Genomic DNA, 72,089 nt, shown 5'->3' with positions numbered 1-72,089 from the left:
GTCTCGACATTTATATCATTTTCAACATATAATATGCTATTGCCACTACATTTTCATCTGCTACCACATCATATTATCAATCCATATCCACCAATATATAATTTTCATTATCATGACATTCTCCATTGGTACATATCATCACTAACTATACTTAGATAGAGTAGTGCTTGCTTTGGTTAAACTTTATAATTTTCGCCAATCCTTGAGGAGACGATACTCACTCATCACTTTATTACTTGAGTGATTGTGGATACTTGTACATTATTTACGTATAATTTTATAGTACTCACAACACGTAACAACTTTCTCTGACCTGAAGCAAAGACTAATCTCAACTCCAATTGTAGTTCCTCACGATTGGACATCACCATTCGAGTTGATGTGTGATGCAAGTGATTATGCTGTGGGAGCTATTCTGGAGCAACGCCAAGGTAAAATTTTCCATGTCATATATTATAATGCTAGTTGTACCTTGAATGAATCTCAAATGAATTACACAACCATTGAGAAGGATTTACTTGTTGTGGTATTTGCATTTGATAAGTTTAGGGCATACTTGATAGTACCAAGGTTATTGTTCACATTGATCCCAGCTATAAAATACTTAGTGAACAAGAAGGATGGCAAGCCTAGATTTATTATGTAGATATTACTATTGCAAGAATTTGACTAGGAGGTTATAGATAGGAAATGTAATGAGAATCAAGTTACAGACCATTTACCTAGGCTAAAAATAAATTATGAATGCCATGACATTTTAGACATTAAAGAGGAACTCCCTAATGATAAAATCTTATATGCCACGGTAATTATGTGGTAGGCTGACCTTGTTAATTTTCTTGTTAGTAGAATTTTTCCTTTTGAATTGAATAGCCAGAGCAAAAAGAAGTTCAAGAACAATGCAAGGTTCTACTTTTGGGATGAGTCATATATTCAAGCAATTCACAGAGCAAATCATAAGAAGGTGTGTACCTGAAGAGGAGTAGTAGGATATTCTACACCATTATCATACGACCCCATGTGGAGGCCATTTTGGAGAAGCAAGAATCGCTGCCAAGGTTCTTCAATTAAGGTATTATTGGCCAACACCGTTCAAATATGATCACGAATTTTTCTTGTATGGATTATGTATCCAAGTGGGATGAGGCGATTGCTACATCGAATAATGACTCTAAAATTGTGCTTAAGTTTTGCACAAGAATATCTATATACGGTTTGGAGTACCTAGAGCTATCATTAGTGATGAGGAAACCCGCTTCGATAACAAATTGATTGCCAAGTCATTGAAAAGGTATGGAGTCCATCACAAAATTGTGACGTCATATCATCCACAAACCAATGGCCAAGCTGAAGTATCCAACCGTGAGATAAAGTAAATCTTAGAAAAAGTGGTAAATCCAAGGCAGAATGATTGGTCTCCAGAGTTAGATGAGGCACTTTGGGCATATAGGACAATTATCAAGACTCATCTGGGCATGTTTCCCTTTAATTTAGTGTATGGAAAGGCCTACCATCTCCTTGTTGAGCTGAAATACAAAGTATATTGGGCCATTAAAAAGCTAAATTTTGATGCTTAATTACCTGGGGAGATAAGACTGCTTGAGCTTAACGTGATGGAAGAGTTCATAGCACAATCATATGAGAAGGCCAAGCTATATACAAAGGAAAGACTAAGAAATGGCATGATCAGATGTTGTTTCCTAGGCATTTTCATATTGGTCAGTAGGTACTCCTTTACAATTCAAGTCTTAGGCTCTTTTCGGGAAAGATTAAATCTAGATGGTAAGGACCGTTCGAGGTGCATCACGTCTACACCCATGGAGTTATTGATATAAAAAATATGGATGTTGGGACGATCTTTAAAGTTAATGTCAGTTCTTGAAAGTATATAATGGAGCCCCGCCCTTGCGCGACAAATTAACGCTTTACTTGCACGATGTCTGAGGGTGCCCTATGAAGCAACTTCAAATGCCATAACATTTTTGTTTTCTGCATGTACTTAAATAAAACGTGCAATTTTATAGTTTTTATTTTATTTCATTTATTTTTTATATTCACCATGTGCTTTATATTTTAGGGGCCCACCAAGAGTAATGCAAAAGAATGAAACAGTTAAGGCTTGGAGGACAAACAAAAAGATTGAAGTAACCCTAATTTCTAGGGTGGAAGGCAAAGGACAAAAATAAAGGAGTGAATATTCTCTTTTTATTTTTTACCTTTATTTTATTGTGATTACTTTTTTATTATTTTCCTTATTTTATTCAATTTTTTACTTTACATTTATTTCACCTTTTTACTTTTTCACTTACTCATTTTACCCCACCCACATGTTGTGTAAAAATAGATTGTGTATAGTGTAATCAAATGAGAATGTAAAGGCAAAAAAAATGTAAATATTGGATTTGAATAAAGTGACTTGATAATCCTCACACAACAAGTTACTATGGAATGAATGATAGGAGTTACTAGGAAACTTAAGTCTAACTTCTCAGGATGGTCTCACTTCTATGCCTTACTTGCCCGACAGATTTACTAAATGTGTCCTATGCTATATCTAGTCAAGGGACTCGACAAGTTAAAAATGTCATGGCAATACTTTTTGGTATTAGCAGGTACAGGATCCCATCAGTCTAAAGAATATGTCACGTAAATACCCCTCAGCATTAGCACTAGTATCTAACCTCTCGACCGAGAACTACTCCTTTTAGTAGATTGAAAACATAGCCTTATGTTTAAAGGTGGATTATGCTTAGTTACTAACTAAACCCCAATACTTATGTTGATCCTCCTTAGTTTCTCTCAAACACTAAAGTTGGCTACTTAGTTTCTCTCTAACACTAAGTATTTTCCTAAAGAATGGTTATTCTCATATCTCCTACAACCTTAAATCATTAAGCACTATAAACAAAACAAATAAAAACATAGAAAAAGAACAACCATCATTAAAGAAAAAGCTTAAACATCCATAGTGAACTCCCACCAAATAAAGCTAGTTCGTAGTGGGGTTCAATAATCCATGAAATAAATCATAAAATCCATTCGTTCCTTACAACCCAAATATGATAAGTGAGAAAGAACAACAAAGAGATGGAGGAAAAGCCATCGACACGTGCTGTTGGAGCTCTCCTCGGCCACCACGAACCTCCTTAGCTTGCTAGCTCCTCTCGGACGCCTAGCTCGCCACTCCTTCAAGCTTGCTAATGGATGAACACCAATAAAAAATGGAAGAAGAAGCTACTGTGAATGTGGAGAAAAATAGAGAAGATGATGATCTTTTTCTCTCTCTTGTGAGGTGTCCATTTATAACAAAAATATATAAGGTTATTTTTGGGAATTTTGTACTCAAAATACCCATCATATCCCCAAATTCATTCATTGGGTGTGAAGTTATCTCTACAGGTGGCAGTGGACCCCTTCAAGCGGTTACAAGCAGCAGAAACATGCTTTGACAGCTGTCCTCTTGTGAAAATATCTCTTTGTCATTTCCTGTTCCATAAATGCTAAGGCATTTCAATTTACTTCAGCAACGTGTGATGTCACAACATTCCTTCCCAGCTCAACCTTTTGCTTATTGTTTCCTGCACATCACTAACAACCCCACCTTCCTCCTCATACAACACCTTAACAAAATAAAATAAAACAACCACCACAAAAACAATTATATGCAGCTACATACATCTAAAATGACCTAAATGAACCCTTAGACAAAAAATAAATTAAGTGAAAAAGGCTTTAAAAGTAGCCTTTTATAGAGTTATCATGGTGTTACATAAAAGGTTGCATTACGATATTAGAAGTAAATGAATATTAAATATGTATTTGGCTATAATATTTATTAAAATAAAGTGTAGTGTAGTAGTAAATTGATTAAGTTCATTATTAAAGAAGGTTGTATTGTTTGATTTATGGTCAAATTTTGCAAGTGCGTCGACGGAAAAAGAACCAGGTTGTCACGCATTCTCTACATATGGCAAGGAAGATGTGATTCGAATTATGGCAAAGTTGAAAGTGGAATGGCCCAAGAAGAACAAAGGTAATAAAAGTAAGATTTTGTTATTAAGCATTAAACAACATCGTTTAATATTGTAGTTTAATTTTGAAGGTTCTTATCGTGGATGAAGAGAAATTTGAAGAGAAATTTTCTCTTGGGGGAGTGGTATGAATGAAACAATGATGAAGAAACTTGAAATTTTTATGTTTGAGTTTATACAAATTAAACAAGTAGTTTCTAGTGTTTGGATAGGCAAATCAAAATTGAAGATGTGATTGAGACCCTTAAGTTTGATGGAAAGAAATACGAAGAAAAATTGGATGATAAATTTTAGATAATGGTGAATGAAATTAGTGAAATGAAGGAAATGAAGAGTTGTGTTAGAGAAATTGAAAGAAAAATTGGTCATGGAATTGATAATTGAAAAGGGGTTTAGTGGTTAATGGAGTTAATGAATTTAGGGTTAAAATGAATGAGATGAAGAGTTATTAGATCATTGGAAAGAATTTGATGATTTGGAAAAAATTAATAAATAATTATTGGATGGAGTGAAGGTGAAGGAGAAGGTAGATGAACAATCGAAAGGTAATCAGATTGAGGAGGTGTTGATTCTAAATTGGGGACACCTAATATTTTGATTGATTATGAACTAGGTTATGATTATCTTGCACCACATAAGAAGCAAAAGGTAAGATGAATAACATTTATTGAATTTGATATTGTTTCTCGTATAGTTGTGACTAATCTAAATGTAAATTGTAGGTTGAAGGATCTTCGAAAAAGGTTAGTGATGAAAGAAGAAAAATTCGTAAGAAATTAAAATGTCAAAGAAAAGGTAATGTTGAGACATGGTTATTAAAATGTGATTTAAAGTTTGCGTGAATAATTGTATTTTTATTATTAATGAATATTTGTTTGCAACATAAACGGAAAGAATATTTGTTTTCTTAAGTATTTGTATTTTTATGAATATTTCTATTCATATTTTTATTTGTAATGTATCAAGTTTAAATACCGTTGGGATATTCTTTCCTCTATCGATCAACTAAAAATGGTGTCAAGAGGGGGTGAATGGCTAAATAAAAATCTAGGGATTATGGAGAGAAAGGATATGAAATTTGCACAATAATTTAGAGTGATTCGACTTCTCAACCAAGTCTACATCCACTACCATAGCTCCACACTAAAGATTTCTAAAAAAATTCACTGATTTGTTCTTTCTTTTTCTAGGCTCAAGTGTAACCTTTTCAAATCCCTATATTTTGAATGGCTAAGATAAAACCAATTCCCTTTTACAAAAGGATAAAAATTACAAATAATAAAACCTATAAAAGATGGATGTTTACAAATTAAGCTCACAAAAATACTATGTGCAAGAGAAAAGAAAGATAAAGAGTGAAAAAGCTTGTCTCTTAATGATCAATTATGGGATAAGTGTTGTGTAACATTCTTCAAGCGTCTTCAACTATATGTTGGAATGTGTTTCTGACTGCTTCTAGCCATTGGGATTAATTTTCTGCAAAAATAAACTACCCAGAACAGGGAGTACAGGTATTCGGGTGATGAGTATCGATACTGCCTTTAAGAAACTAGTCATTTTTTATCTTTGGGTTGAGTGACACCGTTGATACCAGTACTATTTTTGCTTACTAGATGTAACACATCTTCCCCGTATACATCCCCGAACACAAAACAGAGATTCACATGTCTTTTAAAACATTTTCCATACTTAAAAATCATAAATTTTGCTTCTTTAATTAAAACATTTTAATATTATAATATGTAAAACGTTCTTTAACTACTATTACATAAAATAGTGTTTAGATTCATCATATAGTACTTAAGTTTAAATATAATATAATACTATAAACCATACTTCATGTTTTTCTACTAGAGCATCAAAACATAACAAAATACATGCCAACTAATAATATCAAAAGAATATCTAAAGATGTCATACTGTTACTAATGAGGCAATCCCTTGACAGAAGATATCAGATGCACTCCTCCTTCGATCGTACGTTAAATCCTACGTGTGAAACAATCACACGCTAAGTATTCACTTAGTGAGGCATAATAAATAAGTAAGGCATTTTAAACAAAAGTAAATTGATAAAGAACAAAATACGATTTAAAATCATATAAAATATATAAACACATAAAATTGACTTGATAAGCCAAGTTTCCATCAAATAACCTGCTAAATATTATTTCAATATGCATAGCATACTTATCAATCAGTGTATTCAAAAATCCATTCACAACCCAATGTATGACAGATGAGAATGCAAGGTACCCAGTAAGTACCTAAGTGCCACAATGACATATAAGTACTATAGTATACAACGACATTAGACTAATAATTTTGGATTGGTAATTCATTATGAATACCATCCTTGCACACAAAGTGCCATAGTACAACAAATGTACTACTACAATAATGCAATAATGCATTAACTAATATCATCAGTCCCACCTTATACAATGTATTACAATTGCACCTATGACTCTCAATACATGCAATAAGCTATTTATCCAAATCGCAGATTAAACATTTATTCCAAAACATCAATAGATGATAAATAGTGTGTAACACATCCCTTCGTTTTAGGGTAGTTCATACCCTAAAATCGTTCAATAAAATCATTTTCATAAAACTTTATGAAAATATTTCAAAATACGTTAAAACATACTTATTAAAACATTCAAGGTTGACTCATCGCAAGTCTTCCTCATATCATATAAGTACAATAATACACTCACCTGGTATGCATCACTATTATGCCTTACAATCGATATTCGACTACTCTTTAACTTTTTCCTTCCCTTTTGATTTGCTTATATCTCGAGTTTGATCACGATATACACAAGCATTAATACATAACACATACAAATAGAAAATACATTTTTTTATTCTTACTAACATTTTAAGCACAAGAATAATACTCAAAGTACTACTACTTCCTAATTCTTCTATAATTCATCTTAACTTTTCCTTTTACTCATAATGGTCCCTTGCCATTATTTCTTCATTTCAAGTCCCAGATAGCTCAAATAAAATTCCAGCATTTAATTTCCCACCTATACCTCAACAATGTCATTATTACCACTTAAGTTACTAACTTTCTCATTATTTACCAAATGATACTCAAACTTGGCTAACTTCCCAAATAGCCTAATTTCACATTCTAACATCAATTTCAGCCATTTAATATAAAGTTCCAGCAATGTATATCAACTATTGGTAATTACACATTTACCTCAAAACTTTTCAAAATTTTAGAATAGTCCCCAACTTTTGAAAAATTACAAAATGGTCCCAAAATTTTTCTAAGGCTTGTAGAACCTTCCAAAAATCATTTCTAAGCCATGGAAATTTTTCACATTTTTCCAATATTTCTTTCAAGGTTAAACCTTATAGGGTTTGGAATCTCATAGTTTTCTCTTGATTTAAGCATGAAATCAACCTCTATTCAACATTTCAAAACCTCTACAATCAAACCCCTAACTTAATTTCATCAAATCACAAAGTTTTCCTAAACCTAGGGTTAGGCTTAAACTTATATGTGAATTTCTAGGATGTTTGATCATGATTTGATCATCAAACTAGCTTGAAAATTATTCTATAACATCAAAAATCTCTAAACCCTTTATCAATTCATGAAACCCTAAAATGAACATAAACCCTAAAATTTGAGATTTTTGAACTCAAACAAAATTAGAATGCAATAATGGTACCAAATGATAGCGTTTTTCGAATAGAACAATTTTCTATTTCACATCTTAATCCAAAAACCAAAGGAATTTGCTCAAAAATGAGAAATAAAATTTCTCTTACCTAAGGTTTGGGGTACACGGCCACAAGAGATGAAGAACACCAAACTTTAATGAAATTTCTACTTAATTTCATTTTAATTTGCCATTTAATAAGCTTAAATGAATTTGAAATTCATTTATTGAGAAATGACAAATTTACCATTAATGAAACCTTATATCTACATCCATACCAAGCCACATAACCCTTATCATTTTTCCAAAGTCAAAGATGAACAAAATAATTCACCCTTTACAATTTTATCCATGTCATTTTCCAAAAACTTCATCTTGCCATTTTCATCCAACGGTCTAAATTAAACATGGAAATAAATTCTCAAATCCAATGATCCACAATATTTTCCATCATTTTCAAATGTGAAAAATAATATTTCTAAGCTTAATTTAATATCCTTCAAATTTTCTCAAAATTTATATTCGATCCGATTTACCGAATTTTTACAGGACTTTTACACTTTCTAGCTTTTAACACAAATTTCGTATCAAAATCTGATTACCAACAAAAATTCATTCTTGGGGGTGAACTCTTCATTAATGAAATAAAAACTCTTTTTGGGAAAATTACCACTTTGGTTCCTATACTTTTCCTAATTTTATACTTTGGTCGCCAAATTTTCAAATTTTATGTTTTGGTCACTAACAAAAAATTTCGTATTAAACTAGAATTTGAACACATTTTAAAACACAAGATAGTATCGGTACTTCCATGAGAGTATCGATACCTCTCTTACCTTTGGTATCAATACTACAAGAACAATATAAGTAATGTTCACGTGGTATCGATCAATAAAAACATTGTCGTTACTGCTTACCCAGAAAAGTTGTTTTGTCTCCAAATTCAAGTTTAATGTACTTTGAATTATTTTTGAAAACTTTGAACAAATTCAATCAAATTAAAAAATTTTTCCCTTAAATTTGTTATATTAAAATAGGTTCAACAATCTCCCCCTTTTTGTTGTAACAAAACCTTTGAAATATAGTTTTTGACAAAACTCCTCCATGATAAAATATTTAATGAAAATGAGAAATTATTTGGAAAAAATTTTACGCCCCCCCCCCCCATTTTCATTGTTGAAATTGAATTTTTAAACTTATACTTCTCCCCCTTTTTGTTATAAAAAATAATTCAAACTTTTAGGTTCAAAAATAATAATGAAGAGTAAGTAGAGAATTCAATCATAAAAATCATTTGAAAAAACAAATTTTAAAGCTCTCCCTAAACAAATGCATTAAAAATTAACTTTTTTTAAAAAAAAAACTTGAGACTTAGAAACTATTGAGTTTCAACAAAGATAAACAAAAATGTTAGTTTCACTTGAAATTCAATAAATCCAAGTATACTATACTTTAATGCAATATTAACATAAAACATTAAAGTTCATATGCATAAAGCTTTCTAAACATGTTATGCATTTGAAAAATTAATATCAATTGTTAGAGAGATGTCGTTTTTAATCAAAAGCACATGCATAAACATTTAAGTTTAAGGTAAAAAATCAAAGTTTGTAAAAACAAAACACTAAAAACATATTTGACCAAAAATCATTATGATGAACAAAAATTTGAACAAAACTCAAAGTTTGTGAAAAACCATTAAAACTTTGAAATGTTCATCATAACATATTTTCAATATACATGAGATAGAAAAACAACATATAATCATTTATGCTAAAAAAACTCATGCATGCATAAAACAAGATAGGCAACCAATATATAAAATTAAAAACTATAGGCTTAGAGATTACGCATTCCTCATTTTGTGTGGCTAGAGCATTTGAATCTCTTCACTTTTGTCATCATTGCTCCCACACAACTAAAAGAGATATTTATTTTAATTTTGGTAGCCAAATGGCTTTGTATCCTTGAATGTTAGTGCAAAGGTCTCTTGTTCCCTTAGGAACTCATACTTGTCTAATTTTAAATTGTTTTCTGAGTTTTAAAGGACAAGTATGTTCCATGTGACCATGAAAATGACAATGTTAGAATTTTTTCCATTTTTAAACATGATGAATTATTTTGAGAATCATTTTTTTCTTTTCTTAAGCATTCAAATTTAACTTTTTAAATCATGATTTTATTTTCTAAATCATTGATTTTGATTTTTAAAACCTCAAAATCATTTTTAAAATTTTATTTTGTTTTCAAAATAAAGTAATTTTGAACTTTAAATTTTAAAATTGATTTCTTATATTTGGAATTCATGGTCTCAAATTCCAAATACAATTCATCATAGACATCTTGTAAATCTTTAAATGAATAAGAATTTGAATCATTAGAGTTAGAAGTTACCTTTCAATCGTCTTCGATGGCCATAAGGCATAGATTGGCTACTTCATCTTCATTATTGGAGTTGTCTTTATCACTCCTAGCCGCCATAAATACCTTATTTATTGTTGTTCCCTTCTTCTAATGATGACATTCATATTGGCATGTCCATTCTTTGGCATTCAAAGCCCACCAGGGGACCCTTCTTCTTGCTTGATTCATGCTTCATTTCTTTTCCTTTGGAAGACATGAATTTTGTAAATCTTTAAAAAGCTTGGCAATCTCTTTATCTTTATTCACCTTTTTACTTGAGTCTTGATTACTCTGATTGGTGGATTTGAAGGTGATTCCCACATTCTTTTTCTTTCTCATATTTTCTTCTTCTTCTTCATTCTTCTTTTGGAGTTTCACCTCATGAGTGAGTAATGAACTAATAAGCTCATCGACAGTGTACAAATCTTAATCATTGGCTTCTTCGATGGCGGTTGCTTTGTATTTCCAAGATGTAGGTAATGAGACAAGAATTTTTCTCATTACTTATTCATTGGGATATACCTTTCCAAAGTTCTTCAACTCATTGATAATTGAAGTGAACCGATCAGATATCATCTTTATGTCTTCACGGGCTACATCTTGAAGTTCTCATAGTTGAGAATGAGAATGTCAATCTTTGACTTCTTCACTTGACTTATTCCTTTATGGGTCATCTTAACTTGTCCCAAATGTCCTTAGTATTAAAGCATGATAATACTCTACTACTATATTCACCTGGGCTAACTGCACAATAGAGAATGTGCATGGCTTTGGCATTGAGTTGGACAAGATTCTTATCTTCACTTGTTCATTACAATTGATTCCTTAAAGGGGGTGGGAGAACTGTTAATGATGGCATCCCAAACCACAAGGTCAGTGTCTTGGATGAAAAACATCATCATATTCTTTTAATAGGAATAATTTTCTCCATTGGAGTAAGGTGACCCAGTAATGGAGTATGAATCTTCGAGATAGTAACCCCTGGATGTGGAAGTCATCATTGATTTGTGACCCGCTCTGATACCAATTGTTGGGATTTTCGTTGCTCTATCGATCAACTTAAAATGGTGCATAGAGAGAGTGAATTGGCCAAATAAAAAATTAGGGATTATGGAGAGAAAAGATAGGAAATTTGCACAATAATTTAGAATGGTTCGACTTTCCAACCAATTCTACATCTATTACCTTAGCTCCGCACTAAGGATTTCTAACAAGTTCACTAATTTGTTTTTTATTTTTCTAGGCTCAAGAGTAACCTTTACAAATCCCTATCTTTTGAATGACTAAGATAGAACCAATTCCCTGTACGAAAAATGATAAAAGAAATGTAAACAAGAAAATATTTAAAAGGTAGGTGTTTACAAATTAAGCTCACAAAAACAATATGTACAAGAGAAAATAAAGATAAAGAGTGAAAAAGTTTTACTCTTGATGATAAATGCTTGGATAGGTGTTGTGTAACCTTCTTCAAGTGTCTTCAACTTTTTTTTATATGTTGGAATGTGTTTTTTACCGTTTCTACCCGTTGAGGATGTTTTGGAGCCGTTGGTGATTAATTTTTTACAAATTATAAACTACACAGAATAAGGAGTATCGGTACTTGGGTGATGAGTACTAGTAATGCCTTTAAGAAACTAGTCATTTTTTTATCGTTGGGCTATGTAAGTATCGATACTTAAGCTATGATATCGGTGCTACAATATAATAGTATTGATACTCCTTTGAGTATCGGTACTATTTGGATTACTAGAATTTGAACACATTTGAAAACACAAGGCAGTATCGGTACTGCCATGAGAGTATTGATACTTCTCTTACCTTTGGTATCGATACTGCAAGAATAGTATTGGTACTATTCATACAATATCGATATTGTAAGAACAATATAGGTACTTCTCGATTATCATTAGTCTTTATGTTATATACTCGGGTCATACCCCGAGTCTATTGTCTCTGGCCAACCTCAATTTGACTGATGATCTTCCTCTCCCTCTGCTTCTATTAGGTGCTGCTACTGATCTCTCAGATTGTACGGATCCATCACTATATTTCTTCGGGCAATTTCGAGAAAAGTGACCATCCTCGCCACAATTGAAGCAAGCACCAGAAATTAACCTACATACTCCTCCATATAACTTGCCACATTTCTGACATCGAGGTTTCTCTCCATGAGCTCTACCCGAGCTAGCGGCATATGATTGTGACAGATTATTTTTCCGTGAAGCTATAAAATGATCAGGTCTACTGGTGAATTAAGACCCTGAGCCCTTGCCCCTTTTTACATATTATGCAGATGAAGACGTTCAGATTCTTTTTCCCGGTGACATACTTTGTTCCACAGCTAGAGTCTCCTCTTAAGCCATTTCAATCACCTTCACTCTGTTTATCACTTCTTGCAAACTAGACAGATTTAATGCCAACATTATTTCCTTTAGCTTAGGCCTCAGACCCTCAATGAACCAATCTAGGCGAGCTTTATCATTAGGAACAACTTCTGTAGCATGACGGTAGACTTTCCAATATCGCTTTTACATCGTTCAACCATAATTCCACATCTATTGGGCCTTCACTTTCTTCTCCCCTAAACTTCGGAGCTCCCAAACTTCTTAACTCCTTTGGGATTAGCATTCGCGGTACTAGAGGAGCAGAGGGAGGCGGATGAGGTTGAAATTGTGTCAGAATATCATCTAGAGCTTGCATAAAAGCTCCAAACTCCAGAACAGGCATACCTGAGGTACCGTGCACTAACATTGTCAGACATAATCGGATGTTCGCTATTCGCTTTATAGCTCGCACAACTCGATTCATCTCTACTCTCTCGACCATCCGCTCTTCTTGATTTCGTAGAATTCAAATCTATCACATCATTCATAAAAATCATACTTAAGTTAATAAGGAGAGACATCTTTCATATTCATTCTATACCCTATCAGTAACCTTAACATCTTAGTGGCATATAAACTAGTTTTATATCAAACTACACTTGTTTTCTGCCGAGAATTGGCTAAATCTGTAGCTCTAATACCAATAAATGTAACACATATCTCCCGTATACCCATACGTATACGAGGTACAGATGTCACATCACTAATAATAATATTCTTTATTCAAAATCCCGTAAAATTTTGTTGCATTTTATAAAAACATTTAATTCACTTAAAAGAAAACATACATTAACTTAAATAGACAACAAAAAGAGATGTTCAAACACATCATCATTTTACAATAATTTAATCTAAATACTTATCAGTGTATTTACTAAACCCTATTACATGCCAACTAAAATATAACAAAAGTAGACAGATATGTCATACGGTTATTGATGAGGCGACTCTAACTGGATGTCCAAAGATCTCCTTACTCAGTTGTAATCAACCTATGCGTGAAATAAACACTCGATAAGTATTACTTAGTGAGTCATAATTAATCACAAGTAAATTTCTAAACACAACTTATTTCATTATACTTCACGTTCTAAGGAATCTTTAAATTCAATAGGAAATTCATACAACTAGTACGACTTCCTTATCATTTTAGCACACTTAGTGCCTATCTGGAAATTCATACACTTAGTATGATTTCCTTATCGTTTCAGCACACTTAGTGCCCTATCTGGAAATTCATACAGTTAGTATGATTTCCTTATCTTTTTACCACATGAAGTGCCCTATCTGGAAATCCATACACTTAGTAAGATTTCCTTATCTTTTTAGCACACGAAGTGCCCTATCTGGAAATCCATACACTTAGTATGATTTCCTTATCTTTTTAGCACACAAAGTGCCCTATCTAGAAATCCTTACACTTGGTATGATTTCCTTATCTTTTTAGCACATGAAGTGGCTATCTGAAAATTCATACACTTAGTATGATTTCCTTATCTTTTTAGCACACACAATGCCCTATCTGGAAATCCATACACTTAGTATGATTTCCTTATCTTTTTAGCACACTTAGTGTCATTTGGTAATCACCATACATACATTAATAAATCATACCATTATGACTATTATAGTATATACGTAATAATTAAATGCACTCACATGTCTCACCTTACTTAGATAGCCAAAATGGGAAGATAATTACTCCGGAACTTGGCCCTTGCCTTTCGCCTTACTCGACTCGGGAACTTATTTTGATCTATTCCACATTCATTAAATACATGCGTAATATAAATTGTTAGTTATTTCCTAATAATTATAACTTAACATTAATCATAAGACTTATTATTAACATTTCTACAATAATATCATTCCAGCTTAAAATTTCTGCCTCTTCAGTATCGATACCCCTACCATGGTATCGATATTACCCTACTATGGTATCGATACTACCCTACTATGGTATCGATACCCCCTTTCGGTATCGATACCAAAATTTGCTTCTATGTGGCTTGGTATCGATACCCTCACCATGGTATCGATATTACTATGCTAGAGTAACGATACCCCTTTCCGGTATCGATACCAAAATTAGGTTTGATGTTACCTGGTATCGATACCCTCACCATGGTATGGATACTACCTCATCAGTACCGATACTGATTGAATCAGTATTGATACTTCTTGTATAATTCAGCCCAATTTTTGCCTATAGTATCGGTACTGTTCTATTAGTACCGATACCCATGCCCATATTTTCCAGTTTTCAACCCGAAATTTACCCTACTTTAGCCAATTTTTCTCTAATTTACTCCTAACAATACTATGTAACACTTATCTACTTAACCCTACTAATTTTCCTTCATTTAGATACTTAAAACATCTAGTATCTCTCAAATGCATTTGATTCTTAGAATCATACCAAAATTTCCAACTTGTTTTTAAACTCCTTCTAAGCTTCTAATCTTTTATTTACCTCATTGGCAAGTCAATTTTACCAAAAACCATCCATAAACCCTCCTATTTCAACATATCACTCAAAACCCATTTTCTTTAATCTCTAAAATCTCATTCATAACTTGGTTTTAATCTCATCTAAACTTTAATTAAGTTTTCATCATATACAAAGCTTCAATAACCAATAAAATTGATGGAATTAACCATTAAATTGAAAACTTACCTTTGAGTTAGAGAGAAGCTTGGTTACGGGAGAAAAGAGGAAGAAAAGAGAAAGAAGGCTTTTCCAACCTAATCCCCTTTTCCTTTATTTTTAATACCAATTAAAAATACATTTTAAATTCTCTTTCATAAAAGATCAAATTGCCCTCTTAATAATCCATAGTCATAATTTAGTCTTAACAATTAATCCTAATCATTCTTATCTTTCACTATTTAATTAAATAAATTCTCTTATTTTTTATTCATTTCAATATAGTCCCTAAATCATATTTGGGGCATTACAAGAATCGCCAAGGATCTTATAAGAACTCAAAACCTCACTTAGAAGGAGTAAATTTCCAAAAGCTCTCAAATAAAATGATTTGGAATATGTTGTGTCAGTGCTTAGAGACCTAGGCTAGATAGGTATTTATATTGTGGTTCCCCATCAAAAACCACCAAAACTATCATTGCCACATCTCACGTACATGGGGATGTGAATGAAGAGTGGGAATGTGAAATGGGATAAATCACTTTACCAGACAGTTTTACTAACTGCTTACAACAATTTTGTTTATTTCTCACATTCTCCCACTTGGTTCATATTGCCCATGAGTACTTAAAGTCAAAACATAATGCACGAATCATAGTGATATTTCCTCTTATAATTGAGTAATATCTTCCATGTATCACGGTGTATCATATATCTACACTGAGCCAAACTTATTATACGTCCAAACTTTAGTGATATTTCTCAAAATAATAAAATTAATGTGTACATAACAAAATAAAAAATATCAAACTTAATAGAGTTTCATTAAAATCGTTTTTACAACGGAAAATTACAAAGTGGAAACAAGTCTCATAGTGACAACATGATCCTTAAATTTATATGGTGGCATACCTTTAGTTAAAGGCTAGTTAACATCTGATCAGTGTTAATGTGCTCAATGACCACTTTATTTTCTTTAACACTTTCCGTTATGGCAGATACTTAATGTCAATGTGTTTACTTTGACTTCCACTTTAGTTATTCTTAGCCATAAAGATAGCTGTAGAATTGTCACGATATATCATTAATAGCCTAGAAACTGAGTCCACAAGTTTAAGCTCAGAAATGAAACTCCTTAGCCATACTCTATGTGAGGTAGCTTAAAACACGAAACGAACTCAACCTCCATGGTGGAAGTAGTAATTAAGGTTTGTTTGACACTCCTCCAAGATATAGGTCCACTGACAAACATAAATATGTAACTTGATGTTGATTTTTATGAAACAACACAACCAACAAAGTCTGAATCGGAGTAGCCAATCACCTCCAACTATCTGATCATTTGTATGTAAGCATGTAGTCCTTTGTCCCTTTTAGGTACCTCGAAACTTGCTTTACAGCTTTCCAGTCGTCAATACCCGGATTACTCTGATATCTTCCCAACATTCTAACTACAAATGCAATGTCAAGTCTTGTACAGTCTTGAGCATACATCAGGCTTCTAACAACTGAAGCATATTGAATATTTTTCATTTGATCCCTCTCAAAATCGTTCTTCGGGCATTGGTTCAACTGGAACTTATCACCTTTCATGATATGAGCAACACTAGGTGAATAATATTTCTTCTGAAATCTCTCTAAGATACCTCGATATCTATCACGATGAATCTTAATGTCACTGACATAAGCCCATATCTTTCTTATCAAAATTTTTAGAAAGAAATTGTTTCACCTCATGTAGCATACCCCTTTCATTTATTGTAAGTAAAATGTCATCCACATATAGGATAAGGAAACAAATTTTACTCCTACTGACCTTTTCGTATATACATTGATCCATGATGTTCTCAACAAAATCAAATGAAGAGATAACATCATGGAATTTTAAATACCACCATTGGGAGCGTTGTTTCAATCCATACATTGAATTTTTAAACTTGCATATCAAGTGTCCACCATCACTAGAGGAGAATCTTTCAGGTTGTTTCATGTGTACCTCTTCCTCTAGGTCACCCTTGAGAAATACAATTTTCAATCATTTGTTGTAACTTAAGGTCAAAATGAACTACTAATGCTAACACGATGCGTAAGGAATGTTTCTTAGATACTGGATTAAAAGTCTCAATGTAATCGATTCCTTCACGTTGAGTGAGACCATTTTCAATGAGTCTTGATTTCAATGTTGCCTATTGAGTCTTTTTTTTATTTTAAAGACCCATTTATATCCAAGGGCTTTTACACCATAAGGCAACAGTATTAGATCCCAAACATAGTTGTTTTTCATGAATTTATCTCATCTTCCATAGAATTATACCATAAATTCGATTCATTGAAGCTCGTGGCTTGTGAAAATGACTAGGGTCATTTTCAGCTCAAACATTAAAGTCAGACTCTTGTAGATACACATTGTAGTCACTAAAAATTGCCAATTTCCTTTCTCTAGTAGATCTCGTTAATGTTGAGTCAGCACTTTCTTATGGATCATGTTGTTCAACTGGTTTTTCAATAATTTCTGGAATTTCTTGAACAACTTGATCTACTGGAATATTTTCAGTAGCTTGTGGAATTTCATTGATTGGTTGTTCAACACCCAATTGTACTTTAGGAGTACTCTGCATGATAACCATCTCTCACTTGAATTGGATTGTTGATCTACATGAATTGAGTCCTGAGGTAGATCACTGCCACTGATTGAGTCATACTCAAAAAATTTGCATTTCGTGATTCCATAATTCTATTGTTATATGATGGACAATAGAATTTTTATCCTTTGGACCTTTCATCATATCTAGTTAAATGCCCATTAATGGTCCTGAGATCCAGTTTCTTTTCTTGTGGGTTATAAATTCTCACTTCATAGGGCATCCCCATAAGTGTATATGTCACAAACTCGGTTTCCAACCTTTAAACAACTCAATTTATTAGTGAACCATGACATTCTTGGGTGCAACAAATTTATTATAGATATTATAACATTTTTAGATTTTAACCTATTTTGTTCAAAGCTAAACCAATACTTTAGGCACAACTCATTTTATTAATAAAAATATTAATGTTCTTGATCGCAACCCAATGGTTTAGTGAAGCATGACATTCTTGCATGCAACTGGATTTATATAGATATTCATAACATTTTTAGTTTTTTACTTATTTTGGCTAAAGCTAAAGTAATATTTTAGGCGCAACCATTTTATTAATAAAAATATGAATGTTTCAGATTGCAACCTAATTTCTTAGTGAACCATGGCATTCTTAGGCGCAACCAAATTTATTATAGATATTTGTAACATTTTTATATTTTAATATATTTTGTTGAAAGATAAAGTAATATTTTAGGCGCAAACCATTTTATTAATAAAAATATTAATTTTCTAGACGTAACCTAATTTCTTAGTGAACCATGACATTTTTTGTCGCAACTGGATTTATTATAGATATTCATAACATTTTTAGTGTTTAACATATTTTGTTCAAATCTAAAGTAATACTTTAGGCCACCCATTTTATTAATAAAAATATTAAATGGTTCATATCGCAACCTAATTTCTTAGTGAACCATGACATTCTTGGGTGCAACCCGATTTATTAGAGATATTCATAACACTTATTGCTTTTAACTTAATTTGTTTAAAGCTAAAGTAATATTTTAGGCACAACCTATTTTATTAATAAAATATTAATTTTCCAAATCGCAACCTAATATTTAATGAACCGTGACATTCTTGGGTGCAACTGTATGTATTATAAATATTCATAATATTTTTGCTTTTAATTTATTTTGCTATCGTGTGAAATCTAAGGCTCCATCAGCTTAAACTCTAGAAACATTCTAGGCCAACCTATTTTATTAATAAAAATATTAACATTCCAGATTGCAATCTACTTTCTCAGTGAACCATGACATTAACTTTAAAATATTAACATTCTGTTTTTAATTTGTCTAATGTCTTAATCTGAACATTAACTTTAAAATCTTTTATTCTAGTCATGTATTAAATTTATAGATTAAATCTCTTAGATTTTAGAATTAATCAATTTGATCACCAAGATTAGCTTTAATTACTAATTTTTAAGTAGGTCCTAATATCAATTTAATTTAATAAATTTATTTCTCCAATCAAATTGTGACACATTTCATGATATGATTACATGGTTGTTTTGGTGCAACTGTTTTAATGCTCAGAAAACCCAAAACAACGTTGTTTTATTATAATCATTTGATGAAAAATTACTTTTCATGGGATTCTAACCAAAGCTCTTCATGAACTAATACCAACTACCAACCGCCAAGCTAATTTAACAACTTGTTATATTCTTAACAAAATTAATATATATGCTTAATAGTAGTTGTGTGTACTTTCATCTTCCTTATCGATTCAAATCCATAGCTTCAGTGATGCCAACCAATTGTTCGACGAAATATCAAGTTCAGTGAAATTAAATATTTTAAGATAGAAAATTATTCCTAGATATCATGGGTTCAAGCACCAGCAGCTGTAACAAGGTGATTGAGCGTTCATTGTCAAATGGTTGAGAGTATATAGAACATATACTACTTTGTAATCGCCTTAGTTTAATAAAAAAAATATTTAATATTTTTAAAATCTTTATATTTTTATATTTATTTTTAATGATTATATATATATGAAATTATTAAAAAATAATTTAATATTCAAATTATAATCATAAAATAATATTTAAGATTCAAATTATAAATTTATCTTTTGATTTTATATTGTTCTTGTGAGTTCGGGTATGTTAAATAAAATAATAAATATAAAATAAATAACTTTAATTTAAAAATATTAAAATATTAAATTAATTATAAATAATACATTAGATTTTTTTAGTAATTTAAGTGTTATCATATTCTCAATTGGTCTAGATTTAAGTCTTTACTTGTCTATTTATATTTCTATCATTAACTATAATATATAAAAAAATATTTTAATTGATTCCTAAATATTAGATTTAGTCTTGCTTGATTACTAACTGATATTGGAATGCAATTAAGTTATTTTATTTTATTTTTCTGTCTAGACCTGAACAAATTATATAACATATGTATTTTCTTGATAACAAGTGCGAGAATTGACTCAACGATTAATTCTAAATCTAGGGGATTTAATCTATAAATTTAATACATGACTAGAACAAAAGATTTTAAAGTTAATGCTCAAATTAAGGCATTAGACAAATTAAAAATGGAATCAATATCAAATCGCGTTAAATGAAAATTCCAAGGAAACAAATCATATACAAATAGTGGCCAAAATGAAAGAAAAAAGAAGGGTGCTAATGTTGTGAATACGCAACTTTATAAGGACCTACTCCCTAATTATATCAATTTTATTAACAGCCACGTAAACACCTCCGCGCGTGGCTATACTGAAATCTTTTAAATAGTCTAGTAGTTATATTGACATAAATTTAAAAATAGTGAGCATTTCAAGACCAAACCCATAGTTGAATGGTCATTTATGTAATTTACCCTAAACGTTTTAATTAACCCATCCTCTCTCTATTCGTTTGGGATTCTAAGATGAAAAATAAGAAGCAAGTGATGGGATTCGGGTTCTTATTTGTCTGCTAAATATCCTCCCGAAATGGAAGCCATGCGTGTATTAAGCACCCCCGCCACCATCCTAAAACCCAACCCTCCATCCTCTTTCTCTTCTCCCATCAAACCTCCGTTTCTGCTATCTCTAACTCCGACCGCCCCTTCTCCTCTAATCCTTTCCCGTTTCTCTTCTTCTGGTAACCCATGCATATCCTACTTCTTGTGCGTTAATATTGCCTATTTACCATTCTTCTGCTAACTTCTTTTCCTGTTCCTATGAAATTCGAATTATCCCATATGGTTCCTGCCTTTTCTGCTCATAAAAATTTTCTAGGTTTCATGCTATGGATTCTTTTATTATTATTTTTTATTTGAAAGAATATTAAAATTGCTATGTCTTATTTTATTTAGCATAAACCTTGATATTTTTCGCTTATGGATGATTAACTCAGTTACATATGCGACCCCGGAGAGCCAATTGAGTGAAGAAACCAGTACAAGAGAATGGGTAAAAGCAAGGTATGCTATGACTAAATTCCCAGTTAAATATTTGGACTCAAATGACTGTTTGTATCCCTGCTAACAATAGTTATCTTTTTACTTGAATTGGAAATTTGGGATCCACTTCCAGATTATTTAGTGAAGTTGTATTATCAACCAATTTGAGTTGTGCTCTTGTTTTGACAGATTTTTATGCTCTAAGGGAGGATGTTGAATCGGCCTCAGAACGTGTTGAGGAGATTAGGGCATCTGCCGGTCTGCAGCAACTAGAAAAGGAACTTGTCGTTCTGGAATCAAAAGCAGCCCATAGCTCGTTTTGGGACAGTCGTTCCAAAGCTCAACAAACTCTTTTGGCACTGACCGATGTCAAAGACGAGATAAATTTGCTCAATGAATTTAAAACCAAGGTACGTATTTCTGGTTAAGGTGTCATTGATGCCTAATAATATTTGTTTAAAATGAAGGTAAGAACTTGTGGTTCAAATCAAGAGAATTTGCTCCATGAATTTTAATTCATAGGACTACAGATTTCCCCATATTTGTCGCATACTAACTGGGAAGCAGCACTTCCTTAATAGCATACATTGGATGCAGGTTGAAGATGCAGAAACTATAGTTAATCTAACAGAGGAGATGGACTCCATAGATGCTTCACTTCTGGAAGAGGCTGTCAATGTCATCAAACAAGTAAATAAGGCATTGGACAAATTCGAGTTGACTCAGCTTCTTTCTAGTCCCTATGATAAAGAAGGTGCGGTCATCTCTATAACTGCTGGTGCTGGTGGCACTGATGCGCAGGTATATACAACTAAAATTCCTTTTAATATTAAAATTCAAAGGGCTTATGTTCATCCATATTAAGATTCATGGTAATCAATGAGTATGAAAATTGGGGATCCCTGCAGTAAGATTTTTTTTTAATGATGGTGCCTGCCCTGATGTAATACTGAACATTATCTCTATTTAATTTAGGTGGGTAAAAATCTTGATACTTTCCTTTCCAACAGAACTGGGCTGACATGCTTCTGAGGATGTACATGAGATGGGGAGAGAAACAGAAATACAAGAATAGGGTGGTTGAGAAGTCTTTGGGGGAGGAAGCCGGGATTAAGTCGGCCACAATTGAAGTTGAAGGCAGATATACTTATGGCTATCTATCTGGAGAGAAAGGAACTCATCGTATAGTACGACAATCTCCTTTCAATGCCAAAGGTCTTCGTCAGGTAACTTTGCTTTATCACTACCCACAATTTCTTTTCTTTTTTTAAATAATCTTTTTGCGAGTTATGTAGGAGTTCACCATGGACTCCATTACCCTACAAACTAATGGCATATCCCGAAAAGCATAACAGGTAGCATACAGTGAAAATGAAATATGACACTTGTTGTTTCAGTCATACAGACCAGCTTTTCCGGTGTTGAAGTGATGCCTCTTCTCCCCGAAGAATCAGTGGATGTTGAGCTACCTGAAGAAGACCTTGAAATTAGCTTTTCAAGGGCAGGGGGAAGGGAGGTCAGAATGTGAACATGGTTGAAACTGATGTTCAGATTATCTTTGCACAGGTTTCCGCCTCATTGATCTTCTAGTTTCAGTTTTTGTCAAAAGCTGTTAAAACTCTTGTTTTGGGAAAGCTTGATCAAAGAGTAGCAGCATCACAGGGATCATTGCCATTACAAATTGTGACCCGAGTACTGATGATATTTTGCAGAGGAGAGATCGCAGCAGGCAAACAAGATCAAGGCTCTTAGCAGATTAAAAGCCAAGTTATTGGTTATAGCGGAGCAGCGTGCATCCAAAATCAAGCAAATAAGGGGAGATGCAGTGAAGGCAGAGTGGGGGCAGCAGATACGAAACTGTGTATTCCATCCCTACAAACTAGTGAAAGATGTACGGACCGGGTTCGAGACTTCAGATATTGCATCTCTGATGGATGGTGAATTGGATGCTTTTTTCAGAGCCTACCTCAAATACAAATACACCATCTCTGTCTCTGCAACTACAACTACAACAGGGGCCTAATTAAATTTTTTTTATCATCTATAATTCCTTTTTGTATGAGGTTCTTTTAATCTTTCAAAGATGATAGCTGATCGAATATTTGTATTTGTTTAAATACTCGAACTGGAAGCCACTAAATCTATATCCACCATACATCTGAGCATGGATACAAAGCTATAGTTACAACACAATATAGGTCATCTTAAACAAATTGAAGCAAATATCAGTATTCACCCTACACCATGATATTTATCATACAATTCAAAAAATCTGATCCAAATTGATTTGATCCACCGGGCAGTAGATGATTTTGTTGCAACTATCTTGTTCATTACCAAACTCCATAATTTTCAGCAGGAAAATTCCTTACAATCCGTAAGTCGATGAAACATTTGTTTAGAGAAGTGGCATGGATCTACAATATTATAATTTCTTCACATGCATTGCAAGGAAATTCCTGAATTGATTGTTCAAAGGCTTCTGACAACTATGAGATGAATCAAATCTAAAAACATCAGTAGTATTTTGTCAGACGGTGAGGGACGCACCATTGTCAGCTGCAGTGAGATTCAGTATCATGGTAGCTGCCTTCAATGACCTGCCGGATACAAACAATTCAATCTCTCATAACGTAGAAAATAGTAGAAAATAATATGAACCACCAAGTTAAAGGGCAAAAAAAAAAGCTAATTCAAGCACTTTGCAATGCATCGCTAACAGTCTACTCAAAATTACATAATAATATTAGATTTTACTCACAAGGCTACGATATAAACAAAATTCTATTTTTATGAAATACATACAAAAGAAAATAATATTTCATTGAGAATTAAGGCCATTATACACCTAACTCTTACAAGTGCCAAAATGTATTTAATCTGAAGCAAATTGGGCACCAAAAAAGAAACAGAGATGAAATTAGCATATTCTGAAATGTTTATGATGGCAATATTTGAGGAGCTTGTCTTTCAACGAGTTTAATTAAAAGACTAGTTTTCCCCAACAATTAAAAACGATCTGAATTTACAAATTGTTGACGCATTTGACACAAAGAGCAAGTTATGCAAGTATCATCCTTTCAAATTGATCCAGAATATACACGGCATAAATACAGAACTACATAAACTATATGAACTCTGACTAGAACCTAATGAAAAATTAACATACCATGCTTCAGGTGTCTGATATACCGAGGCTGAATATCATCCTTTCAAATTGATCCAGAATATACACGGCATAAATACAGAACTACATAAACTATATGAACTCTGACTAGAACCTAATGAAAAATTAACATACCATGCTTCAGGTGTCTGATATACCGAGGCTGAACTTCCAAAGCAAGATTGAAGCATCTCTGTATTAATCACACCTGGACTAAGTGCTACAACAGCAAACCCATCGGGCATCTCCTTAGCCACTGCTCTGCTTAAACCCTCAACAGCCCACTTTGAGGCACAATATGGTGCAACCTGTTGAGATACAAGGATATCCCAAATTTCACTCACTGCTTCTGGAAGAAGTTTCTTAATTTCGATAATAAAATAAATCTTAAAAGAATGAAATATGGTCACAACATGCCTTTTCCTTCCCTCTCCTCTTGTTCTCCACTAAGAAGTGTAATGGATCGAGTATCTATATTTCTGTATCATATAATGCATAACTACTTTAAAATCAAAATCCCAATTATATTATTATCTGAAACATCCAAATCCACTAAATTATCTGAATAGAAAATTTGAATATCTGAACAAAATTCTGATGCCGCAGTTGGATATCCAAATCCATTATACGTAAGTAATGCAGATTCAGATAATGTATACCGAGGGTTAATATCCAATTGTGCTTTGAGTTCCCTACAGAGAGAAATTATAATATTTAAATCCACAATATCTGAATTCACAATAAGCAGATTGGATATCTACAAATATTCGAACCCACGCCATCCATATCAATCCCTATTCCCCAAGTTGGCAGCCATAACATGCAATGGCCACAAAGAATTAACAAGTGCGCAAGTCATAACATGAATTGAGAAAATATCCCCTGAAGCTAGAATTTTATATGCTTCCTTCTAAAACTTCTAAACGAAAAGTTTCAATTGCCTATAAATCTATTTCTGTTGTTTATGACAATGGTTCCTTCATTCCATTAAACAACAAAATTTCACTCAGTTATGTATTGGATGATTTATTGTATTAAACATTGCATTTAAAAAGGAATGATTCAAGATGGACAGAATTGTGTAGAAGATGGAAAACTTGAATTTACCAAAGCAGCACCAGATCGTCCCCATCCAGAAGACATATTAACTATAATCCCTCGACTTTTGGGAAGCATCAACGGGATAAAGTGGCGTAACACATTTGCAATCCCTTTGACATTTGTATCAATGACGGTATCAAACTCTTCTACAGGAACCTCCCAAATTCTGTTGTTTTTATTGATTGTACCTGCGTTGTTTACTGCCAATACCTTAATGTTAGTAAAGACCAAAAGAGGCAAAGGTATAGGAGTTTACGCTTAGCTTGAAAAGTGCCCTAAAGCTATAGATTAATATGCATTATAATTCCAGATAAAGATACAGCCACAAAGCTAATTAAGAAAATTGTTCAGTTTTTAGTTTTGTTCTTGTTATTCAAACATCAATGTGACTAAAGAGGGAATGATTTAAAAACAAAAACTACATTTGATTCTATTTCACATGAATTTAAAACTACGGATGTAAACAAAATACCCTTGGTAGCAAGCTATGGAGTTCAGCTCGGTCATCACTTACACGAGCTTGTGTGAGCCAAATTTGAATATCCTAATGCTTGATTGAATAACTCATGAACCTAATCAAACTTTTTAATTATATATTTTTTTGCTTTTAGTTAGTACTGAAAATTTTCAATTCACACTTCAACTTGAGTTCGGGCACAAATAATACAGCTTACAGAGACCAACATGAGAATCTAGCTTATAAATGGGCTTAATTGAGCAAGCTCAATCAAACAGCTCTAAAAGTGCAATCCCACTGAGCTAGAGTCGAGCTTCAAGCTTCGAATTCCGAGTGGAGACTGAGCTTCTGCTTGTTTGGGCTCAGTTTGACGGGACTATTCAAAACCACAGCTTCAGTAGTAACAAAAGAAAATTGATTAACTCAAATTAATTACAGTTGAAGGCAATGACTGAACAAATCTTGACTACTCAGTAAATTCAAAAAGTGCACGAAATCATATCGTTAACGACGAAACAATAAATTTAATTGGAACTGTTACAAAAGCAGCTAAAAGAAGTTCACATTTCAAACCAAAACTAACAATTTCATTCTTGGAGGAAAATTAAGAATTAAAATATAAAAATAGAACCCCAAAAAGATTGAAGCAAATAGCACTGATTACCGATTATGTCAGGAACAAACTTCTTTTCCACCAAAACTCGAGCCAGCTCAATAACGCTATTATCTGACCTCTGTAAATTCAAAAAGTGCACGAAATCATATCGTTAACGAAAATCTGAGAACTGCCTGAGAAATGAAGGAAATGCATCCGCGAATAGGGAATGACCACATCAACATTGAGGAGGAGGTGACGGTCAGGCGAGGAGAGCTCCGATTGGAGAGAGTTGAGTTTGTCTTGGGAGCGGGAACACCCGATTACGTAGTGGCCTCTCTTGGAAAGCTCGAGAGCTAAGGCTCTGCCAAGCCCTCTGCTCACTCCGGTGATTAAAATCGTCTTAACTGCAACGGCTGCCGCCACTGCCGCCGTGTTCGAACCGCTAAACGATGCCGTTGTCATTTTTCACTCCTTTCTCTCCGACAAGTATATTTTCCCCTTGAAAATTAGAATTAAAAAACTCAAAACAAGTAAACAAACAAGCGAAATGACGAAATGCCCATCCTGACCCTTTTGTAGAATTCTCGAGAGGTTTGAGTATGTTTTTTGTCTCTTCGTAACAGGTGTAAGTAATCGATAGATTTGGTCCCAAACTTTTAAAATTTGTAATACAGTTCCTCAATATTTTTGAAGTTTGTATTTAGGTCCTTTAATTTTTAAAATTTGTAATACAGTCTCACAACATTTATTCCGTTTGCAATATGGTCTCTCAACTTAAATCACTGTTAAAAAATTAGGGTAAATTATATAAACGGTCATTGAACTTTTCAGGCACTTGAATTTAGGTCCCCAACTTTTAAAACTTGCAAAACAGTCCCCCAATAATTTTATTTTCTTATTAAATATAGATGTATAGAAAATATAAATGATTCAATTTATATTTAAATGTATGAATCATTTATATTTTGATATATTTTTCTTGTATAAACTAATATTTAAAATATGTTTATTTTAATCAAAATATTTCAATATACGAATAAAAATATATATAAATGTATATTTATATTTAGATGTATAAATAAAAAATATATTCATATATTAATGTATGAATCATTTATATTTTTTGAATATTTTATTTTTAATAAGAAATTAAAATTATTAATTATATTAGAAATACTCAACTTAAGATTATATATATAATCATGAATTATAAATATGAAAAATATAATTATTAAATTTAGTTTAAAAATATATAAATCTTAAATTTATTGTTTTAAAATATTGTATCAACTAATATTTAAAAAATATATTAAATCTATCAAACAATTTATCAAATATAATATTTTTTATTGTAAACAAATATAATATTTTTCCCATCATTTATTGCTTTCAAAAATATATGAAATTGAATTACTTTGAAAATTGGGGTTTAGAATGAAATTGAGGACTATTTTGCAAGTTTTAAAAGTTGGGGGACCTAAATTCAAGTGTCTGAAAAGTTCAATAACCTTTTATATAATTTACCCTAATTTCTAACGGTGGTTTAAGTTGGGGACCATATTGCAAACAGAATAAATGTTGGGGGACTGTATTGCAAGTTTTAAAGTTGGGGGACCTAAATGCAAGCTTCAGAAATGTTCAGTGACCATTACTATACTTTACCCTTAATTTAAATTTAAATTTTAAAACTAAAATCAATCTGATTTAATAATGTTAAACAACTTTTTAAAATTGAATTAAAATGTTAAAAGTCAATTAAAACAAATTAATTCAATTCAGTTAATTTAATTCATTTAACTCGATTTTCTTCACTCTTAAATTTTAGGGTGAAGTACACAAATGGTCCTCTAACAATAGGATATTATTATTGAGCCCTCAAATATTAAAAGTTTATAAAATGATCCCTCAACTATAGGGATTACTTTGTCGAGCCATTTGACTATTAAAAGCTACAAAATGATCACTCAACTGTTCATATATTTCAAATTCTGCCATTTTTAAAAAAATGAAGTTCATATGAGGTAGACGTTAACATGTCGATTTAGATGTGATAGTCGTTTGAGATTTTGGATCCAATTGTATCATATCCAGCCAATAAGTTAATATGTAGCTCAGATTGTCTTCATTTTTTAACATAAAATGAAGAGTTTGAAACATATGAATAGTCGGTTGACCATTTTCTAACTTTTAATAGTCGATGAACTCAATAAAATAACACCCTACAGTCGAAAAACTATTTTGTAACTATTAATAATCAAGAAACTCAATAAAATAATATCCTATAATTAGGAGACTATTTGTGTACTTAACCCTAAATTTTATACGGTAGAGGTTAATTTTTGTAACTTGAAATATCCAGTATTCACCCGATCTCTTAAACAACATTAATCTAAATTATAAAATTAAATAAGATTAAATGTTTAAATTGTTAAAAGTAGTCGTTATACTTTTGAGACCAATTTAAAATATATATATAGTTTTTCATTCTTCTATAATTTAATAATTTTCAATTTTATTTTTGTTTTTACCAAGCGAAACCAAAAAGAACAGTATACATTAATACATGTATGTAACTAAAAATTACCAAATGAATTTGAGTTAAAGATATACTTGGTACCTGAACTACATATCTCAAATTAATATTTGAACTTCAATCTATTCCACACCAATTTATTAAATCAATGGTTCGATCTGGAATAGGTTGAAATCTGTTTGACATAATAGGTTCAACCGAACTTGAGCTTTGCACTTCATTCCGGATGGATGAGATGTTGAAGCTACACAAAGCAATTACAAAATTTAAACTGCCCCATCAAACATGATACAAAGCCCCATATGACATCAAATAAATGTCTCAAAATTTATTAACAAACCAAACTTTATACAGATTATTAAAATATACAAAAATAACTCAACTCTACCGTTTGTCCCATCTGATTTGAGCATCACACTTCATTTTTCAGCTAAAACGTACAGTGCTTAAAATGAGGGTTCTAGACTATCATAAAAAAATCCGCATTTAAACTTTCATCATTTTGTCAAACCTAATTTTAACCCCACAAGCGAAGGAGGAAATTCTCCTATTACCAAAGCCTCTAGCAGAGAACCTACACGAAAACCCAAATATGATATTTAAGATGTAATTTACAACATGCATATGAGAATAGATCACCAAGCCCACAACCGATCCGATGATTCGGATCACAACAACTAAACCCTCAGTAGCCCTTGGCATTGGATCATGGATAATCAATTTTGCTCCAGAAAATCTGAAGGCAATGGTAACAAAAACCAGCATTACGTGATAATTTGACCATTGCATGCAATCTGTCGAATTATTATTACTCACCTGCCAGAAGAACATATGAAACAGATAGTCAAGCTGCAGTTTGTCCACAAAGGATAAAGGCTTGAATGAGGCTTTGTGCAGTACGTAACTGTTCCCATGTTCCGGAGACAACAACTAAACCCTCAGCACCTCCTGGCTTTGGGTCATGAATAGCCACATTTGCTCCAGAAATCTAAAGACATTGTTAGAAAAAAACTGAGGTGAAAAATAAGAATTATATCTATTCCTATCCATAGCTATGTTTGCTCATATTTCAGTGTAAGTGTCAAACACAGACACCATTACGTCCAAATTTTCAAAGATTTCAGTTGGACGGTCGTTGAATGATCATATCCTCCTACTTATGTCCAAATATACATCAAACATGGATGCTTCAAGAAAAATAAAATCTTGGGGTAACATGGATCAACAAATTATTACTCACCTGCCTGATGTGGCCCAGGTTACTATTACTCTCCCCATAAACATGGCATAAGTATATTTGAGGAATCACTATCTCAACCTTTGTGTTGGTCAAAATGGGTGCTTGATTCCCACTGCCCAAAGAACATGCGCATTAGGTATACACATCAAGGAAAACACCAGATCAATGTTGAATGGTTAAAACATTTTAACCATCTCAAATTTTGAATCTACAGAAACTTTTCTCGCAAAATTGAGAACCCAAATGCTTAGAAAACAGCAAATTACAAGTCATGTTTGACATATACCAGAGGACGGATTATTTGTCTTCTCCCTTCCCCTCCTATATCCCAAATCAAATACCGGAATTATATGACAGTCAAGGTATGCAATGCCAGATTTGACAAAGCGTCAAAGATAGAATGATAATCCAAGGAAAATAAGCATCACCTTCCTAGACGTCCATTTCTAGCAACAAAGCCAGGACCAGCATCATAGACTCCCCTAGGCATAGCAGCCTGATACAATTCAAAGAAGGAAACGATAATAGACATTATTGTCAAATAGATATTAACAAAGGGGAAAATATGTCATATTAACATCAAGTATATTATTTTTAAAAGCTTGACCATAATAATACATCAAAAGCGAAGGCACCAACATGAGGAGTCCACGATCCTGGAGAAGATGGCCTGTAAAACATGGGTCCATGCCCATGTATGTCACCACCATAGGGATACGGAGCGCGGTCTAAGTTAGAGGGACCCAAGTGGTCCATACCATGTGTAAATGGTGGTTGGTGTTCAAGTGGTTGGGGAGGACCAGCAGAAGCATCCATGCCATGAAAAGGTCCACAGTGGGAAGGATAGGGACATGGAGAGGCATGGTTATGTCTTGGCCTGAATAACGGAGGTGGCATTTCAGGGAAAGGAGGTAAGTAGAGAGGAGGATTAACACCGGGAAAAGGAGGTTTCATTGGGAATATGGACTCCCGAAGCCTGCCTGTGATATGAAACAATGCATCCTGAACTGATTGTAAACTACCACTGACCTGCCAAAATAAACCAAACCTAAAATACCTCATAAATGCCTCCTAAATATTCAAATGAAAAAGGCAGCACTTCAAAAATTAGCTTGGAATTTTCAAGTTCCAATCCATTATCCTTTTAAAATGCTAACAAATCTTATCATAAAAAAAATTGATGACTAAACAATAGATCTGTTAATAAACAAGCTAATCTAACCAGAAATTAATGTCTATGACAATCAATTACCTGTACAACTTCCTCATTTTGGGATTCAACACTCTTTGAAAGTTGTTCTTCTGAAGATACCCTTATATTAGCACCAGTAGCTCTTCTCATTTCATTTACAATATGACCTCCTTTACCCAGCAAATAACCAATATGTTGTGAAGGTACAAGAAGACGAGCAACAATTGCAGCACCAGGTTCAAATCCAATCTCAGCAATTCTAGATTGCACTCGAACAACAGCGTCTTGGGCCGAAGAGAATCTTTGCTCTATATGCTGCGGCAGGCAAACACATAATGAGCTTTGCCAAAATAGAATCCAAAGAAATTCATTTAAGACTGATATGCTGACAAACACTTCTATTGAGAAAGTAGCATAACAGGAAGGCATCATATTTTCTTCAGGTGTTAGGATCCAAAACCAATGATAGGCCATGATCGAAGCATAAGCCAGTGTAATACATTACAAGGCTCGGAAAAATGAAACAGTCGGTGCCCTTAAACTGAAATCATGTGACCTGAATCCTGATCCCACATCCCACATGATAATAATCAGCTTAACAAGATAACATAAGGTCAAAGACTACTGAAAAGTAAGTTAAATACTAACAGAGCAACAATTGATTTGTCCAACGAAGTAAATGATAAGACTACCCTGTTATGGTGAGAAGAATTCAGCAGAAATAAAGTACCTACAAAGTTGGTGATTCATGTAAAACTTCCTATTATCTTTAAGACAAGGTCATCGATTTTTTTTTTTTTTTTGATAAAAGGGAAGGCCTCATTAAAACCCCCCTTCATATCCATCAAGCACAAAGACTTAACGAACATTGAAAGAAGGAAAAGAGTGCCTTAGAAAATTTATTGCATAAGAACCAAGTACAAGAAGAACACACTACCACCAAATATCCTTGGTAGCACTCAACAATGTGCAATGATTTTAAATATATGTAATTAATATCTACAAATCAAGCAAAATGCACCAGATTTTAGGGACAACCAACCAAATGCGTAAAGGTTTTCAATTAGCAATAAGTAAGAAGATTCCAGTTGTCCAGATTATAATAAAGCAGAATAACTAAAAAGACAGTTAAGCTCCCATGCCTCTCGTGCAGATATAACTACAATCCGCTCTTCTGAATCATGAGAAGTATCAGCAATCTTTATCCCTGCACCAGTTTCACACTGCAAAGCCCGTACCACAGAGCCACCTTTTCCTATCAAACTACCAACCTTATCAGCTTGGCATAACAATTTAAATACAACTTCCTCTTCAAATCCTGCTCTGTTGTGGACAGCATTCTCATGCTCTGGATTAGAAGGGTAACTCCTTGAATTGTAGTCTGCAGCATGACGACCGGATGTATAACCCCATGGAGTAAATTGATCCAGCTGAGAATGTGTACAATTTTCTTGAAGAAAACTTGAAATAGAAAAAAGTGCTTTCTTTACAGCCGAAAAGTTGCCTGTAATCTGCAAAAAAGGTCCACAAGATTGAAGTCGTAAAGAATATAAACAGGAGAAAAATACAAAGTGATTAAGTGTTATTAAAAATTAGAAAATGTTGTTAAAGTGTAACTGTGAAATTTGGATATACAAGACACACTCATGCCCTCAATGAGAGAAAAAATGGTTTAAAGTTTAGCAGTTACTTTAACACAATATTGATGTTTCCTATTTTACATTGCAAGCCTTTACAAGAATACAAATGTAGCATTTTTTTTGAACTCTAATATAAGTTTATGTGATTCACCTAGAGAGAAAGAGAAAGAATTTATGTGAAGGTCGCTATTCTTTCGGATTGTATGAAGCAACCCTAACCTTAAGTGTGAAGCTTTTAGCTTTCAATGTGATGCATAAGGAAAGCCTACATCACTCGGTCTCTCTTTTTCTTTATCCCACATCAGTTCAATTAAAAAACCAATCTCATATCATTCCATTTATATCCCAACAGTCATAAACCAAACCCTAACCAGGCACAAGGCAGAATGACCATTTAAGTTCATTGTAATTTTCCAACCATGTGCAAGTACCTGATATATTCCTCTATTTCACTCCTAATCCCAGAAGGAACCCTATTTGTTCTCAAACTTCCCCATCTCTTTAACATCAATTAACCCATCTAACTAGGCTGATGTGTCACACCAGGACTAGGAGCCCCATTTATTCTCAAGCTTCCCCATCTCTTTAACATCAACTATCCCATACAAATGGGCCGCTGTGTAACAGCAGGACTTCGTCAAATTGATCTTTGAAGGTACCCATCTAAATGTCCGATGCCAACTTCAGTATATCTTAAATTCCATAACATACAAAAATGTGTTTGTCAATATATTTCAACATGGATACGGGACGTCACCTTCCAATGGTTCATAAAACATGGAGAAACTTGGGGAAAAAACTGAGCATACTCATGTCTGATTCATAAATCATAATCGTATCCAACACTCACACACAAGTCCGAGTAACGTAGGCAAAAGAGAATAGGACCTCGATTTTGCTGTTGCAGTGAGACTGTTCTCAGCTGATATTTTGACACCACAACAGCAACACCAAAATGTAATAACTAGATAGAGTAATGATCAGAAAATAGAAATTTCTTGAACAGTACAGAGTAAAGATGATACCTGAAGCAGCTCATCCCCTGGAGCAGCACATGGTAGAATCTGGTCTCTAGTCAAAACCCTAATTTGAGTCCCATTTTCATGCCCAGTCTTCTCTAAGAACCAACTCTCTCTCCCCAATAAACACGCAGCCTGATTATACGCCAATAGCATCCTGCAACAAGCGACCAGATTTTCGCTTTCTTTTTCTGTTTCTTTGTCATCAGCAGCGTCCCCTTTCACTATTCTCTCGAAAACCCTAACCACCGCCTTCTGCAACGGCGACCAAGACGAAGTAGTTTCCTCTTCCCCACCACCAACATCTCTTCCTCCTCCCCCTCCCGACGCAGAATTGCATCCATCTTCGATTAAATCTTGCTTCGTCTCCGCATTGGATGATACGTTTGGGTTATCGGCATTATTAGAAACCAGAGGTTTGCTATCGGCGACAATTTGGATGATACGTTCCTCGAAAGGATCGTCGAGGATGCGAATTTTGGTGGAAGTTAGAGACTGGAGCTGTCGAATGACAGAACCGCCTTTGCCTATTAGGGCGCCGGTTTTTGCTGATGGGCAGAGCAGTCGAATTTGTATAGTTTCCGGCGGTGGCCGTTTCTCCATTGAAATATAGCTGACCAATGCCGAACTGAACACTCTTCGGCCTCGGCTTAGCCTTGGTAAAAAGCCGCTAAACAAGCTTTCGGGCCGGGAGCCGAGGGCCGCTGGCAGCTCAGATTGGGTTACTTTCGGTCCAATAAGCTCAACTCAGTCCGAAGGCTTATCTTGTTTCGGTGCTCGCATAAAACTAGAATAAGTAACCATTTTAAAATATGAAAGGTAAATTTCTATTTTGTATTTGAATTAAGTTTCAAAGTATAATTTGGCATTTAAATTTTTTTTGGGTCCAATTAGGTTTTCTTTTAATGTTGATTTTGATATCTAAACATTTTTTTGTTTGATTAGATTTATAAACTTAATTTTTTTTTGTCCTCTCGGTTCCAAGGCTTCACCCTGACTAATTCGGACCAAACCCGTCGTACACCTGACTTTGGCGGGTAAGTCTCTTAGCAAGGATTTTCTGCATATACAAGGATTAGAACTCGAGACCTTACTTAAGCGATATCAAGCTGCTTACCACTTGAAACAACCCATGTTGATAATAAATATATAAATTTAGAATTTTAAGTTCAAATCATTATATAAATTTGGATTCTTGATCCAAATAAATTATTCACTGTAAGTATCAAATTGTACCAAAAAAATAAAGTTGAAGAATCAATTTTAACCAACAAGTGAAGTTAGGTACAGAATTGAACCAAAAAATATTAAGCATCAAATTAAATCTTAAAGTCAAGTTTAGATAATTAATTAAATAAAAAAGTATAGTTATCAAGTTATATCTTGAAGTCAAGCGCATGTATCCAATATTAAAAGATGTAAGCTGGGGTGCTTATGTTGGAAATTATCTCACTGTGTTAGTTTATATTCATATAGTATTTGATTACTTGTAATCATATTAAAATGTTTTCATAAACTAATTACAACTCTTGAATATTACAAATAATCAATTGGTCTACTGGGTTGAGGCACTAAGTTCCTTAAGCACGGGTAGAGGTTCGAATCCTGACGTTTATGAATAGAGCAAACGGGTTGGGAGGGTCACTCTTGCTTCTGCACTATCCGATCTGTATTAGTCGGTCAATAGATTGAATGCAAGTGATTAATTAAAAAAATACTTGAATATTGGATGAATACAAAGAATTACATCATGGGTGGTGGCAGGGGCTAGGATTGCGTTTGCTTTGTGCGTGGAGCTTAGTTAAGTGAGCAGCAAGTTTGATACCTTTGGGACCAGGCTTCACCCTATCAATGTCTGCCTCCCTATAACATAACTCCTCACCTTTCATGCTATCATCGGCTACGCCTGCCACATTAAACATGCCATCAGCTGCCGGTTCAATCTACCAGTACAATTAGTCACAAATTAATACCTTGACAGGAAGACCAGCTTCCGGGTACTATTTTATCCGGTAGCCTATGCAAAACGTCTTCATCGATCATGTTTACAAGTGGATCATCTTCTTGAATTGGCTGGGCGAAAACTGCTTCACCAGCCGCTATCGTTAAAGTGTTTAAGGTCTCAAGTTTAGAGCTTCTTGAAATAATGTACCTTAAATCATTGTCCATTGTTTTGTTTTGGAACTCGGCTGAAGCGCAAACTACTGTGTGGAAATAGGTTTCGAGAGGGTAAGCTACATTGGTGAAATACATTAATAGTTTTCTTGGAACGTTATCCCATCCATGGACGCAGAACTCCATGAAATATCTTGAATTAATCACCCATGGAGAACCTGCATTGAATTTGTGTTTGGATAAGTTGGCGGGCTTGGTTTTTCTTAAAATATTTATGTCCAATACATGTAAATTCACAGTAATTTGAAGTTCTAAAACTGACCTCCAAATATCTTGAAGGCATCTGGTTTTCGAGTTTCAACATCATAGTGAATTGCAGTATTGCTCCGATGATATAAATCAGGGTCTACAACAATTCGGTTCATCTCTTCCCTCCTGCACAAAAGAAATGAAATTGAAGGCTTAGTTTATCAAACAAAAGTTGGAGTTGGACTAACTAGAATATGAAAAAAGATAAGCCTTAATCAAAACCAAAATTGAAAAGATAATCCCAGGATTGAATAGGCATAATTTAAAACACAATGGTGGTTTGTGCTCACTGTTTCCAGCCCGGATTGCTAGTATAGTCGATGAAGTTGAGGTCCCTTGGAAGGAAAGTGAAAGCATGGAGGAGATCTGCATATCCAAAGCAAAATTATCAGTACCAACTTTTAATAAATGTAATAAAAGATGTATTTTTAATCCGATTTTTTTATTAATATATGGTAAGTACAAGGTAGTATCTGGCACCTCTGGTATTTATAGTATTTAAACCGGATCCTCAAAAAATAATAACTATTCCTTTACACGGAAGGAAATTGGTTCATGCCATCATCTGAATTTAAATAATAATATATATGTTTGTATAAAGACTTTACTACAATAATGGAAATGAGAGCACCAGTTGAACATATTCAAACAACTTTTCAGAAAGTCATCATTGTTGGTGAACGTTTTAGGTAAAATGTCAGGCAAGTTTAGAATCCAATAAAATTTCACTTTATGGATTTCTCAATCAAAGTTCATCTTTATAACCGATCACATAATTTTGTGGGAAATCCTAACCTAAACCTCATATGATACAGATATTCATATTCTACATCCAATTAACTAACATAGAAAAGTCGAAAATTAGGACAAGTTACCATCTTGAGTCATTAGGGGATAAGAAGAGGCACTTAAAGGTATGAACCAATCCCAGTCTGAATTAATCTTGAGAAGCAAAGCAGCAGCATGAAGTGTAGCAGCAAGAGCTGAAGATCCCATCTGATTAACTGCATAACTTTTACCTTCAACATTAACATTCCCGAATGTTTGGAACACTGTTTCGGATTCGATCAAAAACATCAAATTTTCCCTTTCATAATCAGATGAAGCAGAATCAAGTTGCAGCAAATACTGGTTTCTTGGATGATATATTGCTTTCAGCAACCTCAGCAGTTTCTTACTGTCTCCATTGCTGCCACTGATCCAATAAGCAAGAACAGGTGGATAGCCATACCTAGATCAAAGCAAAAGGAAAATTAATCCGAACCATAGTGTATAGAAATTAGTGAAACTATCTCAATAATATCATATAAAAAAATCGGCTCAAATACTTCACATACCCTTTATTTGGGAGCCTTAATGGTTTCTGAAACTTTGGAACCTTCAAAAAAACTTCATCTTCATTGTTTTTCGATTTTGATAAGCCTCCAAACAATATTAAAGTTGTAGCAAAAACAACCACCCACGGATAATAACCTGAAAACCATGAGTAAATCTTTGGTATCCTCATTTTCCACTGCTTGTTTAGCATAATGTGGAGCACCTATAGCTTTAAGACTCGTCGAATGAATCGAACTAGAAGAGACCCGAAACTGAAAACGCCATTGAGACCATCATCAAGCTAATGCAAATGAATTGAGAACTTCAAGACTCAGAAGAAGAGTACAGAAACACAAAAACCATCGAACCCGAAACTGAAAAAACCATTGATACGATCTTCAAAATAAAATGAATTCAGAACTTAAAAAACTCAGGAGAAGCTTGGTTCTACTCTGCTGGTATTATCATCAAACACATGTGGGAGTAACTAGAGAATAGATTCAGAAACAAATTACTTTGAGTTGTTGAAAGGGTTGAATTAATAATTGAATGTAATTATGAAAAACAAGAAATCATTGATGATGGGAACGTGTAAACAACATTAATGATAAAAAGGAGGTTGGTTTATTAGTTACGATAAATAAAGTATGCTTAAAAATGTCGAGCTGACGAACCTACTGCTTGAAAAACTTAAAGTGGAAGCAAACAAAGTTGGTGAACTTTCCAAAGCCAGAATCCTTTCAAAACAAGGGAAGAAAATTATACACAAGGCCTTGAAAAAAAATTATATGAATGATTCTTTCAAGTTCGACTAGAAGTGATGAACACCATTAATGATGAGCACCGATAAATTAATTTGTAAAACGTTAAAATTATAAAGTATTCAACGTATAATTGAATTTTAGTTAAAAATCTAATTGTAATTTATTTAAAATACAATATTAATTACATTATTTTTTATAATCTCATTTTCATTATAAATAGATCAAATAGTACACCTAATTTTTTTTAAACTAATTTGTTTTAAAGCTTTGAATTTCTCATTACCGTCGACGCCGCCGTCCATTTTATCTTACGTCGTCGATTGAATCTTTGTCGTTCATCCCTCTAGATGTGGACGTCGTTCACTATCGTTCGGGTAACCAACCCGTTAAGGTAAACTTCATTAATTTTATTTTGTTTCCAACTTGGTCTTTCGTCCAAGCCGTCACCGACTGTTGGCGCTTCACTAGTAGTGGTCGTGGATGCCGATTTGGGAATGCACCCTCTTATCATATTTCTCTAATCCCTATTTTCTAAACCCTGATCATAACCCTAACCTTAATTTTGTAATTATTCCAATTGTATAACTTTAATTCCCTAATTGATTACCATAATTCCCAATTTATAACCCCAATTAATTAGAACTACTGAACCTTAATTCCTACATTTGAACTGTATTTTTGCAATCCCATCCCGATTTCCCAATTTGATTCAAGTAGGGCGTGTCAGTACCTTGGATCGTGCGTATCGATACGTGGGAATGCCTGTAACGATACTTATAGTGTACCGGTACCATAATAGCACGCTATTTTTTTATTTCGAATAAGTGTACTGATACACTAGTATAGGGTATTAGTACGGTATGCTTGATTTGTTCATTTTCCTGTTGAGTATACAAGCTTATATTTTATCTCTTTTAATGTAGATGATGGATCTAAACTCAAGGCCTTCAAAACAAGTTAAAATGATGTAGTGCAAACACCATATCGACATGAGTTTGGAGACAAACAACGAGGTACATTCGTTATAATTAACTGAAATTTTAATACTAGTGATGAATTTTTTTTTGTCGGTATATTTTTTTTGATTATTTTTTTATTTGTTTTATATACATATAGCAAAAAACTAAAGTTGTATGAAGAAAAGATAAGAACTTCTTATATGAGTAATCACAAGTTTGAGACACTTAATCATACGTTGCAAAAAATTGAAAAGGAATTTGCTATAATGCATGACCAATTCGAAAAATTAAAAGGACAATTTAAAATATTAAATGGCCAAATTGAAAAATTAGTGAGCATATTAACACCAAGTAATGTTAAAAGTTCAATACAAGATGGTGATTTAGTAAAATGAGAATGTATACATAGTCTATCATTAAAGGATGATGCTTTAAATAATAAATAAGAAGAGACTAATTTACACATCGTTCCATTGAAAGATGAGAATTTAGAAAATAAATCACACATGGAAGAAGGATTAAGTCTCGCATCATTGAAGGAAGAAACCGAGAGTGGTATTAAAAAATCGAGTTTTTCTATTTTTATTAATTGTTATTATCCTTCTCCCTCATTAGAACGTAGTGGCACGAGGAAACATAATGATAACTCTAAAGACAACATCAAGATTGATAGTGACGGTTTCTCAAAAATGTCTAACAATCTAAGGCTTTGTCAAAGATGAAAGGGTCTCAACAGAAAAAAGTGTGAGATGTTTGACTGCAAGTTTAGATTTTACTGATGATTTGAAGTCGAAAGATATGACATTGAAAAGAGCTAGAACATCTAAAGTGAATACCAAATAATGTATAAATCATTCTTTATTGGTTATATTTCATGTTAAAGTTTGATAATATTTTAACGTAATAAAAATATTTTTAAGAGTTATGTTTTTCTTGCAGTATAAATACGAGGCAGGTGATTTGTTATTAGAAAATTCCAAAGAAATTGGTATGATGAGTGTTGGTACAAGCAAATATATGGAGTTTTTAAAACCTGAAGAATGTAGAATTTGTACTAATGTTGCTACTTGGAATGATACATCCAACACTCTTTACATAGCCAAGAATAATAATTTGGACATTGCCAATGCTCGTATTATTTTTCCAGAAAAATGTTTTTTAATTGGGTATTATAGTTTAAATTATTAAATATTTTATATAATCAATATTATTTTGTTTGTTATTAATTCATTTGTTTGTATTGTTTTCAAATATTTAATAGTTTATTGATCTCTATTTGTACGATTTGCACTTGAGAGAAACACCTACGCGAAATAAGTTATATTTGCATCTGTCATTTCAGGTAAAAAATAATTTATGGACTTTGGAGCACATTATTTTTAGTTTACGATTTCATGACATTTTTATATTTAATGTTTGTCTCAAAGTATCTTTACCGAATATGTCACACATGCTCAAAATGTGGGAAGAATAATAGCATTTTCAAATTTCACACCCGTTAGATAGAGAACTTTATGCATATTTATAATTTGTTCTTTTCTTGTATATAGTTGACAGTGATTTTTAACTCACATGATTTTGCATGCATATATGTCTTTACATGATGAAGTAGACAATAATTGGTTTTTATTAGTTGTTTATGTTGTAGAGGGACATTATTACATTTTGGACTCTCTTGGCTTCAATGAAATGCGTAAAAATAGTGTAAAAAAATATTGTAAGTTCTTTATTCATTTACGAGAATCAGGGCCGGCTCTGGGTATTTTTTGACCCGGGGCGAAATAAAAGAAATGGGCACTTAATTTTAAAAAATTATAAAAAGTATATAGTATAAAATTGATATTAATTTTTTATTAAAATAAACAAATAGTAATTAATTATCATCTCAAAAATGTCAAAAAAAATATTAAAGCACACAAATATTTATAGAAAACATTGTCTTCGAGCATTTTTTGATACAAAATCATAGCGTCAACATTAATATTTTTCAAAATATTTTTTTCATTACATAACATAGGTAGCTCATTCAATCTTTCTTGTGACATTGTTAACCTCAAGTAATTTTCCAACAATTTCAGCTTAGAAAAGCTTCTCTTAATTTATTATGAGAAAAAAATAATCTCTAACTTATGAGAAAAAAATAATCTTTAACTTAGAAAAACACTTTCATTTCAGAAAATGAACCCGCATGGCCATATGTGAACTCTCATGGCCAATCTTGACTATTTTTTGGGTCGATTCGAAATAAAAAATAAGCCCCTAATTCAAAAATAAAATAAAATATGTAATATAAAATTTATATTAGAATTTTGTATTAAATTAAACAAACAATAATTTAATACAATGACAAAACTATATTTAAGTATACAAATACTTACAAAAACATTGCCTTCTAGCATTTCCTAATGCAGAATCATTGATTTTAGAGTAAAAATATTGTCTCGTGGAAAAGCATTTCTTAAATTAAACATCATGTTTAAGCATTTCTTAATCCAATAGTTTATTTTTGGAGTAAAAAAATCTCTCCATGGATGAAAACCGTTAGTCAACAAATTATCAACGCTCTAAAATACATATTTTCTTTCTAAAATGAAACAGTAGGTACCAAAATATTTAAAAACAAATCAAGTGACTATTTAGTCAAATCTCATAGGTTTTTTATCTTAAAAATGTTGAATTAAAATGATTCAAAAAAAGGATTAAAATGATTATTTAATCGAACATTAGAGACTTATTTGACATTATACCTTTTCTTTTTCATGGTGATTTGCTGCTAAATGCTTTTCCATTGGATCACATGGGTGATTCCCATATTACAAATAAATTTATCAGATTATATGCTTGAAGAAAATCATCTGATCATTTTAAATGAAATAAAAGATATAAGCAGTCTATATCCTGATTAAATGGGTTGATGTATATAATTTTCAGTGAGAAAATTAGGCATTGATTGAAATTTTATGGACCAAAAATATATATGCTAAGCCGACTGAATATTATGGGCCCTGAGCAACCGCCCCACCTGCCCCGACCTAGGGTCAGCCCTGACGAGAACTAATAGAATTCATGTAGTTTTCAAATATAAGTTTTTTTTTAATTTTGTTGACTTATTATAACAGTTGAGTAAAGCTCCAGTTATGTATGAGAGTCATGCTCAATTGGGTAGATTATTTGAATATGTTGCAAAATTTCCAATCCATTTTCTTGAATTATCGAAGCAACTAAATTCATACGTGATTTAAATTTAAAATAAAAGTTATTATGTTTTGGTCTGTGGATTTTGTTTAATAAATTATTTTATTTGATATTAGATTCAGAGATGATTATGGCATGTACATATTGAAGTATATAGAAGTCGATAGCAAAAGTGATTGGTCAACGATTAGTTTCATGGTAAAGTATACCATGTAGTTTCATTTAACTATTGTGTGATATTGAATGATACAATAGATGAGAGTTGAACGATTGAGAATTTTGGTAAAACTTGTCACAAGTAACCACAATGAAATTGATCTTTTCAATTGTCGTAAACTGCCTACATGATTAAGAACTTGTGTGATATTGAATGACGCAAGAGATGAGAGTTGAACGACTGAGAATTTTGTTAAAACTTGTCACAAGTAACCACAATGAAGTTGGTCTTTTCAATTGTCATAAATTGCCTATACATGATTAAGAACTTGAGGATTTTCAATGTAGTTTCTTCAATGGTGAATAATTGTAACACCCATAGCCCGTATACATCTCGAAATATGAGTTAAAAATGTTACATCAATATTACAGAAATCCGTTAAACATAAATGCTTAAAATTATGTTTCATTTTAAAGCATTTCTTTCTCAACTTTAAAATTATTTCATTAATCGCATAAAATAATAAAATAATATATAATCATTTAAATGAATTTGATTTTAGGCAACAATTATGCAGATTAAAATAGTTTACGGAACAACATTAAACTGCCTAATTGCTGCCTAAAATCAGCTTCATTTTAAATGATTAAATATTATTTTGTGATTTTACACGATTAATGAAATAATTTATAATTTGAGAATTTTAAATTTGAGAAAGAAATGTTTTAAAATGAAACAAAACTTTAAGAATTTATGTTCAACGAATGTATGTAATATTGATGTAAAATCTTTAGTTCGTATTTTGAGTTGTATACGGGTTATGGATGTTACATATATTGGTATTCGAGCTGTAAGTTTAGTTGATTCTTGACCTAAACCGAGTTTATGTTATGTTGGAAATGTGTACATGCCATAAGGATGTCGAAATTACTGATATAGTATGGTTTGATGATTTTATTTGTGAATATGCACCTTAATAACGTATAATTATTTTTGATTGTTTAGTTGTCAAATTCGAAGGGATCGAGACAAGCTACCAAACATAAGGTTCTCCAGGGAACTGGTAGTGGCAGTAGCAATGAGGTCGAGCATGTACCTCATATTTAGTACGACCAGAAGGGAGCATAGGCACATCAGGGAGTGCCAGCTCCAGATCAAGAGACATTTCTACATGCTTTAGAGGCTATTTTGGCTTGATATCAGCCAGTAGCAGCACCTTCACCTTTTTCTCTGACCCGAGGGTGTCAATTCTAAAAGAATTGAAAAGTTTAGGGGCGTCTAAATTTAAAGGTGAAGTGAATGAAAGCCTGGTTGTGGTAGATATGTGGTTGAATGATGTTATGATCATGTTGGACAATCTTCACTATTCAGACGAGGAAAAATTGGAGGGCATAGTTTCACTGTTGAGAGGATAGACTCATATTTAGTGGATGAATGTGACTATGCATGTTCCTCCAGATCAGATTACATGGAATTTTTTCCAAGAGGCCTTTCAGAAAAAGTATATCGGGGAGCAGTTCATCACTAAGATGAAACATGACTTCTTCAACTTGATTCAGGGAAACAAATATGTGTATAAGTATGAGTGTGAGTTTAATAAGCTTGCTCGATATGCCTCAGTGTTGATCCCTACAAAGAAAGATTTATACGATAAGTTTACTCGAGGCCTTCAACCTATACTAAATGAGATTATGCTGACTGTAAATTTGACCACTTTTCAAGAAGTGGTAAATAAAGCTAAAGATTTAAAAATTGCTCAAAATAAAAAACTATGATTGACCAGAGACGACAGTCAAAGAGATCAAGAGCGTCGTCCTCGTTTCAGTCTAAAAGAGGTCGAGGTTCAGATTATCTGTACCAGAATAAATCAAAAGGTGATACTTCTGGTTGGAAAGGATCTGAAGCAAAAGAAAAAGGTCGTTAACTCAAACATCATATTTGGGAGCTAGTAGATCAACTCAAGCACATGGTCAATATGTATTATGTCAGTATTGTGGTAAGACTCACCCTAAAGTATGTAAAATAATTTTAGAAGCTTGTTTTTATTGTGGAGACATGTCATTTTGTTAAAAAATTCCCGATGGCGGGAGAGAGATCTATAGCGGTATCTCAGCAAGGTGTTCGAGGCAGAAGTAGAGGGAGATGATATTATGAGACTGCTTCCCAGTATGATGTACGTGCTATAGCTAGGGTGTACAACATCAAGATTGGAGAGGACCGAGACGACCATGAGATTATATTAGGTATTTTCTTCTTTATGGTGAGTTTGTATTTGTTTGGATTGATTCGGGTTCTACACATTCTTATGTTAGTTCAAAATTAGTCAGAGATATAGGTATTCCGTTAGAACCCAATGATAGCGATATAATAGTTATGAATATGTTGGGTCATAGTGCCAGAGTAAAGCGGGCCAATAGAAATTGTCCGATAAAGATTCAAGGGTTATATACCTGACGAATCTTATGGAATTGCCATTTGATGAATTCGTAATCATATTGGGCATGGATTGGTTATCTTCGCATTATGGATGGGTAAATTATTGTATGAAGTAATTGTTTTTGAAAGATATAGAAGGTTCTGAAATAATAGTAATCGGAGAAAAAGCCAAATCATTACCCAATGTGATATTAGTAGTGACAACAACGAAATTGATGTCAAAAGGTTGTTATGCTTTTCTAGAAAGTGTAATTGACACATGAATAACTGAAGTTAAGTTGGAAGATATTCCAACATTTTGGGAATTCCCATATGTATTCCCTGATGAATTACTCAGATTACCTCCTGATAAAGAGGTGGAGTTTAAGATTAATATTTTTTCGGTTACTGCACCTATTTCAATATCTCCGTATCGAATGGCCCTGACTAAACTCAAGAACTAAAGGCATAGTTACAAGAACTACTTGATCGAGGTTTTATCATATCAAATGTGTCTCTGTGGGGTGCACCGATACTGTTTGTTAAAAAGAAATATGGATCAATGCAATTACATATAGATTACCATTAGCTGAATAAAGTGACAGTGAAGAATGAATACCTTCTTCCAAGGATCAATAATTTATTGATCAGATTAAAGGTGCTTCATTATTTTCAAAGATTGATCTTCGATTAGGGTATTATCAATTGAAGATTAAAGAAGAAGATGGCTTTCAGAACCCGATATGCTTACTATGAGTTTGTAGTGATGCCATTTGGACTGACCAATGCTCTAGCAACATTCATGGATTTGATTAATCAGGTGCTGCAGTCGTACATGGATCAATTTATAGTTTTGTTCATTGATGATATTTTGGTTTATTCCAACATTAAAGAGGAACACATCACACATCTCCACATTGTACTCCAGATATTGTGAGAGAAAAAGCTATATACCAAGTTGTCAAAATGTGAATTATGGTTTTCGGAAGTTGCTTTTCTTGGCCACGTGATTTCAGCAGAAGAAATCAGAGTAAATCACAAGAAAGTATAAGCAATAGTGGAGTGGAAAACTCTTAAGAATGTTTTGAAGTTTGAAGTTTCTTAGAAATAGTTGGCTATTATCGAAGATTCGTGAAGAATTTCTTGATGATTGCTTCTCCACTTACTAAGCTGTTTAGAAAAGATGTGCCATTTGTTTGAACAAAAAAATTCCAAGAAAGCATCAATACGCTTAAGGAGATTCTGACAGAAGCGCAGGTTTTTGTACAACCAGAATCAGGTAAAGATTATATGGTTTATAGTGATGCATCTCATAATGGATTGGGATGTGTATTAATGCAAGAAGGAAAAGTTCTAGCATATGCTTCAAGAAAGTTAAAGATGCATGAATGAAAATATCTGAAGCATGATTTGGAGTTAGCATCTGTAGTATTTGCGCTAAAAATTTGGCACCACTATCTATATGGTGAGCGGTGTTATATCTATACATATAATAAAAGTCTAAAGTATCTGCTAACTCATAAATAATTGAACCTGAGACAAAGGACATGGATCAAGCTTTTAAAAGACTATGATGTGATTATTGACTACCATCTCGGGAAGGCTAATGTGGTAACTGATGCACTTATCCAAACGAAATTTTCTACTTTGAGAGCTTTAGATGCTTGATCATCAATGAAAAATGATGGTGCACTTGTTGTAGAATTGAAATTGAAGCCTGCATTGTTAGATCAAATCAAAGATCTTCAAAGAAAAGATAAAATGTGTTCAAAAAGTATTGAACAAGTGAAGAAGGGTGAAACAAAAGACTTTGAAGTTAAATCTGACAGATGTTTATATTATCATGAAGAATTGAAGAAGCATCTTCTCTCTAAAGCTCATTATACTCCGTTGACTATGCATCCATGAGGGAACAAAGTATATCAAGATTTAAAGAGCCAATATTGGTGGGCAGATATGAAAAAGGCTATAACTGAGTTTGTATCAAAATATTTAACCTATCATCAAGTAAAAGCATAGCATCAGGTGCCATCTGGATTGCTGCAACCTATTACCATTCCTCATTGGAAATGAGAAAGAGTTAATATAGATTTCATAACTGGTTTACCTTTGACACCAGCAAGAAAGACTCAATCTGGGTGATTGTGGATAGATTGACTAAAACAACACACTTTATTCCAGTTCGAGCATATTACTCGATGTATAATTATGTTGAGTTATATATCAGAGAGATTGTATGACTACATGGAGTATTTTTCTCGATAGTTTTCAATGGAGACCCGAGATTTACTTCAGGTTTTAGAAATCTTTACATGTAACTTTAGAAACTCGATTGAACTTTAGTACGACTTTTGATCCTCAAACAGACGATCAGTCTAAGTGAACCATTTAAATACTTGAAAACATGCTAAGGGAGTGTGTTATTGATTTTAAAGGATCATGGAAAAGTACTTTCCTTTGGAAGAATTCTCTTATAATAACAGTTATCAATCGAGTATTAAGATGACTCATTTTGAAGCCTTATATGGAAGAAAATGTTGGACACCTTTGAACTGGTTTGAGCTAATTGGTCGAGATATAGTTTGCCCAGATCTAATCAAAAAAGTGAAAGACAAAGTAAAAGTAATTCAAGACAATCTCAAAATAGTTGCTAAAAGATAGAAATCATATTCTGATTTGAAAAGAAAGGAGATCGAGTTTCAAGAAGGTGGTAAAGTATTTCTCAAAGTCTTACCTTGGAAAACAATTCTGAGATTAAGTTTGAGATTCATTGGCCCGTATGAAATTATAAAGAAAGTTGGTCTAGTGGCGTATCAACTAGCATTACCTCCAGAGACAGAAAATATTCATAATGTGTTTCATGTATCGATGCTTCAGAAGGATCGATCGGATCCTTCGTATGTGATTTCACCAGAGAAAATTAAGATCAAGCCAAATTTGTCATATGAAGAAGAACCAATAAAGATATTAGCGTATGGAGTCAAAGAACTGAGGAATAAGACAATTTCACTGGTAAAAGTTCTTTGGCAAAATCATAAAGTTGAGGAATAGACTAGGGAACGAGAAGAATATATGAAAAAGTAGTTTCCCCATCTTTTTACTTCAGACATATAAATCTGTATGTAAAATTTGAGAACAAATTTTCTTTAAGGAGGAAGAATTGTAATACCCCAAATTTTTTGTTAGTGACTAAAATGTAAGTTTTGAAAGTTTGGTGGTTAAAGTATAAACTTTACAAAAGTTTAGAGACCAAAAATGTAATTTTGAAAAGTTATATATTTTATACCGTGAATGAATAGTTTGTCCTAAAACAAGAGTTTTCGTGGGAATCAAAATTTTGGTACGAGATTTGTATTAAAAACTATAAAACAATAAAGTTCGGTATAGAAATCGGATAATCAGATCATACCAAAATTTCACAAAAATTTTAAGGATGCTAGATAAGGGTTGGAAATATTATTTCCATATTTAGATTATTCAAATTTAGCAAGAATCAATGGAATTGAAGTTAATTTTTCATATTTGACCGAATTGTGAGAATTTAGTAACTAAAATGCAGTTTTCAAAAATTGAATGGCCTAATTAGAAAGTCAAAGCCAAATTGGTTCATCTTTGACTAAGGAATATTTTAATGGAATATATTGTAATGTCATTTGGTAATTATCAAGATTCATTAATGGTAATTTTGGGATTTCTCATTGATTGAATTTTAAATTCAATTATATTGGTTTTTATTAAAAAATGTATTAGATTATAATTATTAGAATAATCAAGAATTTCTCATCTTCAAGCTCTCTTGGCCAAAACTCCATAGCTCTCCAAGGTAAAATTTTTGTTTTGCTTTTTGAAGGTACATGATTTATTTTTAGATTAAGCTATTAGATGGAGAATTAATCTACATGGAATTCTCTATCATTTCTTATAAAAATTACATGGTGAACATGCTTATATAATGAGTTTGGAAATTTGGATTTATCAAGGGCTTATTGATTTTAAAAATTTGATGGAAGATTATTATGTTATTGATGTTGTAGATTATTTCTAAAGAATGTGTGATGATTAAAATTATGTGTAGATGTTTATATAGTGTTCAACCATATTTAGATTTATTGAGGTTGGATGGATTTTGATTTAATTTTATGTTAGGATAATTGGAAATGCATGAATTTAAAGTTAGGAGGTTTAATTCATGCTTGAAATTGAATGGAAATCAAGCCCTAACTTACTTAGGGTATTCGACCATAGGGTAAAATGTTGAAAAAAATTCTTAGGTCTAGAATTGATATTGGATGTATTCTATATGCTTTGGAGATCAAATTGGATCAATTTGGAACCTTGAGGTAGTAAAAGGGCTATTTTGCAAGTTTTGAGAATTGTGGGACATTGATGCATAAATATGTAATTTGGGACATTTAATGTTGAATTATAATGATGGAATGCTGAAATTTTACGTTGGAATGTTGATTTTGGACTAAAATATTAATTTGGTTAAATTTCAAGGTTGAATTAATATAGTCATGAAAGTGTAATACCCCAAATATCAGGTCAGTGACTTTATAGAAAAGATTTGAAAATTTAAGATTTATTTGAATAAGTGGTAAAAATGAGAAAATGATTTGGAATAGTGTTTAGTTTAATTTGTAACAATAGATAAATTAAGAGGGCACTTTGGTCTGTTAAGAGGGGAAATGAATTTAAAATATAATTCATTATTAGGGATTTTAAATGGGGAAAAGAGGAAAGTTAAGCTATTTCTACCTTATTATTCTTCTTCACATGGGTTGAGCTATTCTTCATAGCATAAGGTAAACTTCAATAAGTTAGCTCTTCCTTTAGATTTTGGGTTGCTCTTGTAACATTAAATGGTATGTAAGCTTAAGGAAGGATTAAAGAAGATTAAAACTAGAAAATGGTTGAGATATTTGAGATTTAAGAAAATGGGTTTTTGAAGGATATGTTGGAATATGAATTTTTACTAATGTTTATTAGTATATTTGACTTGTCAAAGAAGTAAATAAGAGATTAGAAGCTTTAGATATGAATAAAAACATGTTAGAAAAAGTTATATGATTCTTGGGTTGAGATGTTCTATGGAGATATTAGATGTTATAAGAGGCTAAATGAAGTAAAGTTAGCTGGGTTAAGTAAAGAGGAGTTTAATAGTATTGTTGGAGGTAAAAGTAAAAGATTAAAGGGGAAAATTAACTGAAAATCGAGCTAACAAATGGTAAAATGGGCAATGGTATCGGTACTGATAGAACAATACGGATACTACAGGTGTAAATGGGTAGAATTGTGACGAACAGTATCGGTACCGATGTAAGTGGTATCGATACTGATGGGGTATCGATACTAACAAGGGGAATTATTGATACCATGGATATCAAAATGTCAAAATGGTATCGATACCAAAAGGGAGTATCGGTACCATAGTGTAGTAGTATCGATACTGAGAGAAAGGTATCGGTACCATAGTGTAGTAGTATCGATACTGAAGTTATTTTACAAGGTTATGCATCACTAAGTAAATACTTAGCGTGCGTTGATTTCACGCGTAGGTAACAATCAAAGATTTGCAGAGTAAGGAGTGTAGCAACAACAACTTTCATCAATTAAAGGTTGACTCGTCAGTAACATTGAGACAATCTGAATCCTTTTGAAAACTTAGTTGTCATGTACTTGAATTTTAAGTAAATATTATGTAATGTATTTAAAATGATAGTTCTAGTATTTTGTTTTTATGAATGCTGTACATTTGGGGGTTTTTTATTGAACAAAATTTTTTGGGTTTTCAACGGACAAAATGTTTTGAAAAGTGATGTGACATCTGTATCTCGTGTACGGAAAGGTACACGGGAGATGGGTGTTACAGAAAGTTTGGGAATTATTTGTGAGTTTTCAAAAGTGAAGGTATTATTTTTTAAAGAAAATTTTTATGCTAGAAATTTTTATTAGCATGTTGATTTTTGAGTTTAAATATTGGTTTGGGATCAAATTGCAAGATTATTAAAATGAGTGGTTGAATTTGAAAAGTCTAAGAAAATAGAGGATGAAATTGCAAGTTTTTGAATTGAGTATTTTATTAAGGTTCTGGAAATTCTAGTAATTAATGTGAAATGATCATAATGGTGAAGGACCATTATGAATTGAATGGAAAGGTTGATATGAATTCTAAGAATAACATAATTAGTAATTTTAATGCAAAGTTGATAAAAGTTGAAGGGTTGATGATGAAAAAATATTTATGAAATCGAATGACTATTTTGGGAAGTTTGAAATTATGATGGAAATATGATTTAGTATTGATTTTATTTTATATACCTTTATATTATTATAGTTAGCCAATGTTAGTGTAATACTAACATTTAGTTTGAATACTTTGTGTTATTATGTGATGTTGTCAGACCACAACGAGAATAACATCAAAGGAAAGGAAAAAGCACATGAGTATGAGTATTTTATAAAAAGTTCGGTAGTGAGGCAAAGGTGAGTGCAGTTTATTTATTTAATTATTCTGATTGAGGAGGACTTGTGATAAGTCAACCTCATGTTATTTGTTGAGTTAATCGATCGACGGAATCAGCCAAGAGGGGGGTGAATTGGCAATTAAAATTTCGGTGGAAGCTTTTGCAGAAAATTGAAAAGATTTGCACAGCAATTTAGAGTGGTTCGACTTTCTCAATCAAAGTCTACGTCCACTACCTTAGCTATCCACACTAAGGATTTTCCACAAATTCACTAATTTGTCTTTCTTTTGAGGACAAAGAGTAACCTTACAAACCCTCAAGAATTATACCCCAATTCTTGAGAAACTCTCTCCCAAAGAGAACATACAAATTTGCAAATTTACAAGGAAATCCTCACAAGGTAGATTGTTTGCACAACTCTAAAAGAAAAGAACACTCAAAGATGAATACAATTGAGCACAATATGTGTTCTTGAAAGAAAAATGAATATTGAATGAAAATAGGCTTGAAATGCTCAAACTTGAGGTTTGATGCTTTCTCTTTGATTCTCTCTTGATTCTAGTTACTTGATGTTTCTTGTTTTTGATCAATGGCTTCTAAGCTTGCTTAAATACACCTTGAATGACTTCTGAACGTTAGGGATGATTAATGAAGATAATATAGCTGTTTAAGTGTGAAAACATTTAATAAAAATGCTTGGAGCGTGGGGGGAATCGGTACCCTCTCATAGGGAATCGGTTCCCTAAGTGTAAAATTCAAATATTTCGACCGTTGAATAGGTGGGAATCGGTACCCCCCTATGGGGGAATCGGTTCCCTCCAAGCATTCTGGAAATCTCGGAGCCAAACCATTCAGGGGGAATCGGTACCCCCTTGGGAGGAATCGGTTCCCTCTGAGCAATCTGGAATTTTTGGCTTTGAAATGGTTCGAAATACTTTGAAAGATTATTTTGAAATTGTTTTAAGATTAAAACTTAATTTTACACTTAAGTAAGGATTAAAAATGATTTTTGAAATATTTGGAGTAATGTTTTGATATTCGAATAATTATATCGAATATACTTAGAAAATCATTTGGAAAATCTTAAAATTCATTTAACTTAATTTGTTATATCAAAATATCAAAATGTTTTCAACAATCTCCCCCTTTTTGATATAACAAAACATTTTAGTAATTTTAAGATTTTGAAATCAAGTTTTGAAATTACTCCCCCTTACTTTAACACTTCTCCCATTTATCATTTTAAAAACACACACTTCTCCCCCTTTTTGTTAAATCAAAAAGATTAAAAGAAACGTGAAAATCATTTAGCCAATTGATTAGGTATATGTATGCATAAGCTGCTAAGATCACAATCAAGAGAAACGTTAGCCATTAGTTCCATAATCAATATTCATAAACAATGTGATATGGCAAAATTGGTCATATTGCTAATAATGATGTAAATGATGCAATAATGAATAAATCACACCAAACATATAAGTTCACACCATCCATAAATCCAAACAAATTCACAATCCACAAATTTGAACATTCCAAAATATTCAAAATGTTAAAACAATAAGTTTGGAGTTCAAAGTAAAACATTTAATCACATATCCGGACCAAGAGGAGGAAAACGAGCTCGCATAGCGGCCATTTCGTTAGTGAGGTCATTAATACGTGCGTTGGTTGCTTCATTATTTGCATGCATTTCCCGAAGAATTTCTAATTGTTGAGCTCCCATTGTGGATAAATGGGACTCTATAGAAGTAAAGCGCGAATCCATAGTAGCGTATCGAAAATCAAATGTCTCCATAAAGGATTAAAAATATGGAGGCATTTGAGTCGATTATTGTGCGTGCTCCTCGGGTTGCTCAGGCTCATCTTCGGCTTCATCGATATCCCTCATTAATTGTTCAAACTCTGGATCTTCGTCAGCTTCGAGTGGAGCTTGTGAAGAACTAGCTCCGGAGTAGTTGCAGAAGATCGAACCCATTCACCGGTTTCTTTATCTTTGACCCATCCCGCTCTTGTTAAAGAAAGAAGATTGATTTGTTTCTTAAGAGGAAAGGAGGCATCTAGACCAACTCGAAGCTCGGCTTTAGAAAAGAGATTACTAAGGATACAACCGTAAACTAGTGAAGAACAGAGTTTCTTATTTGGCACTAGGTTAACGGTTTCAATAATCTCAGCAAAGATAATCTCGGAAAGGTTTATTTTTATATTGTGTTCAAAACAATGCAACCACCAAAGATCTAAAGCTCTAAGAGTAGAATAACGACCCCCGGATGATCGAAACCACCAAGTGATCATGAGATGAAGAAAACGCTCAGGAAGATCTAGAACACTTGCACTATCATTTCGTTTATATCGAGAGCCTAAAAACTTGTTTTTCATTTGATAAACCTTCATTATCCAAGCCTAAGGCATTGGCTATGTAAGTCGGATCAAGATGGAAATATTGACCTAGGAGGTAGGAACGTACTTCTATGGTTTTGGTTTTGTCACGATTTTTGATACAAACGGCATTACAATAGGAGATACGAACAAGTTGATGATAGACAACGGGTTCAAGTTCGAAAAGTTTATCAAATTTCCATTCGTGCAAGATAGGGAGATATTTAAAGTTAATAGCAACCATAGCTTGAATAGATGGGATACGTTCTTCCCTAATCTTATACGAGTCAAACTATTGGTAAAACCAAAAACGATAATCTTTAGGACCCGGTTGATTGAAACAAGAATTTTGGATAGTCAAGTTAGGATCAAGATTTGGAATAGGATTTTGAGGAATAGGAGGAGGATTTGGAGGTGAATTTGGTTGACGACTAGAATGACTAGATCAAGACCTAGCACGTTTAGGATTGAACATGGTAAAGGAAATCGGAATAGATTGGATAACCTGCAATTTTAAAAACAAATGTATGCAATTTAATTAATCCCAAAACTCAATTGAGTCCTTAATATTTCAAGGTTCGCTAAATCAATCCTATTGGGCAAAGTTTTTGAAAAACTTTTGACAAATATGGTTTTGAGAAACAATATTATATATATATATATATATATAGTTTTCATAACAACATAATTTAATCAAAACACAATAATTTGAAAATTAACATTTTTTTTTAATTTCGAAAATTTTAAAATTTTGTAAAATTCTTGTGTTTTTGATGAAATTAGTTGTAACATCTAGTTTCTAATCATTAAACAATCAATGCCCAATCACTATTTCAACCTAGAACTAATTAAAACTAATCCTATGTTCAAAATCAATGAAATAGAGAGTTTAGGAAAGATGAAGATTGAGGGGATTTTGATGTTGTTTGCACGATTTTAATGATTCCAACAGGTTTAGATGATATTTGAATCGAATTCCGATTAATATCGTTGATTTGAGGCAAAATGGAGATTTGAGAAAAGTTGAGAGAGAACGGCGGAAGAGAAGATGGTTTGAGTATTTTGGGGTTTTGGGTGTTCTGCCCATTTTAACTGAACCCCAGGGGGGTATCGATTCCCCTGTGGGGGGAATCGGTTCCCCTTTAAAGGGGGAATCGGTTCCCTCATGGGGGAATCGATTCCCTCTGCACAAAAATGCTAAAATCCGATTTAAACACTCAAAATGCTAAATTAATTTTCTTTAGTGGTATTGGCAACTCAATATTGAAAATTAATCATGTTCAAACAATCAAATTATTCTTTAAACGATATTGAACATAAACTAATTTTCATCAAGAATCATAAAACTCCCCCTAACTATAGCAACGAATGCAATCAAAAATTACTATTATAAGCATTTTTCATTTATTCTTAAAAGTGCTAAAATTATTTTTTAAACACTCAGTGAAGATAGATTGGTCAAACCTAATTCTCTCCTAAGTGTCCAAAATCGTTCCTTGTCTAAAGGTTTTGTAAACATATCCGCTAATTGGTGCAAAGTATCAACAAATTCTAGAGCTACATATTCCTTAGTGACATGGTCTCTAATGAAGTGATGTCTTATTTCAATGTGCTTAGTTCTAGAGTGTTGGATGGGATTTTTAGTGAGACAAATAGCACTAGTATTGTCAACTTGATAGGAATGGTACCTACTTCAATTCCATAATCAAAAAGTTGTTGTTTCATCATAAAACTTGTGCACAACAACTACTAGCTGAAATGTATTCGGCTTTAGTGTAGATAATGCAACACAATTTGTTTCTTTGAAAACCAAGAAATTAGCATATTTCCAAGGAATTGGCAAGTACCGGAGGTGCTTTTCCTATCTAATTTGCATCCTCCATAATCCGCATCAGAAAAAGCATGCAAGCTAAAGCTAGAGTCTCTAGGATACCAAAGTCCTAAACTAGGAGTGTCCTTAAGGTATCTAAAGATTCTCTTAACAGCTAGTAAATTCCTTAGGGCATGATTGAAATCTAGCACATAAGCAACACTAAACATAATGTCCGGTCTACTTGCAGTTAGATAAGTAGAGATCCAATCATTGACCTATATAATTAAATCTACACATTACTCCTTCATCTAAGTCAGTTTGTTGAAGAGCTCATTGGAGTGTCATGAGGTTTCTCATTTTCCAGTCCAACTTCTTGAGCATATCTTTGACGTACTTAGCTTGATTGATGAAGATGACATCTTTCTTTGCTTGATTTGAGTCCCAAGAAAAATGAGAGCTCCCCCATCATGCTCATCTCAAAACTCATTTTGCATTAGCTTAGAAAATTCTTGGCAAAGAACATCATTAGTAGAACCAAATATTATATCATCAACATAAATTTGAACTACTATAAATCTTTACCTTTATGCTTCAAAAACAATGTAGTGTCAACCTTCCCTTTTGAAAAACCTTTTTCAATTAAAAAATTTGACAATCTTTCATACCAAGCTCTAGGAGCTGCTTTAAACCATAAAGTGCTTTTGTCAATTTTAAAACATGATCCGGAAAATTTGAATCTTCAAAACCTGGAGGTTGTTCCACATACACTTCTCTTTTATAAAACCATTTAAAAATGCACTTTTAACAGCCATTTGATATAATTTAAATTCATTGAAACATGCAAATGCTAATAACATTCTAATTGCTTCCATCCTAGCTACGAGAGCGTATGTTTCATCATAGTCTATGCCCTCTTCTTGAGTATACCCTTGAGAAACAAGTCTAGCCTTGTTTCTCACTATATTACCACTCTCATCAAGCTTATTCCTAAATACCCATCTAGTACCTACAGTAGATTTTACTAGGCCTTTCAACTAATGTCCATACTTTACTTCTCTCAAATGATTTAACTCTTCTTGTATAGCCATATCCAATGTTCACGTTTAATGCTTCTTTAATATTCTTAGGCTCTATGCATGAGATAAATGCAACATAATTACAAATATTTCTAAGAGAAGATCGAGTTGTTACCCATTTTGATGGATCACCTATAATTTCACCATCCTTGACATAGTTGTAATCTCTTGGATAAGATACTTCCCTTTCTTCAATGGTTGGATTCTCAAGAGGATCATGAGTTTCCTCATTTTTCGTTTTTCCTTTGATGATGGTTCTCCAACGTCATGTCTAACGTCATTTGTATTTATAACACCTACATCATCATTCACACAAGAATCCTTCCTCGGAAGGGGATTATCAAAACAACATGATAGACTCTTCTACAACTAAAGTTCTTTTATTAAATACACGATAGGCTTTAGAATTTAGAATAACCCAGAAAAATTCCTTCATCACTTTTAGCATCAAATTTGCCAATGTTTTCTTTACCGTTGTTTAAAACAAAACATTTACATCCAAAAGGATGAAAATAACTAATGTTAGGCTTTTTATTTTTGAAAATTTCATATGGAGTTTCTTTAAAATTGGCCTAATCATTACTCGATTTACAACATAACAAGCGGTATTTGTGGCTTTCGCCCAAAAATATTTTGGCAAATTATTTTCACAAAGTATGGTTCTAGCCATTTCTTCTAAACTTCGATTTTTCCTCTCAACAAGTCCTTTTTGTTGAGGGGTTCTAGGTGCTGAAAATTATGGCTAATACCGTTAAAGTTACAAAATTCAGTAAATCCAAGATTTTCAAATTCAGTTCCATGATCACTCCTAACACTAGTTATAGAGTAACCTTTTTCATTTGGATTACTTTTGAAAATGTGATGAATTGTTCTAATGCTTCATCTTAGTATTTAAAATAGAACCCAAGTATATCTAAATAGTCATCTACCAAGACAAATGCATATTGTTTTCCACTCAAGCTAGTAGTTCTAGTTGGCCCAAAAAGATCTAAATGGATCAATTGTAAAACTCTACTAGTTGATACATCATTAATGATTTGAAAGAAACTCTTTTGTTTTCCTTTAGCACAAGCATCACAGATTTATCATTATCAAATTTAAGCTTAGGCAACCCTCTTACTAGGTCTCCTTGAATTAACCGTTGCAAAACACTCATACTAGCATGTCCTAGTATCCTATGCCATAACCAACTATCATGTTCATCCTTAGCAACTAGGCATAAATTAGTCATATCAAAAAGAATCTAAATGCACCATGTATATGTTCCCTATTCTATGACCAAGCATAATCCGATTAGATGCAATGTCAATGACTTTACAACCATTAATTTCAAATAAGACATTGAATCCTTTATCGCATAATTGACTAATACTCAATAGATTATGCTTTAATCCATTCACATAAAACATTTTTAATTTCTATGGAAAGAGGTATTACCTATTGTACCAATACCTTCAATGTGACCTTTTAAATTGTCTCCAAAGTCACTTCTCCTCCATTTTTGGCGTTAAGCTCAATGAACCGGCTTTTGTCTCCGGCCATGTGTCTTGAGCATCCACTATCAAGGTACCATGAATTTGAATTTGTTTCCCGTGCCTTGTAGCAATGCTCCTTTCCCTACAAACATAGATTAATTTTTTATTTTTGGTACCCAAATTCTTTGGGTCCATATTCATTAGTTTCCAAATCCTAGTCCCTTAGATATCCATTGTGTAGGATATTTTTATCTTTAGTAGTAATGAGTTCTTTAGGAACCCACATACTTCTAACGATTTTTCCATTAGAGGTTCTTTGGGGACCTCTATGATTGTAGTTTCTAAAACTTTTCTAACAAGTTGGATTTTGAATTTCCACCTTTTTCAAATGTTTTGTTCCAACTTTATCAAAAAAAGTTTTAAGATCATCAATTTTTTTTGATGATCATCATTGATCTTTGAAAGTAAATTTTGCAAATCTAAATTTTTCTTTTCAAACTCTTCTAGTTGATTTGCAAATCTTTGATTTTACTTTCAAGATCGTTGTTGGTTTTGGATATGAGTTTGTTTTCATTTTTCAATTTTGAAACATCATTTTTATATTTTAAAAATAATTTCTCATAATCCGAAGCCAACCCATTATTCCTCTAAAACTCATCATAGGATAAATCATCAAAATCAGATGAGTTAGAGGTTACCTTAGAATCTTCCCCAAACCATCAAGCACAAGTTAGCTACTTCTTGTTCCTCTTCATCGGAACTTTCTTTATCGCTCCATGTAGCCACATGAGCCTTGTGTTTATTCTTTGACTGACCCTTTTTCTTCAATTGTGGGCAATCATATTTAACATGCCCTGGCTTTTTGCATTCGTAGCAAATGATTGGGTCATTCTCTTTCGTTCATTTTTGAGGCCTTCATTTCGTTTGAATTTTCTTCCTCGATAAGGTCTCATCATTTTTCTGAACCGTTTGGCAAACAATGCCATTTCCTCGTCATCGTCATCGTTATTCGAATCACTCTCATCTTTTGTGGATTTGAGAGCAACTCCAATGTTTTTCTTCTTCTCCTTATCCTTTGGTGTCTCGTCAATCTTGTCGAGGTCCACCTCATCTTCGAGCATCATTTCATGAGTGAGGAGTGACCCAATTAGCTCTTCAAGAGTTAAGGACGTTAAGTCCTTAGACTCGATGATTGCCGTTCTTTGATTGCCACGATTTTGGGAGGGAGTAGACTAACTCCTCACAAGATTTTCATTTGAAATGATCTCTCCATATGATTTGAGACCATTGACAATCGTTGAAAATCTATCCGTCATAGCTTTGATATCTTCATTTGGTTTCATCCTGAAATTTCATAGCTATGCGTTAGAATACTAATTTTAGATTTCTTTACCTCATCGGTACCTTCATAAGTGACTTGAAGTTTGTCCCATATTTCTTTAGCGGTTGTACACGATGAAACTTCCGTATTCATCTGGTCCAAGAGCAAAAAATGATATGGATGCTTTGGAGTTGAGCTGGAACATTCTTGTCTCTCCTTCACTCCATAACTTTGGATGAGTGAGAGGTTTAATGTATCTTTCTTCTACAGCATTCCATGCTCCCATGTCACTTGCTTGAATGAAGTACATCATTCTATTCTTCCAATAGGCATAGTTAGCTCCATTGAAGAAAGGAGGCTTGTTGACGGGCATCGAGTCGAGACCGGAGTCGAAGTTTGAAGCGGAGGCCATTGATGACTTTGATTATCGATATAACTCTTCCCGAATAGACTCAAGAGGCGATTAAACCTTCAAATGAGTTAGGCTCTGATACCAATTGTTGAGTTAATCGATCGACGGAATCGGCCAAGAGGGGGGTGAATTGGCAATTAAAATTTCAGTGGAAGCTTTTGCAGAAAATTGAAAAGATTTGCACAGCAATTTAGAGTGGTTCGACTTTCTCAATCAAAGTCTACGTCCACTACCTTAGCTATCCACACTAAGGATTTTCCACAAATTCACTAATTTGTCTTTCTTTTGAGGACAAAGAGTAACCTTACAAACCCTCAAGAATTATACCCCAAATTCTTGAGAAAACTCTCTCCCAAAGAGAACAATACAAATTTGCAAACTTACAAGGAAATCCTCACAAGGTAGATTGTTTGCACAATTCTAGAACAAAGAAAAGAACACTCAAAGATGAATACAATTGAGCACAATATGTGTTCTTGAAAGCAAAATGAATATTGAATGAAAATAGGCTTGAAATGCTCAAACTTGAGGTTTGATGCTTTCTCTTTGATTCTCTCTTGATTCTAGTTGCTTGATGTTTCTTGTTTTTGATCAATGGCTTCTAAGCTTGCTTAAATACACCTTGAATCACTTCTGAACGTTAGGGATGATTAATGAAGATAATATAGCCGTTTAAGTGTGAAACATTTAATAAAATGCTTGGAGCGTGGGGGAATCGTACCCTCTTATAGGGAATCGGTTCCCTAAGTGTAAAATTCAAATATTTCGACCGTTGAATAGGGGGGAATCGGTACCCCCTATGGGGGAATCGGTTCCCTCCGAGCATTCTAGAAATCTCAGAGCCAAACCATTCAAGGGGGGAATCGGTTCCCTCTGAGCAATCTAGAATTTTTGGCTTTGAAATGATTCGAAATACTTTGAAAGATTATTTTGAAATTGTTTTAAGATTAAAACTTAATTTTACACTTAAGTAAGGATTAAAAATGATTTTTGAAATATTTGGAGTAATGTTTTGATATTCGAATAATTATATCGAATATACTTAGAAAATCATTTGGAAAATCTTAAAATTCATTTAACTTAATTTGTTATATCGAAATATCAAAATGTTTTCAACAATATTTTTAAAGTATGATTTCTAATTAATTATGGATTATTTCCATAATGTTTATACAAAAATTTTATGAATGATTTAGGGTATGAATTGCCCAAGTTTATGTTTTTATGATGATGAATTGAAAATGATTCCAACATTAAATTGTTGATTATTAAACGATTATAATATTATCTGAAAAGTCCATGGTATGTTGCATTAAGAGTCATACATACACTTGGCATGCCATTGTGTTGAGTAATTTTGATTCTGATCTAGTACATTTGTGTGCATTATGACTAGCACCGTTGGTGCAAATGATATAATTGCACTTAGAGTGCATATTCTGATTATGATGATAGCACTATGAAGTGCTTAGCGAGCACATTTTGTCTGACTCATATACCTTGCATTCTCTTAAATATACTTTGGGCTATGAAAGTGAAATATGAAAATTATGAAATGTGTCTGAATGGAAAGAAATATGAAATGATTATTTTATCTGATAATGGTTATCATGGTTTTGATAAAATCATGACATGATATTGATTTTCAGGTTTTCTAATGAAGAAATTGGCTTAAATAGTCGGTTAAAATGTAAATATTTTATTTGAGTTATTTTAAATGTTTTATTGCATTTATGATATGTTAAATTGTTTTATCTCACCTTGAGTTATCATTGCCTCACTAAGTTTTACTTAGCGCGTAATGATTTTCATGCGTAGGTTTTGATAGAGAAAAGGACTTGTAGTGAGGAGCCTCTCGAGCATTTTTTTGGAGATCATCTATATTACCAGTATCAATAAGACATCTTTGATGTTTCTTTTGACTTTTAGTGGCATGCATATTATATCTGTTAGTTTACTTGATCGGTTTTACTTTAGTATGGTCTGTAATAGTAAACTAGAACTATTTCGTTTTGGTTTGCTTTAGTATATATGAATCTTATGCATAAATAATATATATATATATATATATATTAAAATGGTTTTTAAATTAAGCAGTATTTAGGCAGTTTTAAATAGTTTATGGAACAACATTAAACTGTCTAATTGTTGCCTAAAATTGGATTCGTTTTAAATGATTAGATATTATTATTTTTACGCGATTAATGAAATAATTTTAAAGTTGAAAAAGAAATGTTTTATAATGAAACAAAATTTTAAGCATATATGTTCAACGAATGTCTATAATATTGATGTAACATCTTTAGCTCATATTTCGAGACGTATACGAGTTATTAGTGTTACAATAATGGAGAATAATGGTGGTGTATTGGATTTTTCAAGGCATGACATACATTTGAGTATTATTAGACGTATTGTGATATATTTTGTGTGTTAATTGATAAATTGTAGCATGCAATTCATGATAATGTGTATTGATTCAAAAACAATTGATTAACAACCAAAATAATACTCATTACAATGTTGCTTCCAATAATTGATTTGATATTTAAAGTTTTTTAGTTGATGGAATAATAAAAATTGAAATTGATCAAACATATAAAACACAAATACTTTTTACCCACCAACATCATTTGTCCCTATCGTATCGGTACCCATGCACTATTGTGGTTGTATCGGTACATTTGAAACACACTATAATTTCATAAGCTAGAAGCGTATTGGTACACGTACGAGGGCGACCAGTACACATAGACCAAAATTGATCTCGTTAAACTTAAACCATAATTACTCAAATCAAACTCATATATGAAACAACATTTTTTGACTCACCCTATAATATTCTTTTCATGTTTGTACTCGGTCAAATAACAACAAAATGTCCAAAATAAAATTGAATAGTTATCAAAATATTCAAAAAGATCTAAGATCCATAAATATAAAGCAGTAAATATTTCAACAAATCCAAAATAATCCAAAATGGCATAGCCACAACAAAATAATCCAACATAATCCAAAGTAACTCCTGGAATAAATCTAAGCCTCTGGTGTATCGTCGTCGCCATCAACATCGTCCTCGTTATCATCCTAAAGAAATGAATGAATACTCTAAGATATCAAGACGTTCATCAAATGAATAAAAAAGATGCATGATACGACCCTTTAACTGACTGATCAACTCTGAAAGTGATTCCAATGAGACATCTCCTTGAGGTACTGGAGCAATTGGATGACGAATCGCTTGAGGTACTGCAAGTGCTAGAATTGACTGTGGAGCGTGATGAATCCATTCACCATTGATAAGTTCAAAATGAGCTCTTTAAAGAGATTAATCATCAATCTTATTTCATAGAGGGGAATGAATATCTACAGAGCAATCTATATTCTCCTTAATAAAGATATGACTTAGGATTCAATTACAGTAAATGAAGGTGAGCATAGAGGTGAGACAGTTGTTGACGATGTAAACTATGTCGGTGAATATTATCTGAGCAAGATTGATACGTTGCCTAGTGCGAAAGCACTGAATCCACCACGCATTGACGGTCCTAATAGTAGAGTAATTACCTTCGAATGGTCAAAACCACCAAGTGATAATCAAATAAAGAAAGTGGCCATGGGCGTTTAGGGTAGTAACAGAGTCGGGGGTGGAGAACCAGGAATAGATTGATTCTTATCATCAAGACCAATGATTTCTAGACCTAAATAGTTGACAATTATTTGAGTGTCTAGCATAAAGGTATTTCCCATAAGATAAAACTCTATGGCAACATCAGTGTTAGTAGGTTGATTAACAAGACAACGAGTGTTGGAAAAATTTCAGGTTAAAGTAGCAAAATATTATGGCTTAAGCTTAAGAAAGGTTATAAATTTCCAACGCCTCAAAGACCAAGATAAGGAAATTTAAAATTAGGATCAGAAATAAATTCAAAATCAACAACATGTTCATACCTAATAATAAATTTTTTGAACATATCAAAGTTTGTCATTTAGTTTATTACTCTGGGTTCATTAAAACATGTGTCAAAAGAACTTGATAAAATGGGTTGTGGTTGAGGTTCATTTTCAGATTGACTCAAAGACGATAAATTTGAATGATGACGTTTAGTTATATGTTTTTATTTTGGTGCAATTTAAAAATCGAACTCCTGTAAAAACAATAAACACATTGTATAAAAATCATCGGTTTTAGTCCATTTTAGATTTTCAATCTAGATATAAAACCTAAATACAAATATTATATTCGAATAAATTAAACCTAGATGTAAAAACCTAAAAAGGTTCAATCTAGGTGCAAAAACCTATAAAAATAACATAGTGGAGAAAATTTTAAAAAATCTAAATAATACCTAGGGAAAACATCAATGATGTGCTGGGTATGTACGATTCATTTTTTGAAGTTGAAATCCCTTAAAAGCCTTGCAAAAATGGTGAAGGATTTTGGATTTTGAATGATAAATGAGTGGATTTGTTTTAGAGAAAGTTGCGTTCATTGGGTTAGGGTTTGATAAATTTTGGGCAAAAATCGGATAAGAAGTTGTTTATAAGTACTAGGCTCGTGCATACCGATATAGTTATTAATGCATATCGATACAACCACTAAAACAGTCTCGATACGCAATACGTATCGATATCGTAGAATCATACTAGATTTTCACATAATTCTATTGTATCGATACACAATTCGTATCGGTACCGTCGACTCATACTAGATTTTCTGATAGTTCTACCATATTGACACACTTGATGTAACAATACTCGTATCTCTACACTATATATCCACTGCGTTGAATTTGAATTTGTTTCAATAAGCCCACTGTAAAGAACATGTATTATAAATAATTAGAATTTGTTTCAAAAATCTTTTATATTCCAATATAGAATTTGAATTTGAATTTGTTTCATATAAGTTTTGTATTTGTATTTGACACTGTATTAAAGAAAGGGAAAGAAAACCAAAAAACACCGTAAATCATAATTGCAAATAAGATAAAATTTAAGTAACTAGAAAACCAACTTCATAGAATTTGAAATATTAAAACATAACATAATTTCGTGCATATACTAGTATGTCTTGCAAGTATATCTAGAATAACATAACTAAATTGAATCTCTCGATGGACACAAAAAATGATAACTGTAACCGCCATCTTCCATGCGGTAGTTGATTTGAATTTTGATATATTATTGAGGCACGATAAGACCTAGTATTGTTTATCATGAGAGTAAAAAAATTATAGAAAATAACATTAGTAATTGCAACAACAACAAAAAGCTAACACCTTTTTTAAGTCAATAAGTCACTAATAAAACTAATTATTAATTGTTATCAATATACATAACAACAAAGAGTAATTACAATTATATTTCATATTTAACTACCTTAGATATTTGGACGAGACTGCACACTATCAATCCTTGTTTGGTTCACAATCCAAAATAGTTGTATCTTTTTTCATAATTTTCAATTTAATAGTATATGCAGCCTGCGAAAAAAATATTATCAACATACATAACTATAAAGAGTAATCACTATTAGATTTCATATTTAATTACCCGGATATATCATCTTTTTATATATGTCGGGCATGTATCCAACTAATGTTCATATTTCAAGTGCATTAGCATGCCTCGTATCCTGATCAGAAGGCTTGTTCGGAGAAGGTTAAGAGGTTTTATGCAAGTTCAACTTGGCATCTTTATCATATGAAACATGTGTTTGGTTGGACGATGAATCTTGGCGCTTTGTTCTCTTGGGTTTTCCTCTTCCTGTTTTAAGAACTATAGGATCGTCAATTCCAAGAGTTTCTCTGCTTTTACTTGTTTTCTTTTTACATCCCACTTTCACCGTTTGTAATTTGAGACTTTAATTTACAAATTGATCTTTAACCTAATTGAAAGTTTTGAATGTTTTTAACGCACGTTGACATATAGTCATACAATAAGAGATTAGAGTGGAATACATGGCTTGAACTGTTGTTGGATTATTATTTTCAACATCTGCATTCTTATTTTGTAATCCAACATCTTTGTTCACATAAATAGATCATATTTTCATTATACATCCTTGAGGTATCTCTTTTGCCTTCTCATATTTCAACACGACAAACATATGATGACATAGAAAACCAACGGACTCTAACTTCATACAACAACAATACATGGTATCATGTGTGGTATCTTTAAGTACAAGATACAACTTCTCCTTTTCTACATGATCTAACTAATAACACTTGCACTCATTCTCTACTTCCATTTTTTAACCAAATAATAACCCCCGTATGCCATTTCATTACACAATGTAGCAAAAGCATTTCTCGTATATACTTGAATTACATTACATTTTAAACTTTCCAACATATCGTCACAATACGGTTGTTCATCATTTTTTTTGTAGTTTTGATTATCTTTCTCCTATCTTATAGATTGCAGTTGTTTTTTATAATTCTCAACAAACCGAGACAACGTTACCTTTCTGTCCAACCAAGTTTTCAATGTTCTATTCATTGACTCACACTGTTGAGTAGTCCTCATTGTAGCACACCAAAGTATATTTGTTAAATACAGTAAATAAATATAATATTTACTAAAAATCAAGTGTATATACTTTTATCTGTACAAAAATATCCTTGCAAGTATGCTTCTACGCATTTGTTTTATCTTCATACAATTCTTGAACCTTCCTTCAACTTTTTGTTTGTCTACTAATTCTTTCCAATCCCTTTCAAACTATGATTTAGTTATACACTTGTTGACACATCTCAAAAACCCGTCGAGAAAACTATGGCCAATATAAAACTGCACGTTCCTCATGATATGCCATAAACACAATCTATGTTATGCCCCATTTAGTACTTCATAAATGTTATTTGTCATGGCCTTATCTCTAGCAGTAATAACAGTAAAAGGTATGTGGCCATCTCCCGCTTTAATCAATTGTTGTAACACTCACACATAAGTATCCTCATTCTCATTTACAAGAAAATGGCATTGTGTTTTGATGATGATTAACACCAACCAAAACAACAAACAACTTGTTATATGTGTTGCACTTGTAAGTCGAATCAAATACAAGAACATGGTTGAATTCCTTATAGCCTGCACGTAATATACCATCATCCCAGAATAACTTCTCTAAGTTTCTGAATTCATCCCTCGTGTGCCTCATTAAAAAAGAAAGGATTAGATTCTTGTTTTCCATATAAATAGGTCATCACTATCTTGCACTTTTTCTCAATTAAACCAGCTTTATTCATGAAATTTTGCATCATCTTACTTGCACGAATTCCAGAGTTATGCATGCTCTTAATCTTAATTCGGTCTAAACCACTAATTTTTTGGAATAACCTACAACATAATTCATTTAAGAATTATATATATATAAGATAGCAGTTAGTATGCAACAATTAATTTTTGGATGAATTACTTACCCGATGTTAGCAACATGTGTCGGCTGAACGATTTCATGGTTATGTTTTACGTGAAATTTAACAACTTTCAATATTGATATCGTTCATCCAATTTGAATCTAATAAATGCTCCACACACAACTTGGATGGCCGATCTTTGTTCATATTTTCTATTTCGAAGGTTAGTCCTCCTATCCTCTCTATATCCCTCCTTACGGCACACCATTTTCTTTGCAATTATGTGACCACCATTTTGATTTTTCACTGTCTGATCAACTCGAACTTCAAAACCTTTCACCTTTGCATTGATATGATAAAATTTAATACAATCATCTAAAGTTTTCCACTTCATCATTTTCATGTCATTCTCATCGTAATCTTTTAATTTTATCCTAATCTTATCTCATATGCTTTCATAAATGAAGTTGTCACTGTCTTCTCATTGTTGGATATATGAACTGCAAAACTAAACCGTTAGCATTAACTGGAAATATAAACAGTAATTAAAAGGAACAAATTCGTAAACCGTGTCATGGTAAAAATCACTGCCTTAGAAACGAATTCACCCCGATGTGTATAATCGCTGCAGTAGGCGGATCGTCCCCCGAGGTTAACACGGTCGCTCCGAATTCCGTACACCCGAAACCAGAGTGGACTGCTGGTGGTATTGCTCTTCTGATTGGAAAGCACTCAGAGAGAACTCACAGAGAGAATTGTAGAAAACACTTTTGTAAGTGAATTGTGAATGTTTGAGAGTGAGTTGAGAAGCTGAATATAACCCTCTATTTATAGGCTAGAAATAGGATTAAAATCGTCCATAAAATTTCAGGATTAAATCTCTTCTTTTGTAACAGCTGAAACGTCTAGATGAACCTGACTCAAAAATAGTCCAGGTTCATTGCATCATTGTTCAGCTGTTATAACTCCCGAAATTATATCATGTAACCCATGGAATTAAATCAAATAACTCCTGTAACTCCTGATCTTAACAACTTGTCTCCTCTGTACAAAGCTGGAAATCAGTCCAGATACATCTTAACGTTTTTGATTTAATTTAGGAAAAGCTGTTTAATTTCTGATAACTCTCATAAACCAGCTGTTATCATTTGAAATTAAACAGTCCTCAGTAGCCTATACATATCAGTTGAAATCTTTCACATTTTTCCATTTGTTTCTTTCAAAGAGAAATTCCTCAAGAATTTTCTCTAAAAAGATAGTATCCGCGCGGACGTATCGAAGACACGTATTACCATAACCACGAGCCGAGCCGAACTGTGCCGTGCCGTGCCGAGCCAAGACGAGACGAGACGGACGGATGGACGGCAACGGTGCGTGAGAGTCCCCCTTGTTCTCTATCACTCAACAAGAAAGAGGGAAAGCCAAGCCTTAAATACTATTACCAACATTCCCCCACTAATGCGAAAGAAATCTTCTGAAACTCGAAAACAAACTTTCCAGAAGAGCAATAGCGAGATTAGTTGCTTAAGCACTAGTGAACGTATCTGGAACTAGTACATAGTGATGATGAGCAATCCTTCTCTTAGATAAGTGAAACTAGTCTGGAACTTTCTAAGATCAGGGTAAACTCATAACACACAACTAACCCCTTCATCCACCTGAGTCCTCGATGTGTAAGATATATATATACAAAGTACATATTTTAGCCATTTTACCTCAGGATTCTAGTAAGTGTGCTAGAAAAATGGCTCAACATTTTTCATAGAAGGCGGCTAACCCTTCTCACTTACATAGGTTATTTCATCAAGTTTATCTCAACATAAACCATCCTTTAAAAAGGTATATGAAATAATTAAGAGCTTTTATAATAGCTCAACCTCACAAAGGGTATGGTGACTTTCTTCAAGTTCATTATTAATGAACCACCCAAACTCTGGGCTAAGAAGTCATTAAGAATAAATATTCAACCTCATTTATCGGTAAATTCAGTAAGTCCTTCTCACTAGAACCATCCAAATACTTGGATTTGAATTTATTAAGAGTTTAACAAACTCAACCTTTTCTGTAGGTAAGTTCATCATTTCCTACCCACTCACTCTGGGTTATAAACTTATTAAGAATAGATATTAAGCCAAAATCGGTAAATTCATCAAGTCTTTCTCACTAAGACCACCCAAAGTATGGGCTATGAATTTATTAAGAGTACTTAAGCTCATCCTGAGCATGCACATTATTCGTCATAGGGATAGGCAGTAGGAATATGCACTATGAGTCTTTTCATGGTTTCGTTTGACCACATGGAACTTAGATAACTAAGTTGGGTATCCACCATGAATTCCTCAACCAATGGGCTTTAGACCCATCCCCCTCGACGAATCTAGGACCACTTCCGACTTAACCCTTTGGTAAGTGGATCTGCTAGGTTCCTTTCCGACTTCACATACTCTAAAGAGAGCACTCCATTCTTTATTAAGTGTCTCACTGACTCATGTCTTATACGAATGTGTCTTTTCTTATCATTGTAAGCTTGGTTCTTATCCACACATATCGCAGCTTGTGAATCACACAATAATGAAAATGGAGGAGTCGATCTTCCCCACAACGGAATATCTGCTAACAAACTTCTGAGCCACTCGGCTTCTTGCCCAGCTAGGTCAAGAGCTATAAACTCTGACTCCATAGTAGAACGAGCAATACAAGTCTGCTTTGATGATTTCCACGAGATTGCTGCTCCACCCAAAGTAAAAACATACCCGCTCGTAGAGCTTACCTCATCATTATCAGAAACCCAGTTGGCATCACAATATCCTTCCAGTACCGTAGGAAAGCCAACAAACTCAAGTTTCCAATCCAAAGTACCCTTAAGATACTTCAGTAAGCGTTTAAGAGTAATCCAGTGCTCACCACTCAGATTATGAGTATATCTACTCAGTCTACTCACAGCATAAGCAATATCAGGCCGAGTATAGTTCATTAAGAACATTAAGCTTCCGATTAACTTAGCATATTCAGTTTGGGAAACGCTAATTCCTTTATTCTTAACTAGATGTATGCTAGGGTCATAAGGAGTTCGAACAGGGATGACATCAAAACTGTCAAATTTCTTTAGCACTTTCTCTATATAATGTGCTTGACATAAAGAAAATCCCTTCTCAGTTTTAGTAACTTTGACTCCTAAGATTACATATACTTCTCCCAAATCTGTCATCTCAAACTTAGTGGACAAGAAATTTTTAACTTTGTTAATGGACTCAAGTTAGAACTGAAAATCAACATGTCATCAACATAAAGACTTATGATAACACATTCAATGTCAAACATCTTCGAATACACACAAGCATCAGAACCATTCACAACAAAACCAAAACTAAGAATAGTTTTATGAAATTTCTCATACCACTGTTTAGGAGCCTGCTTAAGTCTATAGAGTGACTTTTTGAGTCTACAGACTTTTCCTTCCATACCAGGTGCTTCAAAACCTAGTGGATGCTCCATGTAAATCTCCTCATCTAGATCTCCATTAAAGAAAGCAGTCTTAACATCCATTTGATGTACCTGCAACTTATGAATAGAGGCTAGTGCAAATAATGCACGAATCGTTGAGATTTTTGTAACGGGAGAATATGTATCAAAGTAGTCTAAACCAAACCTTTGAGTGAACCCTTTGACGACTAACTTTGCCTTGTACCGCTGAATCGAACCATCTGGCCTTAGTTTCTTCCGGAAGACCCATTTGTTGGAGATTGGTTTGAATCCGTTAGGCAAGTCAACTAATTCCCAAGTATGATTAGACATTATCGATTCTAGTTCATCATTAACAGCACTTTTCCAAAAACTAGCATCGATAGATCTTATAGCTTCTTCAAAAGTTTTAGGATCCTCATCTAATAGAAAAATTTGAGCTATAGGATCTGAAATGGAGTCTAAATCATTTATCTCAGAAATAAAAGAAGTAATAAAGTCTGGTCCAAAAGTGGTTTCAACTCTTTGCCTTTTACTTCTTCTAGGCTCGAAATCAATTTGTTCAGAAGACTTAGCAGGATTACTAGAAGAAGTGGATGGAATATATTCTATTTGTGTTTTAATATTCATTCTCGGTTCCTTTAAAGGAAAAGTATTTTCAAAGAAAACAGCATCCCTTGACTCACAAATAGAATAATCTTGTAAAAGCATGAATCTGTATGCAGCACTATTTGTAGCATACCCTATAAACACTGCATCAACAGTTTTAGGTCCGATGGTGGACTTCTTAAAGTCTGGCAAACCCACTTTGGCCAGACACCCCCACACTTTTAGGTATTGTAAATTAGGAGTGTATCCTTTCCACAATTCATATGGGGTAGAATCTAATTTCTTATGAGGAACTCGGTTCAAGATATGAGTTGCCGAT

The 72,089-nt window shown here is 33.0% G+C and overlaps 4 protein-coding genes across 6 annotated transcripts; 1 reads left to right on the top strand and 3 right to left on the bottom strand.

Annotated features, from left to right (window-relative positions):
• The first annotated feature begins 20,731 nt into the window (after nt 1–20,731).
• On the top strand, nt 20,732–23,235 carry LOC120170681 (peptide chain release factor PrfB1, chloroplastic-like). The gene is given in 8 exon segments (XM_039178589.1): nt 20,732–20,911; nt 21,167–21,226; nt 21,396–21,622; nt 21,810–22,013; nt 22,223–22,438; nt 22,618–22,720; nt 22,723–22,784; nt 22,906–23,235. Coding segments are annotated over 8 exon segments (1,353 nt in total). The 5' UTR covers nt 20,732–20,760.
• Nucleotides 23,236–23,522: 287 nt separating this feature from the next.
• LOC120170602 (NADPH-dependent pterin aldehyde reductase-like) lies at nt 23,523–27,047 on the bottom strand. The gene is made up of 5 exons (XM_039178545.1): nt 26,766–27,047; nt 26,601–26,670; nt 25,486–25,679; nt 24,514–24,686; nt 23,523–23,812 (listed from the first exon to the last, which is right to left on the bottom strand). Exons 1-5 carry the CDS (start codon nt 26,994–26,996, stop codon nt 23,743–23,745), a joined length of 738 nt encoding a protein of 245 aa, XP_039034476.1. The 5' UTR covers nt 26,997–27,047; the 3' UTR covers nt 23,523–23,742.
• Nucleotides 27,048–28,802: 1,755 nt separating this feature from the next.
• On the bottom strand, nt 28,803–38,496 carry LOC120170663 (beta-glucuronosyltransferase GlcAT14A-like). Of its 2 annotated transcripts, none has more exons than XM_039178580.1 (7): nt 37,920–38,496; nt 37,458–37,813; nt 36,873–36,948; nt 36,596–36,708; nt 36,132–36,491; nt 35,906–36,064; nt 28,803–28,813 (listed from the first exon to the last, which is right to left on the bottom strand). In XM_039178580.1, the coding sequence occupies exons 1-6, from the start codon at nt 38,108–38,110 to the stop codon at nt 35,907–35,909; spliced, it is 1,254 nt and encodes a 417-aa protein (XP_039034511.1). In that variant the 5' UTR covers nt 38,111–38,496; the 3' UTR covers nt 28,803–28,813; nt 35,906. The 2 variants fall into 2 exon arrangements, with proteins under 2 accessions (XP_039034511.1, XP_039034512.1); XM_039178581.1 differs by having other exon boundaries at nt 35,906–36,040.
• LOC120170662 (KH domain-containing protein HEN4-like) lies at nt 29,441–34,814 on the bottom strand. Of its 2 annotated transcripts, none has more exons than XM_039178579.1 (8): nt 34,165–34,814; nt 32,642–33,010; nt 31,560–31,814; nt 30,947–31,336; nt 30,736–30,803; nt 30,308–30,419; nt 29,884–30,055; nt 29,441–29,641 (listed from the first exon to the last, which is right to left on the bottom strand). In XM_039178579.1, the coding sequence occupies exons 1-7, from the start codon at nt 34,759–34,761 to the stop codon at nt 29,912–29,914; spliced, it is 1,935 nt and encodes a 644-aa protein (XP_039034510.1). In that variant the 5' UTR covers nt 34,762–34,814; the 3' UTR covers nt 29,441–29,641; nt 29,884–29,911. The 2 variants fall into 2 exon arrangements, with proteins under 2 accessions (XP_039034510.1, XP_039034509.1); XM_039178578.1 differs by lacking the exon at nt 29,441–29,641 and adding an exon at nt 29,657–29,803 and having other exon boundaries at nt 34,165–34,813.
• Nucleotides 38,497–72,089: the final 33,593 nt, after the last annotated feature.

The sequence above is a fragment of the Hibiscus syriacus genome, unplaced genomic scaffold (assembly GCF_006381635.1).
Source record: "Hibiscus syriacus cultivar Baekdansim isolate YM2019G1 unplaced genomic scaffold, ASM638163v2 tig00111783_pilon, whole genome shotgun sequence".
In the NCBI taxonomy this organism is placed as follows: Eukaryota; Viridiplantae; Streptophyta; class Magnoliopsida; order Malvales; family Malvaceae; genus Hibiscus; species Hibiscus syriacus.
Note: the sequence above shows the minus strand (reverse complement) of the source record. Positions and strands in the feature narration are given on the sequence as shown.

Coding starts and splice junctions, on each gene's coding strand:
- LOC120170662 (XM_039178579.1), bottom strand. CDS start 34,761: ATGGAGAAACGGCCACCGCCGGAAACTATACAAATTCGACTGCTCTGC. Junction 31,815..32,641: donor TAGTTATATCTGCACGAGAG/GCATGGGAGCTT, acceptor TGCCTGCCGCAG/CATATAGAGCAAAGATTCTC. Junction 30,056..30,307: donor ACCTGGGCCACATCAGGCAG/GTGAGTAATAAT, acceptor CAATGTCTTTAG/ATTTCTGGAGCAAATGTGGC.
- LOC120170602 (XM_039178545.1), bottom strand. CDS start 26,996: ATGACAACGGCATCGTTTAGCGGTTCGAACACGGCGGCAGTGGCGGCA. Junction 25,680..26,600: donor GTTTGTTCCTGACATAATCG/GTAATCAGTGCT, acceptor AGGTATTGGCAG/TAAACAACGCAGGTACAATC. Junction 24,687..25,485: donor GACGATCTGGTGCTGCTTTG/GTAAATTCAAGT, acceptor GTATCTCAACAG/GTTGCACCATATTGTGCCTC.
- LOC120170663 (XM_039178580.1), bottom strand. CDS start 38,110: ATGCTAAACAAGCAGTGGAAAATGAGGATACCAAAGATTTACTCATGG. Junction 36,949..37,457: donor TCCCCTAATGACTCAAGATG/GTAACTTGTCCT, acceptor TTGGATATGCAG/ATCTCCTCCATGCTTTCACT. Junction 36,492..36,595: donor TGCCTTCAAGATATTTGGAG/GTCAGTTTTAGA, acceptor AATTCAATGCAG/GTTCTCCATGGGTGATTAAT.